The sequence below is a fragment of the Thalassophryne amazonica genome, chromosome 15 (genome assembly GCF_902500255.1).
Source record: "Thalassophryne amazonica chromosome 15, fThaAma1.1, whole genome shotgun sequence".
Taxonomy (NCBI): Eukaryota; Metazoa; Chordata; class Actinopteri; order Batrachoidiformes; family Batrachoididae; genus Thalassophryne; species Thalassophryne amazonica.
Genome location: NC_047117.1, coordinates 4,131,962 through 4,195,179, shown reverse-complemented (window position 1 = coordinate 4,195,179; position 63,218 = coordinate 4,131,962). Strand labels below are relative to the sequence as shown.

At 42.4% G+C, this 63,218-nt stretch overlaps 2 protein-coding genes across 2 annotated transcripts; one reads left to right on the top strand and one right to left on the bottom strand.

Moving 5' to 3' along the window:
* Positions 1-12,089: 12,089 nt before the first annotated feature.
* ltv1 (LTV1 ribosome biogenesis factor) lies at positions 12,090-24,357 on the top strand. The gene is made up of 11 exons (XM_034188256.1): positions 12,090-12,225; positions 12,665-12,796; positions 14,520-14,717; positions 15,214-15,301; positions 15,682-15,814; positions 17,171-17,384; positions 17,779-17,906; positions 18,048-18,184; positions 18,963-19,015; positions 20,888-21,088; positions 22,973-24,357. Exons 1-11 carry the CDS (start codon positions 12,223-12,225, stop codon positions 23,084-23,086), a joined length of 1,401 nt encoding a protein of 466 aa, XP_034044147.1. The 5' UTR covers positions 12,090-12,222; the 3' UTR covers positions 23,087-24,357.
* On the bottom strand, positions 23,405-38,025 carry ifngr1 (interferon gamma receptor 1). Its single transcript, XM_034188257.1, has 7 exons — positions 37,772-38,025; positions 33,661-33,778; positions 33,381-33,559; positions 33,158-33,300; positions 30,378-30,549; positions 26,766-26,890; positions 23,405-24,897 (listed from the first exon to the last, which is right to left on the bottom strand). The coding sequence occupies exons 1-7, from the start codon at positions 37,821-37,823 to the stop codon at positions 24,532-24,534; spliced, it is 1,155 nt and encodes a 384-aa protein (XP_034044148.1). The 5' UTR covers positions 37,824-38,025; the 3' UTR covers positions 23,405-24,531.
* Positions 38,026-63,218: the final 25,193 nt, after the last annotated feature.

Here is a 63,218-nt window from a genome sequence, read left to right as displayed (position 1 = left end):
GAGATGGGAGAAGAAAGTGAGCGTCTAGAGGCCAGGTTTGGTTCTGGGGTCATGTGTGTCATGTCTGATGGCTGCATCGTTGGAGGCATGTGGTGTGTGCTGATGTCATTTCAATATGTGTGTCAGTCGAGGGGGAAGGCAAAAGGTAGGCAGGGAAGGTTAAGGAAAATGGCGTGGAGTTGTACCAGTTGTGGAAGTCCAAGTGGTGGTCCCCAGGGAGGGTTTTGCTACTGAGTCCTGCGAGACCTGGGGATCAGGTGAGTATAAAAAGTCCATAGGATCGTCTATGTATGCAGGGACCTGTCGTTGAATGACTAGAGTCCGAATGTGGTGAAGGTCAGGGTAGGCGGTCACAATGTCTGGTTCAGCCTGGGTTATGTTCTCAACAGATTGCAGGATAGCGTCTTGCTCTAAAGGATTAGTGCAATCCAAATAATCCAAATACAAGTCCCTGATCTGGAAAAATACCTCGGAAGTGTTACAAAGATCCAGAGCCCCGGAGTCCTCTACTGGATCCAATATGCAGTCCCCCTCCACATCTGACAAAAAGTCATCCTCAGTATCTGAGCAGGTGTAATCAAACTTAGGCTTTGAGGAAATAGCAGGCAGATGAGTCTCCGGATCCGGAAACTTGTCTGCCTCAAAGAGAGAATCCAAGTCATAAAGTGCAGGAAAGTACTCAAGTACCTAGGGATTACCCTCCACCAAGTCCCAGGCTTTATCCAAAAATTCACATCTTTTCTTGGGGGTGCGTGCATCATGGAAACAGTTAAACAAACAAGTCAGTCTGGAGAAAATCGTTCTAAGAGCCTTTCGATCTAAAGTTGCAGATAGGGCCCTTTTAGAAAACGGTTGACCTTCCAGGAGCGAGGAACTGGAGGGCTCCCTATAGCCGGCCACAATGGCACGTTCATAACCATGTGACCAAAAATAATTTGCTGGCCCATTCAGGAAGCTGCTTTTGGTCAAACAGACCCTCCAAGGAAAAAAGTTCTGGGAAGAGGTCAAAAGCCCACCCATTAGAATCTAATAAATCCCAGGTTGCAAACTGCAAATAAACACTTAAAGTGCACTAACAGGGGCAAATCCCAACAATGTGGGTTTCAGCTAAATTTATCATCAATAATTATTCTAAGAAATTTAATTCCCTTAACCCTTTCGATATTAATCCTATCTATTTGATTGTTTATTTGCATGGTTAACTTATTTTTTGCAAAGAATATTACTTTAGTTTTTTTTAAGTTTAGTGATAATTCATTACAGTTGAACCATGTCTTTAATTGAATTAACTCAGTTATACCCTTCTCCAATAGTTCCCTTAAATTTTCCCCAGAACAAAGGACATTGGTATCATCTGCAAATAGTATGAATTTAAATAATTTACATATGTCATGAATACAGCAGGGCAGATGGCCAAGTGGTTAGTGTGCTTGGTTATATAGCTGCATCAAGAAGGGTATCTGGCATAAAACTTGTGCCAATTCACCATGCAGGTCCTCCTCGAGTCTGCTATGATGACTCTGAGTGAAAACAAGGGAGCACCTGAAGGGACTTACATATGCCATTAATATATAAAAGGAAACATTTTGGTCCCATCACCGACCCCTGGGGGACACCACAACTGATGTCCAAGTGGAACTGTCACCCAGCTCCACAAACTGTCTCCTGCTGCTTAAATAGCTTTTGACCCAGTTTAAAACTATCTCCCTGATCCCATATCATACCAGCATTTTATAATTAATATGCTGTGATACATTCTATCAAATGCTTTTTTAAATATTCCAACTACGTGTTTTTTGTTGTTTTGGTTTCTATGCCCCGCATGGCACTTGCGCCGCAAGGCGGGGCATATAGCATCCGAGTTGTCCGTTGACCTTGACCTACTTTTCAAGGTCACCAGTGGTCACAACTGTCAAATCCTTCACCGCAACGTAGCTTTGCACCTATTGCTCGCAGAAACTTCATATTTGGTGGGTACATGCCTTGGAGGAGTACTTCGCATGGGTTCGAAGGCCAGTGACCTTGACCTACTTTTGAAGGTCACCAGTGGTCACAATTTTCAAATCCTTTGCCGCAACGTAGCTCGGCACCTATTGCTCACACAAACTTCATATTTGATGGGTACATGCCTTGGAGGAGTACTTCGCATGGGTTCGAAGGTCGGTGGCCTTGACCTACTTTTCAAGGTCACCAATTGTCACAACTGTCAAATCCTTCACCTGAAATTTGTTCGCTGCAATGTACCTCGGCACCTATTGCTCACAGAAACTTCATATTTGATGGGTACATACCTTGGAGGAGTACTTCGCATGGGTTCAAAGGTCGGTGGCCTTGACCTACTTTTCAAGGTCATCAATAGTCACAACTATCAAATCCTTCGCCTGAAATTATTCGCCGCAGCGTAGCACCTATTGCTCGCAGAAACTTCATATTTGGTGGGTACATGCCTTGTAGGAGTACTTCGCATGGGTTCAAAGGCCAGTGACCTTGACCTACTTTTCAAGGTCACCAATGGTCACAACTATCAAATCCTTCGCCTGAAATTATTCGCCGCAGCGTAGCACCTATTGCTCGCAGAAACTTCTTATTTGGTGGGTACATGCCTTAGAGGAGTACTTCACATGGGTTCAAAGGTCAGTGGCCTTGACCTACTTTTCAAGGTCACCAATGGTCACAACTGTCAAATCCTTCGCCTGAAATTATTCGCCGCAGCGCAGCACCTATTGCTCGCAGAAACTTCATATTTGGTGGGTACATGCCTTGTAGGAGTACTTCGCATGGGTTCAAAGGCCAGTGACCATGACCTACTTTTCAAGGTCACCAATGGTCACAACTATCAAATCCTTCGCCTGAAATTATTCGCCGCAGCGTAGCACCTATTGCTCGCAGAAACTTCTTATTTGGTGGGTACATGCCTTAGAGGAGTACTTCACATGGGTTCAAAGGTCAGTGGCCTTGACCTACTTTTCAAGGTCACCAATGGTCACAACTGTCAAATCCTTCGCCTGAAATTTATTTGCTGCAGCGTAGCACCTATTGCTCGCAGAAACTTCTTATTTGGTGGGTACATGCCTTGTAGGAGTACTTCGCATGGGTTCAAAGGCCAGTGACCTTGACCTACTTTTCAAGGTCACCAATAGTCACAACTGTCAAATCCTTTGCCTGAAATTTATTCGCCGCAGCGTAGCACCTATTGCTCGCAGAAACTTCTTATTTGGTGGGTACATGCCTTAGAGGAGTACTTCACATGGGTTCAAAGGTCAGTGGCCTTGACCTACTTTTTAAGGTCACCAATGGTCACAACTGTCAAATCCTTCACCTGAAATTTATTCGCCGCAGCGTAGCTCAGCACCTATTGCTCGCAGAAACTTCATATTTGGTGGGTACCTGCCTTGTAGGAGTACTTCGCATGGGTTCAAAGGCCAGTGACCTTGACCTACTTTTCAAGGTCACCAATAGTCACAACTGTCAAATCCTTCGCCTGAAATTTATTCGCCGCAGCGTAGCACCTATTGCTCGCAGAAACTTCTTATTTGGTGGGTACATGCCTTAGAGGAGTACTTCACATGGGTTCAAAGGTCAGTGGCCTTGACCTACTTTTCAAGGTCACCAATGGTCACAACTGTCAAATCCTTCGCCTGATATTTGTTCGCCGCAGCGTAGCTCAGCACCTATTGCTCGCAGAAACTTCATATTTGGTGGGTACCTGCCTTGTAGGAGTACTTCGCATGGGTTCAAAGGCCAGTGACCTTGACCTACTTTTCAAGGTCACCAATAGTCACAACTGTCAAATCCTTCGCCTGAAATTTATTCGCCGCAGCGTAGCACCTATTGCTCGCAGAAACTTCTTATTTGGTGGGTACATGCCTTAGAGGAGTACTTCACATGGGTTCAAAGGTCAGTGGCCTTGACCTACTTTTCAAGGTCACCAATGGTCACAACTGTCAAATCCTTCGCCTGAAATTTATTCGCCGCAGCGTAGCTCAGCACCTATTGCTCGCAGAAACTTCATATTTGGTAGGGTACATGCCTTGTAGGAGTACTTCACATGGGTTCAAAGGCCAGTGACCTTGACCTACTTTTCAAGGTCACCAATGGTCACAACTGTCAAATCCTTCGCCTGAAATTTATTCGCCGCAGCGTAGCTCAGCACCTATTGCTCGCAGAAACTTTATATTTGGTAGGGTACATGCCTTGTAGGAGTACTTCACATGGGTTCAAAGGCCAGTGACCTTGACCTACTTTTCAAGGTCACCAATGGTCACAACTGTCAAATCCTTTGCCTGAAATTATTCGCCGCAGCGTAGCACCTATTGCTTGCAGAAACTTCTTATTTGGTAGGGTACATGCCTTGTAGGAGTACTTCACATGGGTTCAAAGGCCAGTGACCTTGACCTACTTTTCAAGGTCACCAATGGTCACAACTGTCAAATCCTTCACCTGATATTTGTTCGCCGCAGCGTAGCTCAACACCTATTGCTCGCAGAAACTTCATATTTGGTGGGTACATGCCTTGTAGGAGTACTTCGCATGGGTTCAAAGGGCAGTGACCTTGACCTACTTTTCAAGGTCACCAATGGTCACAACTGTCAAATCCTTCGTCTGAAATTTATTCGCCGCAGCGTAGCACCTATTGCTCGGAGAAACTTCTTATTTGGTGGGTACATGCCTTAGAGGAGTACTTCACATGGGTTCAAAGGTCAGTGGCCTTGACCTACTTTTCAAGGTCACCAATGGTCACAACTGTCAAATCCTTCGCCTGAAATTTATTCGCCGCAGCGTAGCTCAGCACCTATTGCTCGCAGAAACTTCATATTTGGTAGGGTACATGCCTTGTAGGAGTACTTCACATGGGTTCAAAGGCCAGTGACCTTGACCTACTTTTCAAGGTCACCAATGGTCACAACTGTCAAATCCTTCGCCTGAAATTTATTCGCCGCAGCGTAGCTCAGCACCTATTGCTCGCAGAAACTTCATATTTGGTAGGGTACATGCCTTAGAGGAGTACTTCACATGGGTTCAAAGGTCAGTGGCCTTGACCTACTTTTCAAGGTCACCAATGGTCACAACTGTCAAATCCTTCGCCTGATATTTGTTCGCTGCAGCGTAGCTCAGCACCTATTGCTCGCAGAAACTTCATATTTGGTGGGTACCTGCCTTGTAGGAGTACTTCGCATGGGTTCAAAGGCCAGTGACCTTGACCTACTTTTCAAGGTCACCAATAGTCACAACTGTCAAATCCTTCGCCTGAAATTTATTCGCCGCAGCGTAGCACCTATTGCTCGCAGAAACTTCTTATTTGGTGGGTACATGCCTTAGAGGAGTACTTCACATGGGTTCAAAGGTCAGTGGCCTTGACCTACTTTTCAAGGTCACCAATGGTCACAACTGTCAAATCCTTCACCTGAAATTTATTCGCCGCAGCGTAGCTCAGCACCTATTGCTCGCAGAAACGTCATATTTGGTAGGGTACATGCCTTGTAGGAGTACTTCACATGGGTTCAAAGGCCAGTGACCTTGACCTACTTTTCAAGGTCACCAATGGTCACAACTGTCAAATCCTTCGCCCGAAATTTATTCGCCGCAGCGTAGCTCAGCACCTATTGCTCGCAGAAACTTTATATTTGGTAGGGTACATGCCTTGTAGGAGTACTTCACATGGGTTCAAAGGCCAGTGACCTTGACCTACTTTTCAAGGTCACCAATGGTCACAACTGTCAAATCCTTCGCCTGAAATTTATTTGCCGCAGCGTAGCACCTATTGCTCGCAGAAACTTCTTATTTGGTGGGTACATGCCTTAGAGGAGTACTTCACATGGGTTCAAAGGTCAGTGGCCTTGACCTACTTTTCAAGGTCACCAATGGTCACAACTGTCAAATCCTTTGCCTGATATTTGTTCGCCGCAGCGTAGCTCAGCACCTATTGCTCGCAGAAACTTCATATTTGGTGGGTACCTGCCTTGTAGGAGTACTTCGCATGGGTTCAAAGGCCAGTGACCTTGACCTACTTTTCAAGGTCATCAATAGTCACAACTGTCAAATCCTTCGCCTGAAATTTATTCGCCGCAGCGTAGCACCTATTGCTCGCAGAAACTTCTTATTTGGTGGGTACATGCCTTAGAGGAGTACTTCACATGGGTTCAAAGGTCAGTGGCCTTGACCTACTTTTCAAGGTCACCAATGGTCACAACTGTCAAATCCTTCACCTGAAATTTATTCGCCGCAGCGTAGCTCAGCACCTATTGCTCGCAGAAACGTCATATTTGGTAGGGTACATGCCTTGTAGGAGTACTTCACATGGGTTCAAAGGCCAGTGACCTTGACCTACTTTTCAAGGTCACCAATGGTCACAACTGTCAAATCCTTCGCCCGAAATTTATTCGCCGCAGCGTAGCTCAGCACCTATTGCTCGCAGAAACTTTATATTTGGTAGGGTACATGCCTTGTAGGAGTACTTCACATGGGTTCAAAGGCCAGTGACCTTGACCTACTTTTCAAGGTCACCAATGGTCACAACTGTCAAATCCTTCGCCTGAAATTTATTCGCCGCAGCGTAGCTCAGCACCTATTGCTCGCAGAAACTTCATATTTGGTAGGGTACATGCCTTGTAGGAGTACTTCGCATGGGTTCAAAGGGCAGTGACCTTGACCTACTTTTCAAGGTCACCAATGGTCACAACTGTCAAATCCTTCGTCTGAAATGTATTCGCTGCAGCGTAGCACCTATTGCTCGCAGAAACTTCTTATTTGGTGGGTACATGCCTTAGAGGAGTACTTCACATGGGTTCAAAGGTCAGTGGCCTTGACCTACTTTTCAAGGTCACCAATGGTCACAACTGTCAAATCCTTCGCCTGAAATTTATTCGCCGCAGCGTAGCACCTATTGCTCGCAGAAACTTCATATTTGGTAGGGTACATGCCTTAGAGGAGTACTTCACATGGGTTCAAAGGCCAGTGACCTTGACCTACTTTTCAAGGTCACCAATGGTCACAACTGTCAAATCCTTCGCCTGAAATTTATTCGCCGCAGCGTAGCTCAGCACCTATTGCTCGCAGAAACTTCATATTGGTAGGGTACATGCCTTAGAGGAGTACTTCACATGGGTTCAAAGGTCAGTGGCCTTGACCTACTTTTCAAGGTCACCAATGGTCACAACTGTCAAATCCTTCGCCTGATATTTGTTCGCCGCAGCGTAGCTCAGCACCTATTGCTCGCAGAAACTTCATATTTGGTGGGTACCTGCCTTGTAGGAGTACTTCGCATGGGTTCAAAGGCCAGTGACCTTGACCTACTTTTCAAGGTCACCAATAGTCACAACTGTCAAATCCTTCGCCTGAAATTTATTCGCCGCAGCGTAGCACCTATTGCTCGCAGAAACTTCTTATTTGGTGGGTACATGCCTTAGAGGAGTACTTCACATGGGTTCAAAGGTCAGTGGCCTTGACCTACTTTTCAAGGTCACCAATGGTCACAACTGTCAAATCCTTCACCTGAAATTTATTCGCCGCAGCGTAGCTCAGCACCTATTGCTCGCAGAAACGTCATATTTGGTAGGGTACATGCCTTGTAGGAGTACTTCACATGGGTTCAAAGGCCAGTGACCTTGACCTACTTTTCAAGGTCACCAATGGTCACAACTGTCAAATCCTTCGCCCGAAATTTATTCGCCGCAGCGTAGCTCAGCACCTATTGCTCGCAGAAACTTTATATTTGGTAGGGTACATGCCTTGTAGGAGTACTTCACATGGGTTCAAAGGCCAGTGACCTTGACCTACTTTTCAAGGTCACCAATGGTCACAACTGTCAAATCCTTCGCCTGAAATTTATTCGCCGCAGCGTAGCACCTATTGCTCGCAGAAACTTCTTATTTGGTAGGGTACATGCCTTGTAGGAGTACTTCACATGGGTTCAAAGGCCAGTGACCTTGACCTACTTTTCAAGGTCACCAATAGTCACAACTGTCAAATCCTTCACCTGATATTTGTTCGCCGCAGCGTAGCTCAACACCTATTGCTCGCAGAAACTTCATATTTGGTGGGTACATGCCTTGTAGGAGTACTTCGCATGGGTTCAAAGGGCAGTGACCTTGACCTACTTTTCAAGGTCACCAATGGTCACAACTGTCAAATCCTTCGTCTGAAATTTATTCGCCACAGCGTAGCACCTATTGCTCGCAGAAACTTCTTATTTGGTGGGTACATGCCTTAGAGGAGTACTTCACATGGGTTCAAAGGTCAGTGGCCTTGACCTACTTTTCAAGGTCACCAATGGTCACAACTGTCAAATCCTTCGCCTGAAATTTATTCGCCGCAGCGTAGCTCAGCACCTATTGCTCGCAGAAACTTCATATTTGGTAGGGTACATGCCTTGTAGGAGTACTTCACATGGGTTCAAAGGCCAGTGACCTTGACCTACTTTTCAAGGTCACCAATGGTCACAACTGTCAAATCCTTCGCCTGAAATTTATTCGCCGCAGCGTAGCTCAGCACCTATTGCTTGCAGAAACTTCATATTTGGTAGGGTACATGCCTTAGAGGAGTACTTCACATGGGTTCAAAGGTCAGTGGCCTTGACCTACTTTTCAAGGTCACCAATGGTCACAACTGTCAAATCCTTCGCCTGAAATTTATTCGCCGCAGCGTAGCTCAGCACCTATTGCTCGCAGAAACTTCATATTTGGTAGGGTACATGCCTTGTAGGAGTACTTCACATGGGTTCAAAGGCCAGTGACCTTGACCTACTTTTCAAGGTCACCAATGGTCACAACTGTCAAATCCTTCGCCTGAAATTTATTCGCCGCAGCGTAGCTCAGCACCTATTGCTCGCAGAAACTTCATATTTGGTAGGGTACATGCCTTGTAGGAGTACTTCGCATGGGTTCAAAGGCCAGTGACCTTGACCTACTTTTCAAGGTCACCAATGGTCACAACTGTCAAATCCTTCGCCTGAAATTATTCGCCGCAGCGTAGCACCTATTGCTCGCAGAAACGTCTTATTTGGTGGGTACATGCCTTAGAGGAGTACTTCACATGGGTTCAAAGGTCAGTGGCCTTGACCTACTTTTCAAGGTCACCAATGGTCACAACTGTCAAATCCTTCGCCTGAAATTTATTCGCCGCAGCGTAGCACCTATTGCTCGCAGAAACTTCTTATTTGGTGGGTACATGCCTTAGAGGAGTACTTCACATGGGTTCAAAGGTCAGTGGCCTTGACCTACTTTTCAAGGTCACCAATAGTCACAACTGTCAAATCCTTCACCTGAAATTTATTCGCCGCAGCGTAGCTCAGCACCTATTGCTCGCAGAAACTTCATATTTGGTAGGGTACATGCCTTGTAGGAGTACTTCACATGGGTTCAAAGGCCAGTGACCTTGACCTACTTTTCAAGGTCACCAATGGTCACAACTGTCAAATCCTTCGCCTGAAATTATTCGCCGCAGCGTAGCACCTATTGCTCGCAGAAACTTCTTATTTGGTAGGGTACATGCCTTGTAGGAGTACTTCGCATGGGTTCAAAGGGCAGTGACCTTGACCTACTTTTCAAGGTCACCAATGGTCACAACTGTCAAATCCTTCGTCTGAAATTTATTCGCCGCAGCGTAGCACCTATTGCTCGCAGAAACTTCTTATTTGGTGGGTACATGCCTTAGAGGAGTACTTCACATGGGTTCAAAGGTCAGTGGCCTTGACCTACTTTTCAAGGTCACCAATGGTCACAACTGTCAAATCCTTCGCCTGAAATTTATTCGCCGCAGCGTAGCTCAGCACCTATTGCTCGCAGAAACTTCATATTTGGTAGGGTACATGCCTTGTAGGAGTACTTCACATGGGTTCAAAGGCCAGTGACCTTGACCTACTTTTCAAGGTCACCAATGGTCACAACTGTCAAATCCTTCGCCTGAAATTTATTCGCCGCAGCGTAGCTCAGCACCTATTGCTCGCAGAAACTTCATATTTGGTAGGGTACATGCCTTGTAGGAGTACTTCGCATGGGTTCAAAGGCCAGTGACCTTGACCTACTTTTCAAGGTCACCAATGGTCACAACTGTCAAATCCTTCGCCTGAAATTATTCGCCGCAGCGTAGCACCTATTGCTCGCAGAAACGTCTTATTTGGTGGGTACATGCCTTAGAGGAGTACTTCACATGGGTTCAAAGGTCAGTGGCCTTGACCTACTTTTCAAGGTCACCAATGGTCACAACTGTCAAATCCTTCGCCTGAAATTTATTCGCCGCAGCGTAGCACCTATTGCTCGCAGAAACTTCTTATTTGGTGGGTACATGCCTTAGAGGAGTACTTCACATGGGTTCAAAGGTCAGTGGCCTTGACCTACTTTTCAAGGTCACCAATGGTCACAACTGTCAAATCCTTCGCCTGATATTTGTTCGCCGCAGCGTAGCTCAGCACCTATTGCTCGCAGAAACTTCATATTTGGTGGGTACATGCCTTGTAGGAGTACTTCGCATGGGTTCAAAGGCCAGTGACCTTGACCTACTTTTCAAGGTCACCAATGGTCACAACTGTCAAATCCTTCGCCTGAAATTTGTTCGCCGCAGCGTAGCTCAGCACCTATTGCTCCCAGAAACTTCATATTTGGTAGGGTACATGCCTTGTAGGAGTACTTCGCATGGGTTCAAAGGCCAGTGACCTTGACCTACTTTTCAAGGTCACCAATGGTCACAACTGTCCAATCCTTTGACGCAGTGTACTTCGGCACTTATTGCTTCACAGAAACGTCATATTTGGTGGGTACATGCCTTGGAGGAGTACTTCGCATGGGTTTGAAGGGTGGTGACCTTGACCTGCTTTTCAAAGTCACCAGTGGTCACAACTGTCAAATCCTTCACCTGAAATTTGTTTGCCGCCATGTGCCTCGGCACCTATTGCTCGCAGAAACTTCATATTTGGTGGGTACATGCCTTGGAGGAGTACATCGCATGGGTTCGAAGGCTAGTGACCTTGACCTACATTTCAAGGTCACCAATGGTCACAACTGTCCAATCCTTTGCCGCAATGTAGCTTGGCACCTATTGCTCGCAGAAACTTCATATTTGGTGGGTACATGCCTTGAAGGAGTACTTCACATGGGTTCGAAGGCTAGTGACCTTGGCCTACTTTTCAGGGTCACCAGTGGTCACAACTGTCAAATCCTTCACTTGAAATTTGTTTGCCGCAATGTACCTCGGCACCCATTGCTCACAGAAACTTCATATTTGGAGGGTACATGCCTTGGAGGAGTACTTTGCATTGGTTTGAAGTCCAGTGACCTTGACCTAGTTTTAAAAAATTACCAATAGTTGCATTTGTTCGAAGGCTACTGACTTTTTATGGTCACTGTTGGCCACATCCTCTAAATAAATATAATGTCAATCTCCAGTTTTTCCACTGTGTATCCCAGTTTACATCAAACACATGAGGGTTCAATCAAATACCTACCCCACACATGTACATATTACTGCATTTTACATGGAAAATAGTACTGTGCGCTGCGCATTTCGTGATGAATGTCTCTAGTTTTTTTTTTCCCAGCAATTAGCAATTTAGCAGTTTGGTCTAATAAAGCCAAAGCTGGTGACCTTTCTTGTGTTATAAATCCATTCTGACCGTCTATAAATAGCTTGTGTTTGTCAATGAATAAATCCAATTGATTATTGAAGAGTTTTTAGAGAATTTTGGAAAACAGTCTGTTAGTATCAGTTCACTTACTGCACTTTGTGTGCGTTTCTCGATAATAACAGTTTTTTAAAAAAATCTATACTAATATGATTTTTAGCTTGATCTAAAACCTTTTTTAGGTTATGCGATATTATCTGTCTGCAGGATGATTGATGGCTTTGGTTTCTCATCGATCAGTCGATCGATTGCTTCGGGCTTTCCGACTGTACCAACAATACATATAACGAGACTACGTGAATACATAAATCACCTACAATGGCACGATGTCTCTTTTAGTCTGTATCTCTTTGAGACTGTATTTAATGTATATAATATACTTTAATCGTGAATGACATTTTTATAAAAAGTGTTCATATTAAAACAGACAAACCTTTCACACACACAACTCCCCGCCCGCGCCGGAAGTGTCAAATGGTTTTTTCCAACAATGGAGGCGGTGTGTTGAGGCACAGATCGTCGATCAGCAACATCCACGTTTATTTCTGTCAACAACTTTGAGATTTGATTAAACTGTTGAAGAGCGTCGCCACTGATATTTAAAAAAAATGGTAAGTTAAAGCTGGTAAACTTGGCGAATGTTGTTAGAGTGTCAATAGCTTTAGCATTAGCATGAAGTCCAGTTCTCAAGAAACAAAATGTTATAAAACCGAATTTGCGCACAAACAACAAATACTCATATATATATATATATAACAATTGAAGATGAAAAAACGGGAATATTAAAAACAATGCAACAGTGTTTAGTTTTATCACTCTGTGCCTATTTTTGTGGCAACTTCCTGCATTTTATGTCAATATTTCAAAATAAAGTTGAGGATGTTCAAAACTCCACATAAATAAAGTCAACCAGATGAACCACAGAAAGTAACAAACATCCACTTCTGTTGTAGAAAGTGATATTAAAGTTTTAAATTGGTACAGACTGAGCAGTCAAGGAGAAATTGTCTTTGCTCAAATGTTCACCCCTGCTGTGTTTATCAATTTCAGCCTCATCGAAAGAAGAAGTCGTTCATCGAGAAGAAAAATGCTGTGACCTTTCACCTGGTCCACCGCAGTCAGAAGGACCCCCTGGCTGCAGATGACAAAGCGCCACAGCACGTTCTTCTGCCAGCCAACAAGGTACACATCTTTATTCCGGTTAGGTTTTTATTTCCATCTTATTTCTTCAACATGGTGGAAATTTACCTGGTCTGAAAAAGGTTTAGGATTTTGACTCGTGTGGATTAAATTACAGCAATAAGACGTCAGGAGACTTTGTGTGGCGATTCAGTCGCCTCACATCTGTGAGCACCTCAGGAGTAAACACACACACACGCCTTTGGAGTGTGACCACCAGAGGGCACTGCAGAAACAGTGATGCAGTAAATCATATGGTGCTTGGAGAGTGTTGCTTTATTGATGTTCAAAATAATTTTCTACTCCAACTAGCTTACTGTGATGATGTAGCAGCTCTCAGCCAATCAGCAACCAGTATTCAGGTTGAGAACAAAATGCCTCGATTGCTGCTTCACAATCAATAAATATGAGTGGATCCAGAGTCTTTTTGTAGAAAGTTGAGACTCACCTTTGAACAGCAAGCAGAATTGTTGTCACAGAACCGAAGAAACGCAAAACATCTTCAGTCGTACTTGAAAGTATCAAAAAACCACATGCCATGGAAATCAAAAGACACAAGCACAAATATATATGGCACTTAACGCAAGGAGAACTCAGGATAAAATTTGGACATATTTACACAAAGATTTTGCTGGATTTCTGCTGGAGAGTACAAGGACACTGCCACAGATTGACCACGGTAGTCATCAGCACTAAAGCGTCAGCGGGGAAACAAAAGTTTTATACACGTTGTCATGGAATTTTAGGACAGAGTCCCTGATTGCCAGACGAGAGTTTAAGTGTTTGAGCTGTGCTCAGTTGTTTAAAATATCTTCTAGAAAAGTCAGAAGAATCAAAGTTTCAAAGCATTTTTTTTTATTTCGCCAGCAAAAAGAAGCAAATTCACATTCATCTTCTTCAAAAACACCAGAACAGCTTTGAAACACAATGTTTTGCAGTCACCTTTATACCTTAAATTGGTCAGTTTCTCCTCCCCAAGTGGGCGGTCTTAGCAAACCTTATACCAATGAAAACGACATCATTTTTTCCTAGCAATGTGCAGGTATGATGACATCACTTTTTGGAAAATCCCCCGGGTTTGTGAGGTCACTTCTGGGTCATCAGGGCTTGTGAGATTACTCTGAGTCATGGAAATTTACACTTCCTTTAAAACCCAAATGATCATTTTCACTGATATGTTTGATTTTAATTCAATTTTCTTTTTCTTTAAAATTAAGTTCTTTACTCAAATTATACCATTAATTCTTCATTCTGGCCTCTGTTAACTGTTATCAGTAATACACACCATAACTGTCTTCTGGCATTTGTATGTTATCATAGCAAGTTACTTATTACACATCGTCTGTCTTTGGTGTAAAAAAAAAAAAAAAATTACAACGTCTAAGGTAAAACTTTGACTTGTGCACATTTTCTCCCTCCTTCATGTCATATGTAAAAGCTCATGGAGTTCACTTGATATATTTGCCAGGGACCCCCACCCCCCCAAAAAAAGAAAATAAACACTTTAACAACACTACAATGAGCCGTAATTATGTGAAACGTCACAGATTTTTTTTTAATATATATATTATATTTATATATATATACATATTAATACAGTTCAACACCAAGTCAGTTTTAATTTTGTTAAAAATTACAAAAAAAATTTGTAAAAAACTTAAAAATTGGGAGGGGGGTGTGCACATTTCACATGAACATAAATCTTTAGTGGGTTAATGTGTTTCAGGCGAAGGTCGAGAAGAGACGTGAGGAGCAACGAAGGTTTGGTGTTTTCTTCGACGATGATTATGACTACCTGCAGCACCTGAAGGAAGCGTCCGGCCCGTCTGAGCTGGTGGCGGCTGCCCCCGTATATGGGGATCAAGCACCCTTTCACGCTGGAGAAGACGAGGGCGATGAAGATAAAATCGCTCCAGTGCATACCGTAAGGAAGTTGAGGAATTTGAGTAGTGAACATCCAGAATGGGAAGCGTTTTAGAAACTTGTTCTTAAAGAAGTGATGATGATGGTTTATAAAAGTTGGTCGACTTCATTACCTTTATCCTGTTTACTGGTTAACGAAATGTTTAAAATAAGACAGAAAAACTAAATTATGATGTAGATGGCTCCTCCAGGTGGCCAATTTTTGAACTGTAAAGTGTTGAACCAAATTTCTTTTTTTTTTTATGCATTAATTATTCAAACGTGCGACTTGTGCAGTTATTTCATTACTTAGACATTGATGTGTTAACAAAGACGTCATTTGTTGGGTTTCAGTTTACTATAGTGACGACTGATACAACTCTTCTTTTTTCTTTTTTTTCTGTAACACATCAGTCTGACTGCTGTTTGACAGGATGACGGTTGGAGGAAAAACCAACGTCTTTAGGTTGCATGAGCAGCGGTGTCTTTGTGTTTAACGTGTTGTGTCTAACACACAGGCAGCGTCCATCAACCTGCCGTCTTCCGTGTTTGCGTCAGAGTTTGAGGAGGAGGTGGGACTCCTGAGCAAAGCTGCTCCTGTATTAGGTGAGTGGCACAAATGAGGAGCAGCCGAACCTGCTGGAAAGCGCACAATCAGTGACATGCACGAAACACAAAATACAGTTTGTAGAAACTTGTATCAGCCTGTTTTGATATCTAATTGACTGTTTAATCTCCTCCTTACTCACAGTTTGTTCATGCCAGTAGTAAAGATTACTAGTAATGTTTGATAATAATGTTTAATGATAATGTTTACTATCTCTGTGAAGCTCTCCGGCTTCTCAGACTTATATTTTTTATGTGTTATATCTCATCTCTGCACCAATTGTGTTTTCTTCATTCTTTTAAACCTGGCTTGCTGTTGCCTGAAGCAGCGTTAAGGTTTCTTTGTCCTGACCGTCTTCTGGCTCATTCCGTTCCTTCAGGTCCCAGGCTGGACATGGATCCCGACATCGTTGCGGCTCTGGATGAGGACTTTGACTACGACGACCCCGATAACATCCTGGAAGATGACTTCATCCTCAAAGCCAACAGCGCGACTGCACGAGCTGAACCAAAGTGAGAAATGAAAATTACTTTTCTTCTGCTTGTTCAAAGGGCTTTTTTTTTTTGTATGTATATATTTTTTGATTAAGTTAATTAATTTGGGCTCATGATCATTTCTGAACCGACATGAAGTCACTTCAGTCGACTTTGTCAGAGCAACTGGATGTGAAGATTCTGTACAAAGTGCATCGAAAAGGCATCTCTGTTTTCCTCTTTGTGAGGATTTGAAACCAGCTTTAGCCTTGAGAGAGACAACAGACAAACAAACTAACAACAGGCTGACTTAATGATTGGCAGAGAAAATGAAACAGAATCACAGATCCTTCCTGCAATTATTGGAGGTAAAAAAGCAGTATGGATTATATTTTAGGTCAGAGGCCTGTGCGTTGGTCTCTGTGTTGTCAGTGCCCGTTAACATTTAATTTCCATCACATAACTTTCAGACATTTTCAGCATTTGACCTGAAACTTTTAGTGAGAGTTAGTCTGTCTGAGAGGAAGGTTTCATCCAAACATGGGAATGCCCACAAAAAATGAGCAGATGCTGCACTCAATTCAATTTCAATTTATTTTCCTTTATATAGCGCCAGATCACAACAGAGTTGCCTCAAAGCGCTTCACACAGGTAAGGTCTAACCTTACCAACCCCCACAGCAACAGTGGTAAGGAAAAACTCCCTCTAAGGAAGAAACCTCAAGCAGACCAGACTCAAAGGGGTGACCCTCTGCTTGGCCCATGATACAGACATAAATTACAGAAACAATTCACAGAACAATTCACGGACGAATATAAAAGAATTGCTGTTAGTGCACAGGACAGGAGGATCGCCAACACAAATACAACTCCCATCTCTGGATGGAGCTGCACCTTAAACAGAGAAAAAACAGAATCAGGCATCAGAAAGAAAAAAATACTGTATAATTTGTCAACATTAATCAAGAAAAACAGAGAAATACTAAGGTGATCGCCGGCCGCCTAAACTCCACTTTAGACTTGTTAGAAAATTTTTTTTTTTTTTTTAAAGGGCAGTCTCCCTGTGCAACACAAAAAAAAACAAGAATAGCCCAGAAATCACATCCAGATCCTGATCAACACCCAAGACAGATTAAAAGTAATGCTGTTAATGAACCAGCATAATCTCCATAGCAACAGTAAAAAGCTGATGTGATTATTATTTATTTATTTTTGCCTTTTAAAAAAAAAGGATTAACATAAACTCACGTCTTCAACCGCTTACTCCAATTCAGGGTCATGGGGGACTGGAGCCTATACCGGCAGTCATAGGGTGTGAGGCGGGGTTCACCTCAGACGCCAGTCTGTCGCAGGGCCAATAACAAAATTACTAATTTAAAAACTTTTTTTAAATTAGACATGATGAAGATGATTATGATGATGATGATGAGTGGGAGGACATGGACGATGAGGATGAATTTGGTTCTGATGGCGGTTTATCGGAGGAGGACGTCCGAGAGTTTCTGTTCATGGATGAGGAGACGAAGAGTCGCTTCACCGAGTATTCGCTGACGTCGTCTGTGATGAGGAGGAACGAACAGCTCACCCTGCTGGATGACCGCTTTGAAAAGGTGAAGAAAAAAAAAATTTTTTTTGTTTGTTTTTTTTTAAACACTGAAATCTGCCACTTTGTCCCAGAAGTTAGCTGAGTATTTCTGAATGTCCACAAATGGCCAAACTGAGTCAGATATTTAATGATGTAAAAGTGAGAAGCAGTTTTTCATGTTTCACTTTATTGCTTCCGTCCATATCTATATAACCGATTGACTGTCCATGAGTCGATAATGTTACATTTCAAGATATGAAAGAAAATGAAGCATTTTAAAGATGCTGTCTGTCCCACTGACACCTGAAGTGAGCGTGAGATAGAATTCCTGTCGTCCGTGTGGCGTTTTGCCATTTGGCAGACCTGAAATCTGCCGACGCTTCGTCCCGTAAAGAGACGTGACCGCGCTGTTGTTGTAGTTTTATGAACAGTTTGACGATGATGAGATCGGCGCTCTGGACAATGCTGAGCTGGAAGGATTCATCGCGCCGGACAGCGCTCGCCTGGAGGAGGTCATCAAAGACTACTTCAAACAGAAAGAGAGCGAGTGAGTCCACCCGCCAGAACACACGTGACGTTCTCACAGGACGCTTCCACCAGTGCTGATTCCCTGAAGACGGTCCTCAAAAACTGTAAACATGTCTGAATCAATGCTTTTTTTGAGGAGGTTCTGGTCTGTTTGGTTTAGGTCCCTGAGACCTGATGACCTCAGTCCTAAAGAACTCAGCGTCCTGCAGGAGGACAATGAGGAGGAGGACAAGGAGGAGATGGAGACTCTGGTTGTGGAGGCTCCAGAGGAGAAGTGGGACTGTGAAACCATCATCAGTGAGTCAGATGTCCTTAAAACACATTCAGACACTTTTATCAATTAATCTGATAACTTTTTTATCCATTAAGTGTTCATTTTGCAGAATGTCAGAAATGAATAAAAAGTCCCTTTTAGTTATTTATTCCAGAATCAAAGACATCGAGTTTACAGCAAATCAAGATTAAGTCAATAAATGTTTGATGATTTACTTGAATAAAAAACTGGAAAATGATGAATAAATTACCAAAATTGTGAGACTGAAATTAGAATCAGGCCGGTTCTGGTTCTGATGGTGAGGATGTGAAATGTGGAGATCTTCATTTTGTGAACCAGGGGGTGCTGGTCTAGTTTTAAAGTTTCATCATCAAATCAGTTCTTAAAGTCCACAGTGATTCAGCAGTTACACAAAAAAAAAAAGGATAAAATGAATCGTTTGAATCAAAACATGAGAAGAATTTAAACACTTTTCACAAAGTGTATGAAGAATTGTAGATTTTCCAGCGACAAACGTTAAACTTTGTTGTCATGAAACAGATTTGTTTATAGTTTAAACTTTGGGCGACTGGGACTTGTGTCAGTGGCACAGTCTGTCCACCAGGTGTCACTGCTGCAGTAACTCGTGTAGAAATGTTTGACTCCTCAGTTTCATATTTATTTTACCTTCCGATTTAATCTGCATTTAAAAGGGTTGTAAAAAAAAAAAAAAACCCGCTGGTGACAAATCTTAATCTTTTTTTTCTGTTAATATTGTGTTTGTATGTTTTAATTTCAGTTTGAGGCTTCTTGTCTTTACAGGCACGTATTCAAACATTTACAACAGACCGAAAGTCATTGAGGAACTGCCAAAGGTATGAGGAGCCTTTCTGGATTTTTTTCTCAATTAAAGTAACATTAAAAAACATTCTTCAGTCATTTCTACACCAGTTATTCAGAATATTTGATGTTACGTTCTTAATGTAACTTCCTGATCCTGTTGCTCAGCATTTCTCTGTGTTTACTTTAGTTAAATCCGTTCACTCACGCTCACCAGGCAGCCGCTCGCTCACGGTCGGCAACTCGCTGACACACTGCATTTACGAGGTCTATTAGAAAAGTATCCGACCTTATTATTTTTTTCAAAAACCATATGGATTTGAATCACGTGTGATTACATCAGACATGCTTGAACCCTCGTGGGCATGTGAGAGTTTTTTCACGCCTGTCGGTTACGTCATTCGTCTGTGGGCAGTCTTTGAGTGATAGTCGCCCACCCTCTCGTCGATTTTTTTTTTCATTGTTTAGGAATGGCTCAGAGACTGCTGCTTTGTTTGATAAAAATTTTTTCAGAACTGTAAGGCACAACTGAGTGGACACCATCAATAAATTCAGCTAGTTTTCGGTAAAAATTTTAACGGCTGATGAGAGATTTTGGTCTGGTAGTGTCGCCGTAAGGACGGCCCACGGCGCCTGACGGCGATCTGCGCTTCGAGGCGGCAGCGTCTCGCCGTTTCAAGTTGAAAACTTCCACATTTCAGGCTCTGTTGACCCAGTAAGTCGTCAGAGAACAGAGAACTTTCAGAAGAAGTCGGCATGAGGAGTTTATTCGGACATTCCATTGTTAACGGACATTTTGTAATGAAAGAACGTGCGGGCAGAGTCGCATGTCGGGCCGGACCCGACCGCGGGGGGTCGCGACAGGAAAAACACCTCCGTTGAAAACCTTAACGGGCAAGTTGGAACATGCCCAAGCTGTTAAACAATTTCTCAGTTACTCACTTGTTGAAAGCCATCAAAAGCCGCCTGAATTTTACAAATGTTTTTCAACACGGAGGTGTTTTTCCTGTCGCGGCGCACAGTCGTTTCCGTGACAACTCGGCGAATTTGCGCGCACGTCTTTCATTACAAAATGTCCTTAAACAGTGGAATGTCCACATAAAGTCCTCATGCCGGCCTCTTCTGAATCTTCTGTTCTCTCACGATGTCCTGGGTGAATTAAGCCTTAAATTAGGATGTTTTCAGGTCGAAACAGCCCGACGACGGCGCCTGGAAGCGCTGCACGACGTCCCGCTCCGTGGGAAGTCCTTACAGCGACAGAAACACCCCATAATCTCTCATCAGCCGTTAAACTTTTCACCGAAAACCAGCTTAATTTCTTGAATACTGTCCACTCGGATATTCCTCACAGGTCCAGAAAAAATGTTGATAAAGCAACGCGCGCTGTCTCGAGCAGCGTGTGAAACAAAGGAATTTAGCCGAGAGGGCGGGACCACATCTCACTCGAGGCCTGCCCACAGGGAAATGACGTCACGCGTGAAAAAACTCACTCATGCGCACGAGGGTTCAAGCATGATTGGTGTAATCGCACATCATTCAAATCCATATAGTTAAAAAAAACAACAAAAGTGTCGGTTTCTTATCTAATACACCTTGTATGTTCTGTCTGTCAAACTGAGCGCTTCCTGCACAGATACTTTCAAAGAAAAATCCTGGAGCTTAGATGAGTTTTAATGTGAAATAGCAACAGGAAATGTGTGCTTGGTGTCGGCAACATCATACAAAAAAAAAAAAAAAACTAAATGACGGATTCACAGGTTTCTGTGTAGACATCGACATATTGTCTGTTCCTGTGTCTGCAGTCGTGTTAGAAATGGGCCAAGTTAGACACAAACACACTAAAAAGTCTTTCCTGTGCTGGTTGATAAATGAGTGACTCGGACTCGTTTTCCCTCCTTTGTCCTCAGCCAACACTGATCCGTGTGTCCAAGAAGACGGGAATCCCTCTGGATGCGCTTCCTGCCAGAGGACTGACCGCCAGGCAGGCCGAGCGAATGACGAGGATCAACGACTCGGACCTTCCGCGTGCCTGCACCCAACCGCGCAGCAAGGAGGAGAGCAAGGACGAGAGGAAGGCAAGGAAGCAGGCAGTAAGGGAAGAACGCAAGGTGAGGGACCCTGAGCAGCGAGCAGGAATAACTGGAGTCAGGATTCGGATGAGTTAACGTTTGGTGTTTTTAGTGGTTTGCTTCCACCAAAGCCCAAAGGACTTATTTATTTTTAATGTAGAACTTGCTGGCTCCACCTCTCTGTCCAGCAAATTTTCAGGAAACGATTCCAGAATCAAACCTCTAAATCTGAGGCCATGGTTCTCAGCAGGAAACTGATGGATTGCCTACTCCGGGTAGGGAATGAGGTCTTGCCCCAAGTGAGGGGACGATGGAGCATGAGATTAGCCGGAGAATCGGTGCAGCAGGGACGGTGTTGCAGCCAAAAGACGAAGCTCTCGATCTACTGGCCAATCTTCGTTTCTACTCTCACCTATGGTCATGGGTGTTGGGTCATGACCGAAAGAACTAGACTGCAGGTACAAGCGGCTGAAATGGGCTTCCTCAGGAGGGTGGCTGGTGTCTCCCTTAGAGATAGGGTGAGACGTTTGGTCATCTGTGGGGAGCTCGGAGTAGAGTCACTGCTCCTTCACATTGAAAGGAGCCAGCTGAGGTGGTTCGGGCATTTGATAAGGATGCCTCTTGCGCGTCTTCCTCGGGAGGTGTTCCAGGCACGTCCATCTGGGAGGAGACCCCGGGGAAGACCCGGGACTAGGTGGAGAGATTATATCTCCACACTGGCATGGGAACGCCTCAGGATCCCCCAGTCAGAGGTGGTCAATGTGGCACAGGAAAGGGAAGTCTGGGGTCCCCTGCTGGAGCTGTTGCCCTCACGACCTGAACTCAGAAAAATAGTTGAAGATGAGTGAGTGATGGTTCCAGAATAATTCTAATATTTTCACTAAATATTCTGTTGTATTGGCACACAGAACCAGGGCGGATTTTATTTATTTGATGTTTCCCCTGTTGGTAGTCACACCCCTTAGTTATTGATTTGTTTATTTTTAAAATTTAAGGTCATAATTCTCATTAAGTTTGAAAATTGTTTAGTTTTTGATTAATCCTTCTAACAAACAGTCACCAGCTGACCATTTAACTCCTGTGTGGACATTGTGACAACAGGAAGAATAAATTAAATAATTTTTCCACATATTAAAAAACCATAGGTTTACATACACCCTCAAACTCAATTTTCTTCAGCTCCACTAGTTTCATGTGACCAGAGATTGTTTAATTCTGTCAACTGTATTTATTATGTAATTTTAATATTTATTACAGTTTTTATTTTAAGTACACGAGGACCCCTTTAAACAGAGGGTTCCAGGAATTGATCAAAATACCTGTGAAAGATTTGAATGACTAAGTGGCATAATTCTGGAGTATTTGTGGAACCAATAAAAAAAAAAAAAAATATATATATATATATATATATATATATATATATATATATATATATATATATATATATATATACACATACACACACACACAACTTTGAACTAAGTGCAGATTCTATGTAAATAACATGTGAAATAAAATGAGAGAGATGGAGTCGGAGAAGATTGAGTTTGAGGAAAGATGCCACCAGTGGTGATCAGTGATTTGATGTTTAAGGACGTGAGGTTCATCCTTCATGGTCAGAAGCTGTTTGAATTATTAATAAAAAAGAGAAACGTCTTAACAGCTGGTTCGTACGGAAACCCATTGATAATTGACCATCTTCGGTTTAGATGTTACATTAAGATCGAGCGCCTGGGTTTGTGATGAGAAGGTACTGAATATGTCCTCCAGCAGGCGAGGAGACACTTTGAAACCATAGTTTCATCTCATTCAGTAGTGAAGTGTGAAGGCTGGTGGTGCTGTTACCGCGGTGACCACAGCAGAAACGCGTCACGGAACGCTGGCGGCGGACCTCCGTCTGATTACGTGTGTCTGTCTGAACAGGAGAGGAGGGCGGAGAAGAAAGCCAACAAGACGGCCTTCAAGCTGGAGAAAGTCCGACAGGAGAAACAAATCCTCAACCTGAGGACCAACGTTCAGGGTTTGAAGCTCGCGTAGCCGCAGACGTCGTCCGGAGCCTCTGCAGACCTTCAGGCTGTGGATGAACGACCGAGACATGAACCCCGATCGAGGACGAATGCAGTCGGAGAGGTTTTGAGCAGATTCTGTAAAATGATTAAAGTGACGAGACTTTTGTAAAGAGCATTAAATTGTTCTTTTCTGTCACAAGAACTTTCAGGAACCTTATGAGGAACTGGAACAATTGTTATTTTATTAAATGTCCATGCATCACTGAAAGAGTTCCAGATGAGCAGGAGGAATTTTCTCGGTCCTCTTTACCAAAATAATTTTTTTGTTGTTGTTGTTTTTTTGGAAATTATACACCTCTAGTAATTTTTGCTAAATATCAACTCTTGGACTATTCGTCTGGTTTCCAGGTTGAGCAGTGAGTTCAGTCCAAATGACTCGGCTGTTTTAGCTAGCTAGCATACCGCTGCTAAAATTGATTCTGGTATCAACTAAGCTACTAGGCTTGACAACGAGCTCGTTTGGGAGTGACGGTATTGATGTGTTTCAGTAACCTTCTTTTGGTTAACATTTATATGGAAACTGACAATCAGAAGCGGTGGTGATGGAGGTGCCAACATGGCCGCAGGTTTTCAGTACAACAAGGTGTCAAGACGAGACTTGCGGTCCAGCCTCGCTGTACCATAGCCAACACAGAACGTGTGGTGGCCATCCAGGGTGTTAACTGTAATCAGGTAGAGGTCAATGAAGAATTACACAGAGGTCAAACTTTTAAAATGCTCCAATCATATTGAGAAGTATTCCACATTATTCATCTGATCACAGAGATTTCTAAAAGGTATAGTTTGGACTCACTTTGACTGAACACTTTGGAATTATGGGCTTAAAACTGCAACAATGGTGACAAAACAGTGAAGCAACTTGTATTGTGGTTTGGTACTACATCAATAAGCTTAATTAAATAAGAGGTCTGTTTCAGTTTGTACAGAGATCAAACATTGTTCCAGTTTTCTTAAAAGATGTACATTTTTGGTTGGAATAAGATTAATAAACGGGACAGTTTGTCAGCAGTCATTGGATGGTCCAACCAGAAAATTCATTCATAAATAAAAAAATAATCCTGTGTTTCTGATGTTGTTACTGAAGACATAAAAACATACTTCTCAGTCTTTCTTTTAGAAACATGAAGGGCAGAGTTGAGTTTGTGTGCAAGAGCCGTTTTTCCATCACGCCCCTTCATGGGCTGAAATTCCAGTTTGGGCTCACGGGACGTGGAGCAGTTCTACAGACAACACAAGTATCCGCCCACTGGATTCACATACAAGAACATTCCTCCCACAGAGCCAGTTTCACCACCTCATACGTACGGCCTGACGTCACGTTCTGACTCACAGTCTCGTCAGGTATGTCCTTTAAAAACAACCGAAATCTAAAGGAACAACTCTCACAGCAGGAAAAAACTAAATACATTTTCATCATAACACGTGTGAGCAGTCGTACGGTGACTGAGGCTCCTCCTCCTGATAAAACCACTCGGCTTTGTCAGAGTGGATATCAGAGTCCACATTTGTCCTGTGTCCCACCAGCATGAGTGCTGTTGTCTGGTTGCTGGTCTCAGAAAGTCCTCCATCCTTATACAGCATCCTGTCAGAGGATGAACCCAGCAGGTCAGAGCAGGAGGACTCGGCGCTGTGGGCGGTACCGTACTCATCCTCGTAGGTTTGTGGGGCGTCCTTGTAGAAGTCCGGAGTCATCACGGGGACACTACTGATCTGTACGTTGGAGAAAGTGTCAGACTGCACGGTTAAGACTCTGTGACCTGGATCCAAAGGCCCAGGGTCCTGTGTGAGAAGAAGACGCACATCAAGTGTTTCTGAATAGTTGATTCTGGAAGCGCTTTGATTGCAAACTTATGACAAAGTGCAAAAAAAAAAAGCTTCATGTTGATTAAAAATGAGTGAAAGCCACCAGAGGACAGATGCACTCTGGGAAATACACATACATCCATGTCTGATAGTTCATGTTACCAATCAAATATTTTGTTGATCAATATAAATTTGAGATCATCTCTGTATACTTTTTTGTGAAGATGTAGCAGATCATGTTTTTGTTGACCTCTGTCCAGTCATCACCAAAAGTTAACCATTTTAAGATATCTGCTGTGGAATCCTCCACCATGTTTGGTGAAAATCCGCCCAGTCAGTTTATATTTATATATATATATATATATATTTATATATATATATATATATATATATTCGCACAGAACCGATGCAGTGCCCTGATTCATCAGCACGCAGATAATAACAACAATGAAAAAACTTGGATTTGAAAGATCTTTAGTCATTTGTCTTTATAAACTGCTCCAACAACAGGAAAAGAATTTACCCAATTTTTTTTTTCAAAAACCTTGTATGTGGATAAACTGTAAAAACAAAAAGCTACAGTTACAGGTTTTAAAAACATTTTGCAGTGTAAAAAAAAAAAAAAAAAAACCCTAACTAAAAACCTCAAATGTTTGTCTAATTTTGAGTAAAATGCCTAATTACACAATTACTTAAATAAAATTTCAGTTAGATACAAGCACATTTTTAGATGATAAAAACCTTTAAAGAATTTTGTTTTGTAACTTCTGGTGAAATTCTGAAGCTGCTGTTATTTGTAACAGTAGCTGGTTCAACTTCGTAATCATAGTTGAGCTCAAAATTTTTCTCGGCTATTTTTAAGACCTTATTTCAATTCATCTTAAGTAGAATTTTAACTTCTTCCACTGGTAGTTTTTTTTTTTTTTTTTTTTTTTTTTTTAACATGAAAACTTTTTTTTTTTTTTTGAAGTGAAAATTCACTGGAGAGTTCTTAAGAACTTTAACTGAGAACTCTAAGCTTCATTAGGAAGGTTTACATCACAACAGCTTCTAGTGAGTCAAAAGATAAGATTTTAAAGTTGGTTTAGGCGTAATTGAATATTTTGAGTGTTTGTAGCGCAGTTAAGTTCATGTTGCTCTCTAGTTCAAAAATTTAAACAGGACCGAACTTTATCCACTTTAAATGTTTGAGTCTGTGTTGACACTTTATTAATATTTCTTCAAATATATTCATTCAGAATATGATAATAGTTTGAGAAATATTGTAAAATTATGTTTTCTAGAGTCACTTAAAAAATGTATAGAATTGTATTCATTGTTAAATCAGCTAATAGGCCTTTGCTATAAAAATGATTTAGTTATTAATTATGTATTTTCTTGTGGCTCCAGTTGCGACTGAAAGTGGTTTCAGGGTTCAGCTAAATTTCAAAACTTTTCAAACATGTTATTAAGTAGTGCAGCAGATAACTGAAACAATCATTCAAATGGTGATAGTAGCACCAAATGTGGCACAAATAGTCCTTAGACATGAACTCTTGAAAAAACCGACTGGCCACCTGAATTTTCAATAGGCAGCCAGGTAGGGGTCAAAATTAAAAGATGCTCCAATCATATTGAAAATTATACCACATTGTTCATCTGATCATAAAGATTCCAAAAAGGTATAGTTTGGACCATCTGAGACTGAATGTTATGGAGTTATGGGGTAAAAACAGCAAGAACGGTGACAGTTCGGTTTCAGTTTGTTCAGGATTCCTCAGTAAATATTCTATCTGCTGCACTAAAAGTGGAGCTGTCGAAATACTTGTTCAGTGCTTCTTGCTTTTTACAATTTGATGACTTACCAAAGGTTTGGGCAGCGGCGGTGACTCCATGGTCCAGGCTCTGACCCTACAGATCACTATGGCGACCAAAGTGACCACGACGCTCACAATGCACAGCATGGCAGTGAGGACGATCACATTCATGACTGAAAGCCAGAGGACATGTCAAGAATACTTAAAAATACTACTTCAGGTCCCCATTTTAAACAGAACCATTTCAATAGATGTTCATTCACACTCAGGTCCAGAAACAAAACTTAGTGTTTATGTGGACTCACGGACACGTCCATGAACCCTTAAGGCAGAATTTTAGTTCCAGCTGATCAAATATTTCAAAAGTTGTATTTTCACATTTTTTAAACAGAAGGATTTAAAATCTTGTTCAACTTTTAAAAATTTAAAATGCATTTAAATTGGTTTAACGCCTGAGACAATCAGAATCCAAGCATCCAGTCAGCTGGTGTGAAGGATGAAAAGTCAGTGAGCAACGTCGACCAAGACGAGGCGAAGTGCGAAATTTACAAAGTTGGTAGACAACAGCAGCAGCAGCTATCCATATAGAAAAAGTGGCGAGGCCACGCTCTTTAACACTTATAAAAATAATAATTGAATATTACAAAATATGCAAAGCTCACTGGCATAAAGTTGTCTCTGGATTTTTAACACAAAAGGCCACATTGGTGTCAAAAACCTTGTGTTTCTGTTTGGAGGTTTCTTGACTTTGACCATGCATTTATGTTGGTTTTCTCATTAATGGAATTACCACATTGTATCAAATTCGGCAGGCATGTGTAAGACTCAGCTTAGACTTTGCTGTGTCAGATTGGGTGGAATTGCATCTCTAAATGATGCTGTAAAGCATGTTTTTGTAGAATTTCAAAGCTCTAAAATGCTCCAAATTTCATGTAGATTTTGGCGAAGAGCCCTAAAAGGGTGTTTTACTTTTAGACCAAAGTTGACGATCAGCCACTTTTTGAAGTCATTTCATAGTTTGAATTCATTGCAGAACAGCTAAAACGCTCAGCTGTCGCCAGTCAAACTGAGCAGCGATTATCTGCTGTTGTGGTGGTTGTACAAACAGCTGTGAGGTGCATTACTGCCACCATGTGGTGGGAAGTCTCTTGAGTGTCCCGGAGCACAAAACGTGCGCACAAAATGTATGCATGCAGCGTACTGCTCCGTGGTCCCTGCTCAGGGACGCTCCATGCGTGTGCAGGGGTGCTTGGACCTGCAGTAGTTGCTTGCAAATCTAATCTCCAATTTATCCAGATTAAATATTTAAAATATTTCCCTGCCACTGGGAAGGTCTTAGAAAATAAAGTAATATACGAGGTCTATTAGAAAAGTATCCGACCTTATTAAAAAAAAACAAAAAAAAAAAACATATGGATTTGAATCACATGTGCTTGCGTGAGCCAACCTTGACCCTTCATGCGCATGAGTGATTTTTTTCACGCCTGTCGGTTGCGTCATTCACCTGTGAGCAGGCTTTGAGTACGGAGTGGTCCACCCCCTCGGCAGATTTTCATTGTCAGGGAAATGGCTGAGAGACTGCTGCTTTGCTTGATCAAATTTTTTTTTTTAGAAACTGTGAGGCACATCCATGTGGACACCATTCGAGAAATTCAGGTGGTTTTTGGTGAAAATTTTATGGGCTTCAAAGACATTAAGGGATGTTACTGTCGCTTTAAGGACAGCCCACGGCAGCTGTGGGGCGCGCCACGCTCCAGCTGCCATCGACAGGCTGAACGACCATTTCATTTCTAAACGGATCGCTCTGTGGATCCGTGACCATCATGTGCACTTTCTCTGGTTATCACAAGAGCTGGACATCACCCATTTTCCTGCAGATTTCACTTTTAACGAGATTTTGTCGTGGAAAGCCGAGCAGACGCTTCGCGCGTCATGATGGATTCACTGCTGGGCCGACACAAAACCACCTCCATTTTGGTCTCACAGGACGGCTTTGAGATGGCGTTCAGACAGCTGTCGGTGGTTTTTCAGTCGAGTGATTATCCAAGAAATTGTGGATGTGCCTGGACATGCCAGAACATGTTCTGTAACGCTTCATCACGGCGTTGCTTTGCGTGTTGCGGCACCGCCGTGACGCGCAGAATTCCTCCGCACGTCTGTCTCAATTTGCCGAAAAAGTGCTGATGTCCACGTCTTTTCACAATTCCTGTGCTAGTCCAGACGACGTCCCGGATAAAACAGAGTGTCCAGTTTGGAAATGAACGGCACATTCCACTGTTACGAGGAGTTTTTGTCATGGAAAGGAGCGGACGCTTTGCGCGTCACGACGGCAAGCGAGACAAAGAACACCTCCGTTTCGGAGTGCCAGAAGGACAAGCTGGGACATGTCCACCTCTCCACAATTTCTCTGATACTCACTGGACTGGTAAGCACTGAAAGGCATGTCCCAGCGGTGCCGCGATGCGCAAAGCAACACCGTGATGAAGTGTCACAGAACATGTTCTGGCATGTCCAGGCACATCCACAATTTCTTGGATAATCACTCGACTGAAAAACCACCGACAGCTGTCTGAACGCCATCTCAAAGCCGTCCTGTGAGACCAAAATGGAGATGGTTTTGTGTCGGTCCAGCAGCGAATCCATCATGATGCGCGAAGCGTCTGCTCGGCTTTCCACGGCAAAATCTCTTGTTAAAAGTGAAATCTGCAGGAAAATGGGTGATGTCCAGCTCTTGTGATAACCAGAGAAAGTGCACATGATGGTCACGGATCCACAGAGCGATCCGTTTAGAAATGAAATGGTCGTTCAGCCTGTCGATGGCAGCTGGAGCGCAGCGCGCCCCACAGCTGCCGTGGGCCGTCCTTAAAGCGACAGTAACATCCCTTAATGTCTTTGAAGCCCATAAAATTTTCACCAAAAACCACCTGAATTTCTCGAATGGTGTCCACATGGATGTGCCTCACAGTTTCTAAAAAAAAAATTTGATCAAGCAAAGCAGCCGTCTCTCAGCCATTTCCCTGACAATGAAAATCTGCCGAGGGGGTGGACCACTCCTCACTCAAAGTCTGCTCACAGGCGAATGACGCAACCGACAGGCGTGAAAAAAATCACGCATGCGCATGAAGGTTCAAGGTTGGCTCATGCAAGCACATGTGATTCAAATCCATATGGTTTATTTTTTTTTTAAATGAGGTCGGATACTTTTCTAATAGACCTCGTATATTTGACACCCATTGAAAAGAAAACTGAAACAGTTTAAGGTTCTTCAACAAAACCGTCTGCCTCATAGCAGAATGTCAAAGTGACAATTTTCTAAAGTCAAAATGTGACATTTGTCTTAAATAATTTTAATATTCTGATCATAAATTATTTTTCTGTCACCTAATCAATAACTCTACTAATAGTTGGGTAACGGAATTACAAACTGAACATGTTTTAATGCCGAAATAAACTCTGCTTGTAATTGTGTTCCTGTAGGACCACCAGGTGTAAACCTAAATACTGATGTTAGTCTGCCTTATGATGTCACAAAGGAAAAGTGTATTTTAAAACCCCCTCTATAGCTGAGAGTTATCATCTGATTTGGACAAAATTGAAAACACACACCTCCGACTTGTGCTAAAAGAGTTTCCCCCTGATGGTTCGGGTGTTCAGACGTACCCAGTTCTGTCTCCTGTGGGCAGATTTGGTCGGGGTTTCTGAACATGACCTTGCCCACATGGTTCCCAGTCAGAATCCATCCCTTCAGCATGACGCAGCTCGAATTCCCACGAAACAAGACGTCCAGTCTGCAGGTCATCTGCTCCCTGCTGCATCTTCCAACTATTTCTTCCTGAAAGTCCAGAGAACACAACAACCCTGATATTTAGTACCTCCACCCACGTGGTTATGAGTTTACTGCTGTGTATCTGCAGAATCTCTCAAAAAGACATGAACACGTCCAAAAAAAAAAAAAAAAAAAAAAGAATCCCTGGAGAGGTCGGCCTTGAGTGAAAGATGAAGAAAACAGTCCCACGCTGGCCCGGCGCCTGTCAGTTCTCATACTTATCCCTGGATTGTGTTATGTGACGCGGATGAGAGCACGACTCCCCCTGGATGGGATGCCAGTCTATCAAAGGTTACTTCCCCAAACAAGACCGACACCCAGCTGTCTGGATTCCAACAATGTAGGTAAAGTGTCTTGTCCAAGGACAACTTACCAGGACCAGGACCAGTCCACACCAGTCCAGCTCCTCTCTGCTGAGCATCCTGCTCCACACAACATGAGCTGAATACATTTTGGACTGGATCTGGCCTTTTAACTTTGATCCTGATTCCTTTGAACTCATAAGCAGAATGGTGGACTATTTCAGTCATCGGGGTCAAAGGTCAGGATCTTGCCATTGATCCAGATTACAGGATCAAAACCAGACAAACAAACACAAACTGCAACAAAAACTATTTCCATCAAAGTTTTAAAGTGATCAGGATCAAAAATCCTTCATCTGGATGATAGATAAGTGATCATGATCAAAGAAAAAAAAAAAAAAAGATCAGCAACCAGGATTAAAGGTTTTGCATTAGGGTCAAACATTATGACTCAAGGGCTGCATCTGTCCTGCTGACCTTCAGGATCAAAGGTCAGCAATCAGATTCAAACAGCAGTCATTAATAGATCAAATTGTCCCCACTTGGTCAAAGGTGAGCGCTCAGTCTGATTTTTTTTTTCCCTTTTCCAAATGTTTAGTAAGCTAAAAACAAAAAACATGTCTTTTTGGACGGGGTGGTCCAGTGTGCACACAGACGTAAGGACTGGATTTGGGTTTGAGGCTTAATTTGAATGAAAGACCAGTGAGACCTCGGTGGCTGTTTGTGCTCTCAGAGTTCTCTTCTAGTTTGGTGTCCAGTTAAATATTTTAAAGTTACCGGTACGTTTGTTCCTTTCTTAAAATCCTGTGTATTCTGGACGTCTCTGGGCAAAAAAGGTGGATGGGATTTGACAAAATGTAAAGATAAAATGTAATGAATCACAAAAGATCACAACAATAAATAAAAAAAATTGTAGGGTACCTTTTATTTATTTACTTTTAAGGAGGAGGGCATGTTCCCTGTAGAGTGCCTTAATTGAGAGAGTGGCGACATGATGAGTTGGGAAAAAATGGTCACGTGACTCCTGGTACCATCTTGGTTCCAAAATATCATTTGCTGTGTCTGCATGTAAATCAGCTATTTTATTTATTTATTCTTTGAAAATGACGGGTTGTTGTGCATTTGGAGCCACAAATAAACACAACAAGGGCTTCAAGATGTACAGATTCACTTCCGATCTGAACAGAAGAAACATTTGGGAAAATAAAGTCAGCGTGTGGGATGGAAGCAACTTCATCATCAAAGCTTTGAGAGGTCAATTTATTGTTCAGTCCCATGTCCAGTAAAACTCACCTAAACCGTCATCGTATAAACCAGATATTCACAGTCACCAGACAAAAAAAGTCCAGAAGTTTTTGTATTGATTTCCATGGAATAAACATCGTATATAACAGATTTTTCACTCACATCGGATAAAATGTCCCGTCTGATCATAATGTATTTCCATTAAACTCCTCACATGTGGGACTGGAGTCATTTCTGTGATTAAAAGTCCAACCGTTTATTATTTTCAAACTGTGTTCAGACTTGGACCTGCAGCCTGACATGAACCTGTTAAAATCAGACGCAGCAAAAGGCTTTGATTTGACACTTTTCTGCTTTTAATCCTTCATCTGTCATCATATTTTAGTAGTTTTTACAGCGCACACGCTGATTACAAACAGATCAGAAAAGTCGGTAAAAGAGGAAAATGTCCATCTTCCGTTTGATTTGGAGGTGATGATTGTAGAAAGAAAAGCTTGTTGAGGGTCAAATTAGTCCAGAATAAAGTCAAATCCAGAGACGGAGAACTTGAGAAAACTGTCACACACGTCATTGTATGACACGGAGTTACAGAGCTGCAGCTGCATAAATCAGGCTTTAAATTAATTAAATAAATCATCATAAATTGTAAATTTATGTAAATTTGATAGCTTAACTATTTTTATATTTATTTTGATAGAACCTGTACCTGGATGTGTTGCTGTATGTGGTTAAATGATTTAACAAAATGTTGAAAACATAAAAGATTCATTCAGTAGTTCAGCGCAGTTGGAACCAAAACGTTCTGAGTTCACGCTGCGCTCTCAATTAAGGCACTCTAACCCCCCCCCCCCCCCCATGTCCCTGGTAATAAAACTACAATCATATTCTAATGTCTATAATATTTTTAATCTTAAACATCACATTTAGCATTTTCTTTAATATTTACAGTTGATTATGAAATAACTGTTAGTTTTAAATGCTGCATTCATGAAAATTGGACTTCATAGACACAGTGTATGACAGAAAACAGTGAAGCTAAAGAGGGATTTTTGACCTTTGACACTTACGTTGTCGGTAACGACTTTGCCAGAGAATTCTCTGAGCTGCTGCTTCGGCTTCAGTTCCGGGTAAAAGTGAAGCGGGTTCAGGAACGTCAGCAAACCTTTGGAATCCTTCACGGTCAGACGGACGTCAGGGAACTCCAGCTGACCTGGAACAGACAACATCAGCTGCACTGACTGACACACAGGGACTTGAACCTTGTACGTCTGGAACCTCCTGCTCACTTACATTTGATGTGAGCCGTCTTCAACTTGTTGTACGTGAAGGTCTGAGAATGCACTGGTTCTGACCTCTGACCTCTGTGCTTTGCCGTCACAGTGACAAAGTGGAAGTCGAGGTAATGTTCCGATTCCCACACGAAGGGGCTCAGATCGTAGTGGAGGTTATGGGTTTGAGCCTCGTGACGCCTTTTAATGAAAACACAGCAAACGTCAGTGACACAACCAATAAAAACGCAGATGTTTATTCCAGTAAATCAGCGAGTGCAGACTGAAGCTGATCATCTGACCCAGCAGAGCTGTCCAGGCTGACGCTGAAGTCGGTCTGCGGCTGCTGCTGGCTGTAAACCCAGCGGGTCGTCACTTTGAAGTTGTGACAGGTGATGGTCACATTGGCTGCAGGTGGAACTGAAAATGAACAATTAAGAACATCCATCAAAAATGAAGTTGAAGAAGAAGGTCCAGCCATCTGTGAGCACAAATGTAGAAAACATGGTGCGGGGAATCTGCAAAAAACAGAGCAGGGGTGAGGGAAGCCACCATGGAGGAGTTACAGGCTTGTTATGGGCTTGAGTCTCCCATGTGTGTTCTAGCAAACTGATGCCAGTAAGACACCCATTGTGGACTTTGCCGCCTCATGTTCACGTGTCTGCAAGTAGACACACGCACAGAGTCGACTCCCACTTTGTGGTCGAGACCCTTTGAAAGGAAAGTCCACAGGCACATGTGCATCTCAAAAACTTGATGCAGTCACTTTTCCAGCAGATGAAATGATGCTGGGCTTCTTCAGAGGAAAAAAGAGAGAGATGGTGGGGGAGGTCCATTGAGTGAATTTTTTGATAAGGCTCTGAGTAATGACCCAACACTCCTAATCCTTGTGGTTTCTTATCAGCAGCCAGAAGGCGTGGCGCTCACAGCGCTCAAACCTTTGACATGGTGTGTGGTCACATGACAGTCTGCCATGAGTCAACACACGCTGAAGGTTCTCCTGAGTGGAAGCAGCTGAAGACCATCCAAACTTTCTCTCCAACTTCAGAGTTCTGAAGCTCATGTTGACAAGGTTCCAAAAGAAGGAGTTTCATTTTCTAATCCACTTATTACTCCACTTTGGATTTATTTACTGATTTATCTTAAATAACACAGCCTGATTCAGGTTCTCCAAAATTTACCTCCTCCTTTCAAAGTCTTGCATCAGGAAACAAAAATATAGTGAACCAATGAAACCGTCCCATCCTCATCACTCACATTACAGACGCCTTCGGTGTTAAAATACCAACTGTTTATTGAGTTTAGATGGTTTAAAACTGTCAACAAATGCATCCACTCTGTGATGCACATTTTAGCACAGATATTACAGTCTGTGTAAAAACGTGCACGCTGGGCGTGTGCCGGAGCAGGAATTTCCAGACAAACTTCAATCCAAGCAGCTCTGTTTCAGCGTTGCGCCGAGGTCGCCTCACTCGACCAGCTGCCGTGCAAACACTTTCAGTTGCGTCGAGTGACAGAAGAGCTGTTTGTAAACACGATGACATTTCAGGTGCAGCAGTGAAATGGTCGAACAGACGCATGTTAACGCACGCTGAGCGGTTCACAGGCCTGATCTGGCCCCCGCGGCGCACATTTGACACCCACATCTGAAATAAATCAGTTTATTAAAAATATAATAATGCACAAAATCAAGTTAATGGAAAAGCTGTTGTAAGTGGAGAATAAGATGAATCAGAGCTGCCCAGACGGGTGCACAACAGCTCGTCCACTGACAGAAAGGTGGAGGGTTCGATCCCTGCCTGGGCACAAGTGGTTGAGTGCAACTTGCTTCCAAAACACCAGCTTCCTGGTTCAAGACCACCCATGCTCACTCTCCATGTGGACAATGGAATTTGTGCCCAATTAACATGCGGTTCCACATCAGATCCGCTGTAGCAACACCGAGCAGAAAGGGAGAAGGTGAAAGAAATCACAGGAATTCCGATGAAACACAAACATTACTGATGGAGACAAACTGCTGACTGTCCGGAAGTAGCTTAGGATGAAACACACCTTCCCTCTGCGTGATCTTTGGTTTATAGATTTATGGCTGAGCAGGTTTACAGCGTAAATTCTGCTGCAACTCAAAGTCTCCCAAAGTTACAGAAAACAAATCTGTGGACATTTTAGAAACTACATTCTACTGAGCAGCTGCAACTTACGATGACTTTCATCAGTTTGGAGGTTTTGTGGCTCAGTAATGAGAAAAAGTTGAATAGATTCATAACGTGATGAATGAACGCCCAAGTTTTTAATTTGTCTGTCCATCAAGATAACATGGAATCTAGAAAAGATTTTGAAATGCAACCAGAAGCATTTGGCAGCTCGACACGAATGCATGAAAATACACACCTGACCTTTGACCTGTACATTAAACAGCTATGTCAGTTCTTCAGCTTCACCTCCACCACATTTTTTAAATAGACAGTTTCTCTGAGGTCAAGGTTAAATTTCAAGGTCAACCTTGTAAAAAAAAAAAAAGATTTTTGAGACAGAACCAAAAGTATGTGGGACGTTGATGATGTTTTGATCTTTAATAATGACAAAATTTGGTCCCCGAGTTCCCAAACGAGCATCCAATCAACACAAACAAGCCGCCGCTTCCTCCGAGACTGAACTTTAGCCCAATGACAGAAGATGAGGAACACTGGTTTCTTTTCACTGCTGCGGTGCTTCAGCAACAAAATTTCATTTAATAATTTAAACATTATTTTCTTTTAAAAAAAAAAGAAGCCACACCCATATTTCAAACAAAAAGACACATAGAAAAAACACAGCTAGCTCACCCACAAAATCTTCCATAAAACTCAGCAAAAACTGTATTAGTATAGAGGTGGAATATTGACCTCTGACTTGTTTTTCTGTTGCTATCCAAAAATCAAACCACTTCTTCCCATCCACGAGTTCGAACAACCTGCCAACGTTGATCAACCTAACAAACATATGTATAGAAGCCAAAAACCACCACAAAATATTTAACTACAAATTTAAAATTAATGCGGAACAGGTGGATCAGTGGATAAGGAGCTGGTCTGCTGATATACAGACCTGGGTTCAAATCCTGCTTGTGCTACTAGACTGTGTCCTTGGTGAGGGACTGGTGTCCCGTCCAGGGTGAGTCATGGACTCTTGTCTGCTTCATGCCATGGAAACCGGTGATAAACATGGAAGACTCCCCTGAATTTTGGAGGTGATCGGTGTCCGAACATCGGATCTGGATTCTGGATCAGGATTTCAATTTGTACGCTTCACTTTATCAGATTTTGAGGATGACCTCAAAAGGTATTTAACAGATTTTCACCACACATTGGGGTTCAGCCTTGGAAGACTCCATTCAATTTTGGAGGTGATCTGGATCCAGATCCTGGATCTGTAGACTTGGATTACATCCAAACTACTTCATGGATACGACATCATAATGTAAAACCAAGATTGTTTCAGCTTGTGAATTAAATATCAGATTGCAACATCTTGATCAGTCGGATCAGTCTGGCTCAGTTTGCAATTATTGCGGAAGTAAAGTCTGGCTCATGATGTGAATCACATATCATTTATTTTGAGTTCTCGTCACCCCTTGGCAGACATCAGAAATCCCCAGATTGCTCTTGTTTCATTTTTTTTATTTTTTTTATTGAGAAAATAACAACTGGGCAAAGTTTTATGAAAACAAACAAACAAAAAAGAAAAACAAAAATACAATTCTGTGCCAGAAAAATGTAACAAACAAGTAAAACAAAACAAACCACAGTAAACTGCAAAAAATGAATATAATAAATAACTAATAATACTAAATAAACCTCAGTCTGATCAACGCACATCCACATTATTAAATGAAAACTGTGGTTGTGCAAAATAAAATATAAAAAAATGGCCATTTATGGAAAAAAAAAACCTTTACAGTTGATCCTCTCAATTCACATTTAATTTTCTCCAGTTTTATAAAAAGCTGCTGAGAAACAGACATGAAACACATTTATAGTATCACACAAAAGCTTTAATATCTTTTTGTCCAGAGGTTTGTGGAACTGAACTAACAGACAAGTTTTCATGGTTCATTTATTCATATATTAAAACTTTATTTTCAATTATTTTTTGTTGAAAATTACAACTTTGTCTCATGAGTTTGTTTCCTTGTTATTTTCCCGACAGAACAACAACATTTATGTTGCGTTTTCAACTTATTTCCCCATTTTGTTTTTACAGCACATTTTTCCTTTTTCCTCATTGACTCAGACATTTATTTGGCTTCTAACGCAAAAAGTATTATTACGCAAATAGTATTTTAAATAATCTTTTTTTTTTAAACCAGATTTCTTTATAAAAGAAAATCAAATGTCTTTCTGTGAAATTAAATAGAATTAAATAGGAACTCACCGATGAGGGCGGAAGCAGCCGGAAGCAGGAGGCAGAAAATAAAAAACAACATCGCGCCGGAAACACAAAACAAACAAACGAAATCTTAAAATTTTCACATTTTCCACGTCAAATTTCCACGTCTAATTTTTGTTCTGTCTCATTTTCCACAGACACCCGATCGTGACAAACGCGACAGTTCGTGCGCGCGCCCGTCCGCATTCACCTGCACATCACAAAACACACCTGTGACCTGGTGCCGCGCCGCGGGAGGGCGCTTTTGTGACGTCACATAAAGAAAGTCAGGACATTTATTTATTTATGTTCTGCTTTAATTTTGCGTATTAGTGAAAAAAACAGTTAACACTTGAGCTAAAAACTACATATAAATAGAATTTTATGCGGCGAAAAATGAACATGAATAAAAATGAGCGCAGGGGGAGGGGCGGGGCCAGCCAGGCCGTCTCTCTTTAGGCTTGACAGGTGTGTTACTGCCACCTACTGGCTAAAAAATGAAAGGCTATGATTTGTGCTGGCTGGTGGCTTCGATCCAGAGGAGAAGGGATGGAACCAGAAAACTGCTGGTTATGTTTCATGTCGCCGACACTTTTTTCCCAGGATCAATTTTGATTATTCAAGGTAAAGAAATTTACTTATTTTTCAAAGATCCAGATACACTAGATAGTCACTGATTGACCTCACGGGCTGTCGAGGTGGGGTGAGACTAACTCCAGGTGTGAGGAGCTCAGTAACCCCCCGCCTTCACTGCGCATGCGTCATTTCTGAGCGTCAGCAGCAGTTCACTAATTATCACCTCGTTTCTGTTTCAAACTGCCTCCAGTCATTATCTATCTCAGCCACAGATACTGAAGCTTTTGTACAACAAGCACTTGCACATAACGTTTGGTGGGGGGTGATCACAGCGCCACAGCGGCACGTCTGAGACTCTCTCTCCGGAACTTAACTTGTCGCTTGTATGTGCAGTTTGTCTTGCTGCTCCAACAAAATAGCTGGAAAGATCTGTGGAGATATATCTCGTTTCTTGCTTATTTGAATTATACCCAAGATTTCATTGCATTTTCTTTTTTCTTTTTGTTTTGTAATTCTTACTTTATATTTCTCTGTATATTGACAACACTTTCATTGTATGAAAGTGTACAGTCCCTACGAGAAGACGTACGTTTTTCTATCTATTCTGTTTAACCGTGTTCACTAAAATAAAAGTGTCTTGCTGATGGCCACAGGTTTGAGGAAAGAAGAACCAGAGCTGTGATCCTGGAGAATGACATGAACTGAGTGCCATAAACTTCTGTTAATTCATCTTCACCTTGCCAGGATCCATGTGGCATTCTTAGTTGGTTGTTATGGTGGAACCAAACTCATCGACCAGCAGAGAGCCACATCCAGCTGGCACCACATTGGACTGAGCAGCAGTGACTGAAGGTCTGGTTTATCATGTTGCGAGCCCTCTGGTCCCAGGCCGTTCATCGTGACAGGCTTACTGTTTGGGCTCGGCTCTTTAAGTTGTCTCTGTGTCTTTTATTTCAGTCCCATTGTTCTGATGAGATGTCATTCCTGTCGAGATGCCAGCCCTCCGCGCACGCATGTGCAGTTCAGTCTACCCAGACGAGCCCGACAACCAGCCTGAACTAGGCAGATACTGGCCTAGTTCAGGCTGGTTGTCGGGCTTTACCCAGACTTTCAGACCTCTCCCTGTCGGGTTGGCATGCCTCTGTTGACCGCGTTGAACTCCCCGACCGAGCGACCAACAGCAATAAGTGTCTTTTCAATTTTAAAAAGTTAAAATTTGCACGTGCATGCTGTATTTACTGCACAATATTGTCAGGACGCGGAACTGTTGATTTATGTCATGTCGTGTCATGTCGTGTGTACGTGTGCCTGTCTTTTTGTGGTCTCCTCCCACTGTCCTCAGGTCTGTTGTTATTCACGCCGTTCTCCTCTTCAGGTAGTTTTAGGCCTTAAACATTTATTTATGGAAATATTTCATTAACCCTCAAGTGTCATTTATGACCCCGGGCATTTTTCTCATTGAGACTGATTCTTGATGCCCAGAATGAAGATGAAAATAGCTCATGATTGTCACAAAGGATGGCTGATGGGTTCATTGAGATTTGTGTTAAAGGTTCGGCATATTTGCTTGTCACCGGTTCTTCTATATTTGATGCTATAATTATTCTACCATATTAGTTGCTAAAATAGCTTGGTCACTTATTGAGGGTTAAACTGTCTGTGATATTCACAGGAACACCAGTGGAAAACCCGCTGATATTGGTAAGCTATATTTACATTTCCATTGCCTAAATGTTCAGCACACACAAGGTACAATTAGTCTTTAGGGGGGGCTGCTGGGTACACCTTTTGGCTTTCGCAATATTTGTGTGTTTTATGTTTTTAACTTGTATTATGGGGACCTCCAACTCACGGATGGTGTATGATCGCACAGAGCTTCTTAAGATAAAACCATTCGTGGAACTGAGCACACCGTTTGACGGTAATAATGGCTCAAAAAGGCTGCGTCCCACTCACCTGAATGACGTGCCCGAGTTCCTGCTTCGGGTGAGGGGGTGAGGGCCCTCCCTGTGAGGAAGCGCCGCCGTTGAGGAGTGCGCACTGGTAGGATAGTAAAACTAAAAGCCTTGCTTGCGTGAGAAGGTTCCTGCTCTTATCCCTTTGGAGTATACAGCCTGTTTTGATCGTGTTGTTGCTCGTCACACTCTGGCTCCGATGCGTGGATGGCTGGTCCCGCTGTTTGGTCAACAGGTGGATTGTCTGGCGCTGCGTCCACGCTGGACGCGGTCTCGATGCCAAGGTGGCATTCATCCCGGCAACCTGAGGTCGGTATGCCGTGGAGCTCCTGCTGCCGAGGCTTCCTCCTCGCTGACGTGTGGACTTGCAAATGTAAGATCTGTGGCTAATAAGACTTTCATCCTCCAGGACTTTTTTTTTTTACCTCGAACGATTTGGATTTATTTTTTTGACGGAAACGTGGATAAACGCGGGTGAGTCCTCCATCTTTTCCGAACTGTTACCTCCGTCATGTACTTTTATTAACACCCCAAGAGTTTCAGGTCGGGGTCGAGGGATTGCTACTTTATTGGATAGCTGTTTATGTTTCAAGCCACTATCGGAAGTCCGGTTTTCCTCTTTTGAACTGAGTTGTTTCACCCTGCGACGGAAGGAGCCGGTGTTGTGCGTCGTGGTTTACAGGCCTCCTAAATATAATAAGGATTTTATCAGAAAATTCTCTGAGTGTCTTGCTGCTTTTATGTCAGATTATGACAAGATTTTAATTGTTGGTGATTTTAATCTGCATGTTTGCTGTTCGTCTAAACCCTTGTCTAGAGAGTTTTTAGATTTAGTTGATGGTTTTAATTTAATCCAACATGTTACGGGTTCCACTCATATTCATGGACATACGTTGGATCTTGTTCTTACATATAATGTACAGATTGAAAATGTATTTGTGAGTAACGTGTTTGTATCAGACCACTGTTCCATTGTATTTGATTTGATTTGAAGTGATGGTGATGTTCTGAATGTACCTGCCCCTGCGCGCTTGTGTCGCTCTCTTAAGCCTGAAACAGCGGCTCGCTTCTCCTCACTCTTTGTTGTTGAGAGGGAGAAAGTAACTGCCAGTGAAAATACGGAGAAACTAACGGAAGACTTTCTTTCTACCTGCAGCAGTGTTCTCAATGCTGTAGCCCCACTTAAAGCTGTGCGCCCTAAAATGAAACAGGTGCCGTGGCTGAATGACAGGACGCGTGAAGCCAGGCGCACGTGGAGAAGAGCTGAGCGCAGGTGGAAAAAAGATGGACTGCAAATCTCTTATGATATTTTAAAGGAGACCTGGCTCGCAGATCAGAACATGGTGAAAGATGAGAAGATTAAATATCTTTCTGAGGTGGTCTCTAATAATGTTAATAATCCATGTGTTCTTTTTAAAACTATTGAGACAGTGTTCAACCCCCCTCAGCCCACAGGATTAGAATCAACACCTGACACTTGTAATGCATTTTTGCACTTTTTTACTGAGAATTAGAGCCAATATTCAGACTTCTTCATGTAGCCCTTTTCCTGACATGCCATGTCATTTTGAGCCAGTGTCTCTTGCATGTCTGTCTAAAGTTGTCTGTGAACTTAAGCCTGTTTCAAGTCCACTTGACCCTGTTCCTCCTCGACTGTTCCAAGAAGTCTGGACAACTATTGGCCCTAATGTCCTTGACATTATAAATAGCACTCTGCTGTCTGGTGTTGTTCCTCTGTTTTGTAAAGAGACAGTTATTGAGCCCCTTCTGAAAAAACAAGCCTTGATTCTGCAAATGTCTGCAATTTTAGGCCAATTTCTAAACTGCCTTTTTTGGCTAAAATTTTAGAGAAATGAGTTCTTATGCAGCTGCAGTTTTTCCTAGAAGCACATGGCATTTTTGATATTTTTCAGTCAGGTTATAAAGCCCTTCATAGTACAGAGTCGGCAATTTTAAAGGTTTTTAATGATTTGTTTTTAGTGATTGATTCTGGTGATTCTGCCATTTTAGTCCTTTTAGACTTGTCAGCTGCGTTTCACACAGTCGACCACACAACTCTTTTAAATCGCTTAGAAAACTGTGGGGGGGTTAGGGGGACTGCCCTGGAGTGGTTGAGGTCTTATCTCAGTAGGAGGAGCTGCTCTGTCAAATTGGGGGATTTCACCTCTTCCTCTGCGTCTCTAAATTATGGAGTACCGCAGGGGTCAACCCTAGCGCCTGTTCTTTTTGCCCTCTACCTCCTCCCACTGAGTCAAATCTTTAAAAATCATGGCTTACAATATAATTTTTACACAGATGACTGCCAGATTTACCTGCCACTCAAAAAACTTGCTTCTGCCCCTTTGGCGCCTCTTTTGAATTGTTTGAGTGATGTCAAGGCTTGGTTGGCCCACAACTTTTTAAGTCTAAATGAGGATAAAACAGAGGTCATTTTATTTGGAAAGATTGAACCCCTCTTGGACCTGGGCCTTCTTAAACAGTACATGAAACAGTCTGTCACCAACCTCGGCGTCATTATTGACAAAGATTTTAAATTTGACAAGCAGGTAAACGCCGTTGTCAAATCTGGATTTTATCATTTGCGTCTTTTATCCAAAGTTAAACCTTTTTTTATCTTTTAATGCCTTTGAACAAGTCGTGCACACTTTTGTGTCCTCTCGTTTAGACTACTGTAATGCACTTTTTATCGGCATCAGCCAAAATGCACTTTCTCACTTACAGTTGGTCCAGAATTCTGCTGCGCATCTATTAACTGGGAGCAGAAGGTGAGAGCACATTACTCCAGTTCTGGCGTCTCTGCACTGGCTTCCAGTTCATTTTAGAGTTGATTTTAAGATTTTATTGTTTGTTTTTAAAGCTTTGAATGGACTGGCCCCAACGTACATTTCGGACCTCATCCAAATTTATCAGCCTCCCCGTCTTTTGCGGTCTGGGGGCCAGTTCCAGTTTGTGGTGCCTGTGACGAGACTTAAAACCAGGGGAGACAGGGCTTTTTCTGTGGTGGGCCCTCAGCTGTGGAATGATTTGCCCCTTAATATCTGAACAGCCCCCACTGTAGAGTGTTTTAAGTCTCGTCTAAAGACTCATTTTTATGCTTTGGGTTTTAGCACCGTGTGAGTGTGTGTGTGTGTGTGTGTGTGTGTGTGTGTGTGTGTGTGTGTGTGTGTGTGTGTGTGTGTGTGTGTGTGTGTGTGTGTGTGTGTGTGTGTGTGTGTGTGTGTGTGTGTGTGTACAGCACTTTGGAAACTGTGTTTGTGAAATGTGCTATATAAATAAAGGGTATGGTATGGTATAAATGATCTGTAATATAATTACAACTTAATTTTCCCCAAACAGCAAAGTGTTGACACACAAATTACAACACACATTTTGATTTAAAGTGCATCACCTCCATATTTACAATAAATATGCAGAAATGCATTTAATTGCATCTTAACCAAGTCCCAAAATAGCATTGCTAGTTTGATTAAATTGCAATTAAGTGAAAATGAACAAAAAAGAATAATCTGCACAGTTCCTGGAAAACAACAGAGTTTGAACTGGTTTATAATAGTTTGTTACATTTATCACACTTTCACACTGTTGTGTGTTGGGGGGCTTGGCTGGACATTTTGGTGTTCTTTTCTTTTCTTTGCTCTCCCGGTGGTATGCAAACTGGTTTTTTGTCTGTGGAGAAGGTGCTGGCAGAAGAGTCCTTCACCCTCATCAGTGTGATATGCAGCACTTGTGGATGATGCTCACGTGCAACCTTAAAGACTTTCAGCTGAAGCAGATAATGAGATGGCGTTCTGCATTTAAGCCATGTGTGATTCGAGCAGAATTGCCGGGAACTCGACCTTGTGACGTTCGTTTGTGAGACGCTGAGGACCGCGCCAGGGTTTGACACATCGTGCCTGTGAAGGAGGACAGGTGAGGGACACATGCTGTCAGCACACATCAGAGGTGATTGATTGTCTGAATAATTGTTAACAGTAATTTGGTACTTTGTTACGCAGTATATGTGAACATTGATGAGAATTGTGCAGCTCGCTTCTCACGGCCGTGGCGTGCGGACTGATGATCCTCCACCTGTTGTGAGAAGCTGCTCATTTACATAAAGCTTAAATTCAGACCTGAATGTGTTGCTGATAGTGTGTGCCTTTGAAGGATATTAGTTATAGCTGCTGACTTACCTCACCTTTTCTATCCTTCACAGAGTCAGTTTGTCGTGTCCACCTGGGGGGTGTTTGGCGGTGAACGTGAGTCCAGAAGTGCCGGGCTTCGAACCCTTTGGGTGCTGGAGAACACGCCGTCCTTCACTCCGCCAGATAAACGCACCTTTGTTGTACACTGAGTATTGCACAAGAAGGGGAAAATAAAATTGTTTTGTTTTTTCTGGAACCGCTTTCTGGTTGTTTTGGCGCTGGGTTCCGTCAGACGCAGGTCCGCTCCTCAACCCGCGTCTGCACATAACAGTAGTTCCCAGCCATTCTAAAATGGACCCAGCGGCAGAAGCGGTTCCATTTGCCGAAAGAGTTCAAGAACACTTGGAGAAAATATGGGAGCAATTACAGCATTTCGCAAACCAAATTAAACAAACAGATGCCCGTGTTACGGAGCTTGCAGCGCAAGCCGTTCCGCTTCCTGCTGCTCCAGCTGCGGCACCATCGATACCGGTGCAGATAACTCCGTCACCCAGAGATTCGGCTTCCGAACTGATTATTTGTCATCCGGAGCCTTATGCGGGAAACGTTGAAGCCTGTGCTCCGTTTTTGATGCAATGTTCTCTGGTTTTTGCTCATACCGTTGCCCAACGGTTGCTGAATCTCAGGCAGGGGAGGCGGAGTGCGGCGGATTATTCTGTGGATTTCCGACTTTTTTCTGCTCAGTCCGGTTGGAATGCCGCAGCTTTAAGCGGAGTGTTTGTGGATGGTTTAAATGATTCATTAAAAGACGAGCTAGCAGTCCGTGACGAACCAAGCGATTTAGATGAGCTAATATCTTTGGTGATTCGTCTAGATGATCGGATAAAGGAGCGTGGACGCGAGAGAGGGCAGCCATCAGAACGGGTTTTTTCGTCTCGGGGCTTTCCCCGACACAGATCTGGGCTGCCTCTTCTTCGCCCCACTGAGACTCCTCTGACGGGACCTCTGGCTCCTCTTGCGGATGAGCCCATGCAGCTCGGACGAGCTGAAGCCGCCATATTGCCCCGTCACATAAGCGTCAAGAAAGATAGTGGTGACGTATCTCCAGGTGTTCTGGGACAGGCAAAATAATGGACACAAAAAAAAAATTATTTGGGCTGTTTTTGTTTTTTGTAAGGGGTTATAGATTGTTTGGGGAGTTAGTGGCGGTTCTGGTGGAGTGAACGACTGGCGGTTCGGAGCTCGGCAGGACTCAGTTAATCGTTGGTTTTTATTGTTTGTATTTAGGTATTTTCTGTTTGGGATGGGGTCGTTTTGTTGTTTTTATTTCCCTGCTTCCCTAACCCTAACCTCACTCGCCCTAAGACCATTCGTCTTGTGGGTTGTGGGGTGTTGCAGGTTGGTCACGCTGAGCGTTCTCAGAAGACCTCTGCACCTGGGGGGGGTTGTCAGGGGCGTTTTTTTTTTGGTTTGGTTAGGGCCCGGTTCCACTCCATCCTCGGTGGGCCTTTGACCGTTCGTCATTGGTGTTGCCGGGGTGTGGTGCAGCGGGAACATACCTCAGTCGGAGGGGTGGGCCGATCTGTTGCTGTTCGCCATTTCGGTAGTTCCACCCCTCCCGATAGGCTGGGGGTATGGTCGGGTTGGGGCACCGGACGTATTTCCGGTTTTCCGCTGCGCTTCGGGGTTGGGGCCGGGTTAGTTTTTCCTGTTTCCTTCCCCGGCTTAATAATTTTGTGCCGTTCGCCAAGATTGAGCTGACGAAGGGCTCTGGGAGTGATCTGGGGTCTTTCGGGGTGCTGGGGGAGGTAATGGGGTTTGTCGGTTGTTTTATTTGCCCCCGGGGTAGTTTAATGAAGTCCACCGGGGGTTGGATTTTTGTGTTTCTTTTGTTTCCTTCCAGGTTCCACCTCCAGGGTTTGATGGGATGGTCCTCTGGGGGGGAATTGGCTTGTGGGGCCGACTAGCCAAGTATGGCCGGGTCTGGGGTTCCTGGGTTGTGGGGAGGGTGCCTCCTGGGGTTTGATGGTACGGTCCTCTGGGGGGCGCGGTTGCTCCATGTGTACCTGGGGACCTCTGTGGGATTCCGGCTTTGGCTGTTTCTCCCGGAACTGGCGGTAAAGGTCTTCTGGGGGGTGTTGGGCTCTGCAAGTCGTTCTGGGGGGGTTGTTTGTTATTTTTCTTTGTGAATTTATGTTTGTATTGTGTTGTTGGGGCTGTGTTGGGTTTTTGCGTTTGGGAGTTTTTCTTTTCTTCCCGGGGTTGGATGGGACGGTCCCCTGGGGAGGTTTTGGGTGGGTTTTGTGTTTTTCTTGGTACTTGGGACTCTTTTGGGGTTTTTGTTGATGCCAGCCGGCCTTCCAGCTGCGGTGCCCTGTCCTGCTGTCTGCGGTGGACCTTGGGAGTGTTACGCTGTCTGCTTCCTGATGAGGACCCCGGAGGGAGGTGCTGTTCTCAGACCTGGTCTGTTCGGTCGCCGGGAGGCTTCCCGTTGAAGGGGGGGTACTGTTGTGTGTTGGGGGGGTTTGGCTGGACATTTTGGTGTTCTTTTCTTTTCTTTGCTCTCCAGGTGGTATGCAAACTGGTTTTTTGTCTGTGGCTAAGGTGCTGGCAGAAGAGTCCTTCACCCTCATCAGTGTGATATGCAGCACCTGTGGATGATGCTCACGTGCAACCTTAAAGACTTTCAGCTGAAGCAGATAATGAGATGGCGTTCTGCATTTAAGCCATGTGTGATTGGAGCAGAATTGCCGGGAACTCGACCTTGTGATGTTCGTTTGTGAGACGCTGAGGACCGCGCCTGGGTTTGACACATCGTGCCTGTGAAGGAGGACGGGTGAGGGACACATGCTGTCAGCACACATCAGAGGTGATTGATTGTCTGAATAAGTGTTAATAGTAATTTGGTATTTTGTTATGCAGTATATTTGAACATTGAGAATTGTGCAGCTCGCTTCTCACGGCCGTGGCATGCAGACTGATGATCCTCCACCTGTTGTGAGAAGCTGCTCATTTACATAAAGCTTAAATTCAGACCTGAATGTGTTGCTGATAGTGTGTGCCTTTGAAGGATATTAGTTATAGCTGCTGACTTACCTATCCTTATCTATCCTTCGCAGAGTCGGTTTGTCGTGTCCACCTGGGGGGTGTTTGGCGGTGAACGTGAGTCCAGAAGCGCCGGGCTTCGATCCCTTTGGGCACTGGAGAGCGCGCCGTCCTTCACTCCGCCAGATAAACGCACCTTTTGTTGTACACTGAGTACTGCACAAGAAGGGGAAAATAAAATTGTTTTGTTTTTTCTGGAACCGCTTTCTGGTTATTTAGCGCTGGGTTCAGTCAGACGCAGGTCCGCTCCTCAACCCGCGTCGGCACATAACACACACACTGTCATATATTTAAAATAAGACATCATAATATCTGATGGAATATTATTTTTTCGATGAACAATTATTCTCACTCATCTTCAACCGCTTACTCCAATTAAGTGTCACGGGGGTCATAGGGCAGCGGGTGGGGTACACTCTGGAATGGGCAGGATGCAGACAGACACATTCATACCTGCATGCACGTGGACAATTTAATGCAAGTTTCCAATTCACCTGACCTGCGTGTCTTTGGATGTGGGAAGAAGCCGGAGCACCTGGAGGGAACCCACACAAACACAGAGAGAACATGCAAACTCCACACAGAAAGGCCGAATCGATCCCATGACTTTCTTGCTGAGGCAACAGTGCAAACCACTAAGCTACTAAGCTTTGAATAGTAAGTAAGTCCCTTCGGCTGCTCCCTTGTTTGCACTCGGGGTCGCCACAGCAAATGGATCTGCATGTTGAATTGGCACAAGTTTTACACCGGATGCCCTTCCTCACACAACTCCACATTACATGGAGATGAAAATTACTGCATTCACAAATGGCTAATGAATTGTTTACTAAGATTTTTTGAATACTTAAATAACTCATTAACCATTTGTGAATGCAATAATTCTTCCCTCTTTTTAACCAGGAGCTAAGAAATTTATAAAATGAGCTAGAAAGTGAAAGTTTATGACATCCAAACTATTGAGCCCATTTGTGCACACCTTTATAAGTGTGATGATTTCTACACACAATAATAGTGAGTGAGTGTGTTAATCCGTCTTTTAAAAACATTACTGCAATTCCTGATTATTTCAGAAGTTACGAGCAGTTAGTTTAGTAAACTGGGTGATCTTATATAAAGTGACGGCAAAACATTTACTAATGAGGTTTGAAGATGTTCAGTACCAAAGTCTCTGCATTCTTCTGAGAAAAGGGAAACAAAGTGCTACAAAACATACAAATAGTTACTGAACAATTTGAACATTCTCAAAGACAGAATTAAGTCATGTACTAATTTAGAACATGTATATTCATTACAGGACTTCATGCTGAACATGGCACGTGACTATACGGTGCTCCTACTAGAAATTTTAAGGATAAACCTTCCAACTGCACCACAACAGTGTTTTTGGCAGGATTGTAACCGTTTGTAAAAGGTGTATTAACACACTTACTGTTACTTGTGTATGTGTAAATCAGTAGATTTATAAATGTATGCATAAATGTATGTCTAAATAGTTTGTTAATCATTGACTTTCACATTTTAACAGATCTTATAAACCATAGTGAATAACTGAAATATGACTTCATTTACAAATGATTAAGACATCATTTAAGTTTGACAATTCAGTTGATAATTATTTTTCAGATGAGTTTATTTACCAGAAATAAGCACTTTATAACTGTGTTTACAAATGATGACAATTCCCTTTACAAATGATGGACAAAGCATCAACTAATACTTTATAAATGCTTAATAAATGCTTTATAATGTGTAGTGGGAGCTGACGGTTTAGTGGTTAAAGCGTTGGGCTTGCGACCAGAGGATCCTCGGTTCAAATCCCCAGAAAATCACTAAGGGCCCTTTTGCAAGGTCCTTGCTCCTGGTGTGTAGTGGGCACCTTGCATGGCAGCAGCCTGACATTGGGGTGAATGTGAGGCACTGATGTGTAAAGCACTTTGAGCGTCTGATGTAGATGGAAAATATAAATACAGGCCATTTAGTTATTATAAAGTGCTTCCCACATTTCATATGAAGAAGTGTCAAATCTGTGCACACAAAAGGAATTCATCTCAAATGAAACCCCAAAAACCCATCAAATGTTTGCAGTTCAGTGTTTATTCATGTTACCCGTAAGAAACTTTACTGAAGAAAAAAGAACTGTAAAGTAAAGCAGGTGGTTATGAAGTTCCACTGCAGGTAAAGATAAAGATGAGAAATCAGTTTTATTACAGCTTCAACATTCTAATTGCAGTTGAAGAAGGACTCGCAGGAATTGTACTCGCTCTCCCTCAGAAATTTCCTGTTTGATAAATAAACAAACAAAAAAGAAAACAAAATGGATTTATTAGTGTGCCAGTGTTCATTTCCCATCATTACCATGGTACAGAGCTTAAATTAATTACTTGTTCATATTACTGTAGATTCCTGTTGTGTAACATTGTGGTGCTGTGTAACATTGTTGTGCAGTGATATTGCATTGTGTAACATTGTTGTGTCGTGTAGTGGTGTTGCATTGTGTAACATTGTTGTGCAGTGATATTGCATTGTGTAACGTTGTGTTGTGTAGTGGTGTTGCATTGTGTAACATTGTTGTGTCGTGTAGTGGTGTTGCATTGTGTAACATTGTTGTGCAGTGATATTGCATTGTGTAACGTTGTGTTGTGTAGTGGTGTTGCATTGTGTAACATTGTTGTGTTGTGTAGTGATGTTGCATTGTGCAACATTGTTGTGTAATGGTGTTGCATTGTGTAACGTGTTGTGGCGTTGCATTGTGTGACACTGTTGTGTTGTGTAGTGATATTGCATTGTGTAACATTGTTGTGTAGTGGTGTTGCATTGTGTAACATTGTTGTGTTGTGTAGTGATGTTGCATTGTGCAACATTGTTGTGTAATGGTGTTGCATTGTGTAACGTGTTGTGGCGTTGCATTGTGTGACACTGTTGTGTTGTGTAGTGATATTGCATTGTGTAACATTGTTGTGTAATGGTGTTGCATTGTGTAACGTGTTGTGGCATTGCATTGTGTGACACTGTTGTGTTGTGTAGTGATATTGCATTGTGTAACATTGTTGTGTAGTGGTGTTGCATTGTGTAACATTGTTGTGTCGTGTAGTGGTGTTGCATTGTGTAACATTGTTGTGCAGTGATATTGCATTGTGTAACGTTGTGTTGTGTAGTGGTGTTGCATTGTGTAACATTGTTGTGTTGTGTAGTGATGTTGCATTGTGCAACATTGTTGTGTAATGGTGTTGCATTGTGTAACGTGTTGTGGCGTTGCATTGTGTGACACTGTTGTGTTGTGTAGTGATATTGCATTGTGTAACATTGTTGTGTAGTGGTGTTGCATTGTGTAACATTGTTGTGTTGTGTAGTGGTGTTGCATTGTGTAACATTGTTGTGCAGTGATATTGCATTGTGTAACATTGTTGTGTCGTGTAGTGGTGTTGCATTGTGTAACATTGTTGTGCAGTGATATTGCATTGTGTAACGTTGTGTTGTGTAGTGGTGTTGCATTGTGTAACATTGTTGTGTTGTGTAGTGATGTTGCATTGTGCAACATTGTTGTGTAATGGTGTTGCATTGTGTAACGTGTTGTGGCGTTGCATTGTGTGACACTGTTGTGTTGTGTAGTGATATTGCATTGTGTAACATTGTTGTGTAGTGGTGTTGCATTGTGTAACATTGCTGTGTTGTGTAGTGATGTTGCATTGTGCAACATTGTTGTGTAATGGTGTTGCATTGTGTAACGTGTTGTGGCGTTGCATTGTGTGACACTGTTGTGTTGTGTAGTGATATTGCATTGTGTAACATTGTTGTGTAATGGTGTTGCATTGTGTAACGTGTTGTGGCATTGCATTGTGTGACACTGTTGTGTTGTGTAGTGATATTGCATTGTGTAACATTGTTGTGTAGTGGTGTTGCATTGTGTAACATTGTTGTGTCGTGTAGTGGTGTTGCATTGTGTAACATTGTTGTGCAGTGATATTGCATTGTGTAACGTTGTGTTGTGTAGTGGTGTTGCATTGTGTAACATTGTTGTGTTGTGTAGTGATGTTGCATTGTGCAACATTGTTGTGTAATGGTGTTGCATTGTGTAACGTGTTGTGGCGTTGCATTGTGTGACACTGTTGTGTTGTGTAGTGATATTGCATTGTGTAACATTGTTGTGTAGTGGTGTTGCATTGTGTAACATTGTTGTGTTGTGTAGTGGTGTTGCATTGTGTAACATTGTTGTGCAGTGATATTGCATTGTGTAACATTGTGTTGTGTAGTGGTGTTGCATTGTGTAACATTGTTGTGTTGTGTAGTGATGTTGCATTGTGCAACATTGTTGTGTAATGGTGTTGCATTGTGTAACGTGTTGTGGCGTTGCATTGTGTGACACTGTTGTGTTGTGTAGTGATATTGCATTGTGTAACATTGTTGTGTAGTGGTGTTGCATTGTGTAACATTGTTGTGTCGTGTAGTGGTGTTGCATTGTGTAACATTGTTGTGCAGTGATATTGCATTGTGTAACGTTGTGTTGTGTAGTGGTGTTGCATTGTGTAACATTGTTGTGTTGTGTAGTGATGTTACATTGTGCAACATTGTTGTGTAATGGTGTTGCATTGTGTAACGTGTTGTGGCGTTGCATTGTGTGACACTGTTGTGTTGTGTAGTGATATTGCATTGTGTGACATTGTTGTGTTGTGTAGTGGTGTTGCATTGTGTAAAATTGTTGTGTAGTGGTGTTGCATTGTGTAAAATTGTTGTGTAGTGGTGTTGCATTGTGCGACATTGTTGTGTGTAGTGGTGTTGCATTGTGTAAAATTGTTGTGTAGTGGTGTTGCATTGTGTAAAATTGTTGTGTTCTGTAGTGGTGTTGCATTGTGCGACATTGTTGTGTTGTGGTGTTGCATTGTGTTACACAGGTTGTGTTGTGTAATGGTGTTGTGTAGCGTGTTGTACTTACACCCAGCAGTGAGACCTCTTGCAACATTCCATGTCATCGTTGAGGTTATTGTCTTTGAATTCTTTGGAGAGAAAATATGAAGCATCACTTTTTCTCATAATAATGAAACTGTTGTTGTAGTTTTTGTGTAACAGTCTTACCGTCACACTCTGTCTTGCAGACATTGCCGGAGAAGCATTGTCTCTTGACTCCACAGTGGTGGTGATCACTGAGCTGCCAAACGTCATACATGTGGTGTTTACACAAAGGATTTGGATCAGCGGTACCGATGTTGCTTTGTTCCTCCAGTTCATCATAGTAATAATCCATTTTACTCAGGATCTTCTCAATTGCCCAGTTGTACCTTTTGTTCTCTTTGCACGGTGCATCTCGCTGTCGTCTTCTGGGTCTGGACGCTGCTGTCTGGTTTGGATTAAGGAGAGTTGTTTTGACTTTTGCTGGCGAGATTGACTTGGGAACAGGTTTTGGGACTCTTGCTGGCGAGATTGACTTGGGAACAGGTTCTGGGACTCTTGTTGGCGAGGTTGACTTGGGAACAGGTTCTGGGACTCTTGCTGGTGAGGTTGACTTGGGAACAGGTTATGGGACTCTTGCTGGCGAGATTGACTTGGGAACAGGTTATGGGACTCTTGCTGGCGAGATTGACTTGGGAACAGGTTCTGGGACTCTTGTTGGCGAGGTTGACTTGGGAACAGGTTCTGGGACTCTTGCTGGTGAGGTTGACTTGGGAACAGGTTATGGGACTCTTGCTGGCGAGATTGACTTGGGAACAGGTTCTGGGCTTCTTGTTGGCGAGGTTGACTTGGGAACAGGTTCTGGGACTCCTGGTTTTGCTGTTGCCTGTTTTGGTGCTGTTGTAGTTTCACCGTATTCGTCTTCATCTGTGGGTAATTCATCTCCTTCTGTTATCGCCGACTCGTCCTCGTCGGCCATATTTTGTTGTGTTTGGTATTTCTCTTCAGTTTCCTCGTCCTCTGTGGAAGCCGTGTCATTGGTTCCTTCTTCATAAATGTCAGCTGTCCATTCGTCTTCGTAGGACGTGGCCGTGGCTTCAAAGTCATCCAAGATCACAGCAGATGTGTTCAGGCCAGAACGCTGCTCCAGTTCAGAAATAACTGCATCAAACCATTTGTCCAATCACAGGGTCAGATGGAAATAAAGAAAAAAAAAACATTAGAGGGTGTGACACTAAAACATGGACACTATCATGCACCGCGTGCAAAGCTGCTCAAAGTCCAACTCGGCCGTCACTGCAGTCATAGTTTTTACACTGAGCGTCTACATCCTGTAAATAACAATACTACCTGCACATACACGTGTGTTAACAGCATTTTTTTTCTGATAATTTAACATCAGCATGCTGTTTTTAAATGAACTATTTCTGTAGAGTTTAAATGCAGTTGTTATTTCTTGTATACTGATTGAATCCCATTTGCTCCAGCTGTAGAAAGTGTCTGGGCCTGGAACAGCCTCGAACCCGTGATATTTCAACTGGCAGCCAAGCACACTTACTGCTTGCACCACTCTGCAGTCTAACAACAGGAACTACTCTGAAAATGTGTATATCTACCATATAACCCAGGCACAGATTAACATCATACCCAAGATCAAGGATTTTGGGCTTCAGTGCCTTGCTCAAGGACATTTTAACACACCTGAATAATTGCAGGTTGATCCCCCAACCCATAGGTTGAAGGGCAATCTGTTCCACCCGCGCTCACATCTGATTGGATAAAAGGAATGTCTTCACCCCGAGTGGATGTGTCATGAACGTCTAGGATTTTGACATGCAGTGACAGATTTTTTTTTTCATGAAGAATGTGCAAAATGCAAAATAAAAAACAAGCATGACTCAAACAGCAGCACAGTTCACACTTAAGACTGAACAACTTGACTTTATCTGTATTCGCACTTGTTGCACAAATGTAATCTCTCGATTTCCTGTCCATTTGCAAGAAGATTGGGCCAATCACCGTGGACCTCAGGAGGTGCGACACCCTGTCCCTCATCTCACATCTGGGGACGATCCAGCCTTTTGACTGACTCGGCAGCGCCATCACAGCCATGCCCACCGCCACAACCACCAACAAGCCCAACCTCATGTCGACACGTCTGAGGACAGAAACATCAAGAAGACCATACTGTTTCTTTGTCTTTAATCTGGTGTTTCACATGAACAGAAATCATCTCGATTAATAGCTGATTATCTTTAAAAAATAAATTTTTAGAAACTTTAAAGGCCTTTTTTTTTGTATATCACAACAACCAAGGAGCTAAGATAGATGATGTACAGTGTATATTGATCAACAAACTATTTGTGATTGATTGGTATGAATTACTTCAGAGTGAAGTCACACATAGTCACAAACAGCCTTACAGACGTGTGTATTTCTGACGCCGTGTGTAAAGTGCCGGGTATGCGTCAGTCCTTTGAGGACTTTTATTGTTTGTTTGCAGAATCTGAAAGTCCCAAATTGTATGACAGATTTTGACGAAGTTTTCTTTCCTGGTCAAAGTTTTCTTAGGTCTGATGGAGATGGAGAAAAAAAATCAGAACAAAGAAGGATTCATGCTTATGGCTTTTATTCTGTGTGAATTAAGGACTCAAGTACACATTTCAAATCAATCATGTATGAAATTAATAATAATAATAACAATAATAACTAGGACTGCAAGCAGTCATATACGGGCCCTCGTTCCGCGCAACTGCCTACCCAGGCCAGTGGGTGCCCTTGTGAGCATATGTGGGCATGTGCATGCAGGGGCAACCAGTCATCACACAGTTAAAATTTTAAATCACACAATGCATCAAGGAGTTATGACATGTTGATTGTTCATCCACTAGGGGGTGCTCAGTGTACAAGCAGAGGGGCTGGGTGTGTTCAGGGGCCAACCGTCATCATACATGTGAAGTTTCAAGTCAATCAGGCAAAGCATGAAGGAGTTATCATGACTTGATGTTCCATGGCAAAGGGTCAAAATGGCGGCACCATAGCGGCCACAACGTTCAACATAGAGAAAAGCTTTCGATAACTTTTGTTCAGTATCATCTTTGGATGCTGTCAAAGAAATTTGAAGTGCATTGGACAAAATCCCTGGGAGGAGTTCGTTCAAATACAACATGTGGAAATCACGCCAAAATGAGAAGAAAATTCAAAATGGCTGACTTCCTGTTTGGAGTAGACTCATGGTGCAAGAGACTTTTTTGTACGTCTATGCAAGTCACACATGTGTACCAATTTTCATCTCCCTACTCCAAAAAAACCCCATATGGGGAGGGTTTTTTGAAAGTTTCAAGGGGGCGCTATTGAGGCATTTTGCCCCGCCCATGGGCGATGCCCCTATGAATTGTAAGAAGTTGTCGTGCTTGACCTGTGTTTCAATTTTCATGATGACATGACAAAATTAAAGCCGTCAAAAGGAAGAACGTAATTTCATGGCGAATGGGCAATATTCAGCACGCCGCCACACGGATGCTGTTACTCGTAACTTCACAGCGATCATCGCCTACGTTCACCAACTTGTTCTTCATGTTTTAGAAGTGAAAGGAAGTTGATGGGGTTAAATATGTGACTTCAGTACCTATTTAAGTATAATGTTCATATGGCGAAGGGTCAAAATAGCGGGACCATAGCGGCCACACCCTTCGACATAGAGAAAAGCTTTCGATAACTTTTGGTCAGTATCATCTCTGGGTGATCTGTAACAAATTTGAAGTGCATTGGACAAAATCCCTAGGAGGAGTTCGTTCAAATGCAACATGTGGAAATCACGCCAAAATGAGAAGAAAATTCAAAATGGCCGACTTCCTGTTTGGAGTAGACCCATGGTGCAAGAGAGTTTTTTGTACGTCTATGCAAGTCACACGTGTACCAATTTTCATCTCCCTACTCCAAAAAAAAAAAACCCTTATGGGGAGGGGGTTTTGAAAGTTTCAAGGGGGCGCTATTGAGGCATTTTGCCCTGCCCATGGGCGACGCCCCTATGTATTGTAAGAGGTTGTCGTGCTCGACCTGTGTATCAATTTTCATGATGATGTGACAAAATTTAAGCCGTCAAAATGAAGAACGTAATTTCATGGCGAATGGGCAGTATTCGGTACGCCGCCACACGGACGCCGTTACTCGTAAATATGTGTACCGAATTTCGTGAGGCTACGACGAAAAAAGCCCAATGCGGAGGGGTTTTTGAAAATTTCTAGGGGGCTCTATTTCGAGATTTTTCTGCGACCACGTGCGACGCCCCCAAAATATCGAATTTTGGATCCGGCCGGACGACTTTGGAAAGTTTGGTGAGTTTTTGAGCATGGGAAGAGGCCGAAATTTCGATTTCAAGAGTCATAATAATAATAATAATAATAATAATAAACAGTGCAATTACAATAGGGTCCTCGTAGGATGTTGCCTACTCAGGCCCTAATAATAATAATACGCTGAGAAGTTGTATTTGGAAGAGTTTACAAAAAGCAGTTCCTGTTTTGTGACTGCATGGTGCTGCAGCCGTTAGCATTCGTGCTTCACAGCAAAAAGGTTCAGGGTTCAATTCCCCCTCAGCCCATTTCATTTCTGAGAGAAGTTTACAGGTTCTCCTTCCAGGTTCCTCCCACAATTAAAATGTGAAAACACGACTTGTACTGTTGGTGTCCAACAATATTATTATAATATAAAGTTGTTTTACTAGTTTTGGATGCCCTGCTTTGTACGAGGTCTGTTAGAAAAGTAACGGACCTTTTTATTTTTTTCAAAAACTATATGGATTTGATTCATATGTTTTTACGTCAGCCAAGCTTGAACCTTCGTGCGCAAGCGTTAATTTTTCCACACCTGTCGGTTGTGTCATTCGCCTGTGGGCAGGCTTTGAGTGAGCACTGCTCCACCCCTCTCGTCGTTGTTTCATTGCGAGGAAATGGCGGAATGATTTGGGCTTTTTTTCCATCAGAATTTTTTCAGAAACTGTTAGAGACAGGCAGCTGGAAACCATTTGAAAAATTTATCTGGCTTTCAGTGAAAATTTTACGGGCTTCACAGAGAATAAGGAGTGTTACTACAGCTTTAAGGACGGCCCACAATGGCGCATGGTGCGCCGCGCTATGAGCCGCCATCGAGAGGCAGAAACCACCACATCATTTCTAAACGGATGGCTGTGTGGAGCCGGGACCGTCGTGTACAATTTCTCTGGTTATCACAAGAGCTGGACATCAGCCATTTTCCGGCAGATTTCACTTTTAACAAGAGATTTTGTCATGGAAAGCTGCGCGGAGGCTTCGCGCGTCACGACTGATTCGTTGATGAAGCGAGACAAAGGAACACTTCCGTTTCGGAGTGTTAGAGGACAAGTTGGGACATGCCTATCTCGGCTTTCAGTGCTTACCAGTCGAGTGAGTATAAGAGAAATTGTGGAGAGCTGGTTGTGGTCAATCGGTTGCAGTATGTCCAGAACTCTGCTGTGAGGCTTCTGACCCACACCAACAGGAGAGCCCACATCATGCCTATCTTGGAATCCCTCCACTGGCTCCCTGTTGCCTCCAGAATTAATTTTAAAATCTTGGTTTTGACTTTCAGAGCACTACATGGTCAGGCTCCTGATTACATTGCTGACTTGATTCAGCCTTACACCTCAGCCGCAACCTCAGATCTTTAGGTCAGAACCTGTTGATGGTTCCTTGAACCTCTTTTAAAACTCGAAGAGACCGATCTTTTAAAGCCGTAGTGCCTCGTCTCTGGAACAAACTCCCTCTGTCCCTGCGATCCCTGGACTCTGTTGAGATGTTCAAAAAGCAACTAAAGACTCTTACTTTTTAAACAGGCTTTTCATGGCCAATAATCTTTTAGTTCTGAGTGTGTATTTTTACTGTATATTTTTATTGTTTTACCTTGTAAAGCGCTTTGTGACCCCTGTCTGTGAAAAGCGCTATATAAATAAAGTTTACTTACTTACTTACTTAAAATATGTTCTTCAGTCTGCATTGAGCCTGACATTAAAATAATTTTTTTTAAAAACTCCTAAGTAACCAGAATGAGTTAAAATCAGTATTAAAATAAGATGAATACAGTCCCAAAGGCATGAAATAGATTTGTTCTGTGGTATGAAAAAATATTGTGATCTTTAATTTAAACTTTCTTATTGTTATAATCTTCATAAATTGTCCACATTTAAAAACAAATATTCAAAAATTTACAACAGGCAGCAACACTGAATTTTCTGCCAGGTTATAGTTATTTCACCTTCACATTAAGAGACATTTGGTTGTTGTTCTTGTTCATTTGGAAGTTGTGTTTGGTTTTGTTTTTTCCCATTTTTGTCTGTGGGCAGGATCACTTCTGGAGCAGATCCCACTCACAGGGCAGATTTAGATTTTTCTCTCTCTTTTTGTTATTTATTTATTTTTAGGGTTACAGATCAGCTCGTTCAGTGATAAAAGAGCTTGGCCCAGATGGATCGCTGCCCCATCTGTAGACTCTCATCCGCTGCATACGAGGGACTCCGAGGATAATCACCAGCACCAACGGACTTCTAACAACTAACTTCTTTAAAGGTGCAAGTCGATTTTTTGACAGTTTCATTAATTTTTCCTTAAATATTACACTGTCCAGCCACACATAGAGGTACAAACTACTGGCCTTGGCAGAGGTCTGCAATCTGTGAGTGTATATTTAGTTTTCCATTGCATTTTTAAATTTGTATTTATGTCTGTCACAGCATCACCAGAACAAGAGAGAAAATTATTAAAAGAAATTACTGCTGCCCAATGACATACAGATATCAACTATCTTACATGTACTATTGATAATAACATTAAGGTTAAGAATAGGAATAGAAATAAAATGAAGAATAGGAATAGAAATAGAAATGGGAGTAAGAGCAGGAATAGGGGGAAAAAAATGAAGAATATGAATAAGTGTTTCTGACCCGCTGTCTGTTGTCTCGTCTGTGTCGCCGGTGGAGTTTGTCCTTCTCTTCCTCCAACTCATATCTTTATATCCCACGTGTCCGACATGCAAACAAACATGTTCTTATTTTCCATTGTTTCTTTTTTTCCCCCGTATAGTTCTGTAAGGAACAAGGGAGGTATTACAGTTATGACAAACTGATGTCATCTTTGATAATAAACATAATAGGACCCATTCAAATAATGTCTGCCTGGACGTGCTGACACTATGAACATAATCACACACAATAAACCCCAACTACTGCATTATGAGTCATGAAACAATGAGGGTTTTGTTTCACCAACTAAAATCCAAACACACCCTTCTGATGAAAATAATAATGATTTTATTTGTGTGGCACTTTCTAATTCTACATATAAATAACAGTCCATTGTGTATGAAACACTTTTGAAACAATTATACCATCACAGATGCTGGCTTTTGAACTTTGCACTGGTAACAATCTGAATGGTCTTTTTCCTCTTTTGTCCAGAGGACACAACGTCCATGATTTCCAAAAACAATTGAAGAGTTTAGATGCAAAACACAGTATCTCCAAAATCATACATTTTTAGATGAGGCCAACATGTACTTGGCTGTCAAGGGGACCATCAGTGTGCAAAATATGAAAGAACTTGAACAAACTGTTTCCATTTTATTGATGAAAGTCTATGCATTTCTGAATAGGGTTTCCTTTAAATCTCCATTTTCTACAGCATTTTTCTCCATTTGGAAAAAAAAAACACTTACTGGGTTTTGCAACTGAACTCTTCAATTTGAAATGTGGACTCATCAGACCACAGCACAGTTTTCCACTTTGCGTCTGTCCATTTCAAATGCACTCTGGCCCAGAGAAGGTGGCGGTGTTTCTGGATGTTGTTGAACTTTGTTAACTGACAATGGTTTTCTGAAGTGTTCCTGAGCCCATGCAGAAGGAAATAAGATCCTTTGCACAATGATGTCAGTTTTTAATGCAGTGCCGCCTGAGGGATCGAAGGTCATGGGCATTCAATGCTGGTTTTTGGCTTTGCCACTTACATGTACAAAGTTCTCTAGATTCTCTGAATCTTCTGATTATATTATGGACTGTAGATGATGGAATCCCTAAATTCCATGCAATTAAACATTGTGAAACATTGAATTGAATTGGGGTTGTATATTTATAAACGGGCAGGTGGTTAAGGTCTACCTGGAGCACGTACCATTTAGTCTCATTGGTGTTTCAAAGACCCATAGAGACACCATTGTCACTGCATGAGATCAGAGAAAGTGAGGTGGTTCAACACCTTCACCCCGTAGAGATTACGATGGCTGAGTCCAGGAAGTTCTTAAAAGCCTGAATCTTAGTCTTAATCTGGGACAACTGTAAACCCAGATAATGTGACTCCACAGTCCTGAGGATCGATTGTCACCAGCATCACCAGTGATACAGCTTGATGGTGGAGCATCACAGAGACCATTTCAGCTACAGTTTGCTAGAAGGCACATGGGAAACTTGAGGTTAGATCTGATTTGTTTTCTTGGATTCAAATTCTTCTGTTACCGTCCACCATGAAGCTTTGGATCACAGTTTGTCTGACCACAGCCACAGAATCCTTTAAGTCCTTCAGAGCTGTTGGGGTGTTTTTGAGAACTGCCTCCTTGAGTCAAATTGACCCCACAGCACCATCCTGTTTGTTTTTTAAAGATGGATGGAAATAAAGCCCAAGAACATGTTCATGTATCCACCTCCTGATGTGTCTAAAGAAAAGTGGCTGTGAAAGTGATGATTTTTCTTTACAAAATCCTTTATGTTTTGTTTGTGCAATTGCTTACGGCCTCTGAAAATGGAGGCACTGTGCATAAAAACAGCTAGAATTCTTGAATGGTTAATGTGTATTTCATTTTATTTATTTTTGATCAAACCCTTGAATTAAAGGTGAAAGTTGAGACTACAAACACATGTTGACTGTTTCATTACAGCTCCGTTGTGGTGGCGTCCAGAGACAAAATGTCCAAAAACAGTCAGTGTCCAAATACTTCTGACCCTGGTCGTTTGTTATTACTTTGACTTGCACACAGTTATTGTCACATCTCGCTGAGCCAGAAGAAACATCCCAGTGAACCAGGCTGGCAGCATTTTACTTATTGTTTCAAACTTGCACAGATGGTGAAGGAATGTTCCAAATTTTCCAGGAAGTCAGAAACCAGTGAACTCTGTCGCCGAGTGAGTCTCTCTGTCACTGCAGTCAGATTATTTATTTCCTCTTACAAGGTGCTGAGCACACGGCAAAATCACAGGCGTTAACACTCATACGTGTCTGTCTGTGAAGGCTTCAAATGCAAAACCCAGTATCTCCAAAACCATAAATTTTTAGTTGAGGCCAACATGAAAACATGTACTTGGCTGTCAAATGTGCAAAATATGAAAAAATTTGAACAAACTGTTTTCATTTAATTGATGAAAGTCTGTGCATTTCCAAATATGGTTTCTTTTAAATCTCCATTTTCAACTGCATTTTTTTCCATTAAAAAAAAATTTACTGGGTTGTGCATCTGAACTCCTCATGTGTTCACTCATTTCAGTGTTAAATTAATACTTTTGTAGTGTTAAGTTTAACATGGTCAGTGTTAATTTAACACTAGCACTGCTAATGTTAATGTAACACTGTAAGTGTTAATTTAAGACAGGTGATTTTGTGGTGCAATGACCCAAAAAGTCTCTGGGCCAACTGGAAATTATAGTACAGTATAGTATAGTATAGTATAGTACAGACAGACAGACAGTGATTTGGCGCTATATAAATGAAATGAAATTGAAATTAAAATACAGTATAGTATAGTATCATTGTTTTTTTGTTTTTTTTGTTCTGCCTGCCTGAACCCCACCCAGTAGTTTTATGTTGTGAACGAATTCAATAACTGACAAGAGACGGACTTCAAAAAACAGATGTTGTTTTGACAGATGTCTGCACTGAGAATAGAGTAATTTAATTACTGTTTTCTTCCACCGGTTAAATATAGTGAAGATTCATCCCATCCTGTCTATGGCTGATGCTGAGACCCTGATCCATGAGTTCATCTCTTCTAGATTGGACTACTGCAATGTTCTATTTTCTGGTTTACCGCAGTCCAGCATTAGGGCTCTCCAATTGGTTCAAAATGCTGCTGCCAGACTTTTGACACGAAGCAGAAAGTTTGACCACATTACACCCATTTTGGCGTCTCTTCACTGGCTTCCTGTCCCAGTGAGATCAGATTTTAAGGTTCTGCTACTAGTCTATAAAATTGTTCACAGACTGGCACCTCCCTACCTAGCTGACCTAATTAAACCCTACGTACCGGCCTGGGCTTTACGTTCTCAGGGTGCAGGACTACATTGTGTCCCTAGGGTGAATAAGAAGTCTGCGGGTCACAGAGCTTTCTCTTATCGTGCCCCTGTTCTGTGGAATGATCTCCCTGCATCAATAAAACAGTCAGATTCTGTGGAGACTTTCAAGTCCAGACTTAAGACGCACTTATTTTCCCTTTCATATTGCTAGCATACTGGTATATGTTACTATACTTTTTACTCTTAAATTCATTTTATTAGTAATTGGAGCGTGCCGCGGCCTCAATTTTACCTAAATTCTGGGTCTTTTAGTGAAGTTTAGGGCTAGTGGCCGGTGATCACCTTAGTATTTCCTGCTTTTCTTGTTGTTTAATGCTGACAAATTATACTGCATTTTTTGTCTTTCTGATGCCTGATTCTATTTTTTCTCTCTGTTTAAGGTGCAGCTCCATCCAAAGATGGGTGTGGTATTTGTGCTGGAGACAATCCTGCCCTGTGCACCAACAGCATTTCCTGTATATTCG

Bases quoted from the DNA above. Each gene is read 5' to 3' on its own strand.
- ltv1 (XM_034188256.1), top strand. The intron at 14,718-15,213 runs GTAAGGAAGTTG...TCTAACACACAG, and splicing joins AAATCGCTCCAGTGCATACC to GCAGCGTCCATCAACCTGCC. The intron at 15,302-15,681 runs GTGAGTGGCACA...CCGTTCCTTCAG, and splicing joins CAAAGCTGCTCCTGTATTAG to GTCCCAGGCTGGACATGGAT.
- ifngr1 (XM_034188257.1), bottom strand. From the start codon at position 37,823: ATGTTGTTTTTTATTTTCTGCCTCCTGCTTCCGGCTGCTTCCGCCCTC. The intron at 33,301-33,380 runs GTAAGTGAGCAG...TGTCTGTTCCAG, and splicing joins GAAGACGGCTCACATCAAAT to GTCAGCTGGAGTTCCCTGAC. The intron at 24,898-26,765 runs GTAAGTCATCAA...CTTCTCACACAG, and splicing joins CGCCGCTGCCCAAACCTTTG to GACCCTGGGCCTTTGGATCC.